At 39.2% G+C, this 72,089-nt stretch overlaps 1 protein-coding gene across 1 annotated transcript; it reads right to left on the bottom strand.

Annotated features, from left to right (window-relative positions):
• Nucleotides 1-11,943: 11,943 nt before the first annotated feature.
• On the bottom strand, nucleotides 11,944-51,035 carry LOC110989132 (uncharacterized). Its single transcript, XM_022253276.2, has 4 exons — nucleotides 50,650-51,035; nucleotides 17,086-17,244; nucleotides 15,490-15,837; nucleotides 11,944-13,853 (listed from the first exon to the last, which is right to left on the bottom strand). Exons 2-4 carry the CDS (start codon nucleotides 17,185-17,187, stop codon nucleotides 13,596-13,598), a joined length of 708 nt encoding a protein of 235 aa, XP_022108968.1. The 5' UTR covers nucleotides 17,188-17,244; nucleotides 50,650-51,035; the 3' UTR covers nucleotides 11,944-13,595.
• Nucleotides 51,036-72,089: the final 21,054 nt, after the last annotated feature.

Raw genomic sequence — 72,089 nt, 5'->3', positions numbered from 1 at the left:
TTAAACCCTATCTGTCTGGGCATACACAAAGAATTTCTCGCAAGAATGACTTTTTAAAACCACAACGTGTTGTTAACAGAGTGCCTAAGGGATCTTGTGATAAACTCTGAAGGATGGCATATGCCATTAATAAGTGCATAGAAGTGTAGTTGAGCGTGTATAAACCTGTGGTTAATAACTGGTGAGCGGCCTGGTTGCTGATAATGGCCCAAGCCGCCTTTGTTCCCATTCGTAAACACAATTTTGATAAATTGGGTAAAAAAATAAACAAACAGACAAACGCCCCAAAAACAAACAAACAAAAACTCAACAAACAAACAACCCAACACCCCAACGTCCCAAACAAACAAAAAACCCAAGACAAAACAGGACAAATATACAAACAATTTCATGAAGCAAACTTCTGTCACATTTATTCTCCTTAATGGAGGCCATTCATTAAAAATTTTGTTTTGTCTGTTGGGCTGTCATACTTCGAGATGTTCGAATGCTTTCATTCTCACGGGTGCAAATCACGCCACTGTTTGTTGTGTTTCCATTTGTGGATTATTCAGGCATACTATGTATTACAGATGTGTGTCAGTGATTGTACTCTCATTCAGGTCCTACACCCATGGAGTGTTGCAACACACTTCGTGTCCGCTATTCTCGTACTTTTTACCATGTCGGACCCTTCAGACTTATCGGCTGATCCGGCTGTGATTTTCGAAAAATTCAAAGAGTAGGCCTATTTCGATAGTAAATTTAATTCATTCTCAAAAGCTTCCGATGAAGTAACGCTAAAAGAGCTGCAGGTTAAAATGGATGCCAAACACCTACCCAAACCTTGGAACTTTGCTCAGTTTGAATTCTGTGGTAAACTCGAATACTCACTGATCAAAATTGACATTGATGCAGGTCTGAGTTTCCTCCGCGAATCCACTTCACTGATTGCTGATAGGAAATTAACAAACCAGAATCACAGACACCAGGAAAGCCGGTTGGGCAACAGTACCTCAGTTACAAAAGAAAGAGGCCAATAATGTTTTTTTTTCAGAATAACAAAGGAAGATTGCAACTGCGTGGGAAAAGGCCATCAAGGAAAACGAAGCCCAGAAGCAAAAGCGTCCACGTGACTCTGAACAAAATGCCACTGCTACTTCCGTTAATTATCCAGATCGTCTCCCTTTGGTACTTATTTCTTTGGTACTCGTTTGCTTAATGCACCACTCCATAATACTTTGTCAATATTCAGATAGCGCTCGTGTTCAGACCTCAAGCCCATGGTTACCAAATAAACATAAATACAGTATTTCCTGTTTCTTTCCTGGTGTTTCTTACCGCTGTCCAATCACGTAAAACTGTTTTTCATTTGGATGAGGGAAGCGAAGTAGCATGAAAATAGCGAAACATCTAGTGTCAGGCTCTTTATAGTCAATTTTTGTTAAGGTTTGTAAAATAAAACCAGACTAACTTGATGTGCTTATTGACTGTTTATGTTTCGTAGGGGAAAACGTTAAATTTTAAAGATGTCGAAAAAGACAAAGTTTGCACGTTTTTTTCAATACAACCAAGCTCCCTTTTACTAGGATGATGGAACTAGGAGTTCAAAGACGATGCCTCTTTGAATCTCAGAATTGAATGATGATGTTTTTTCGGAAACATGGAATGTAATGCGTTTGGGTGCATTCGGACGGGTATATGACGCAAAGCCCTCGTAGGCTAGCTCCTAAAAGGTGTCATTCCAACTCATTAAAACCTAAGCGCGGATGGGGGGGGGGCAAAGGGGCATGCTTCGCCAAAAAATAGGATTTTTAAAATCAGAATTAGATATTAAGTGTCTTAAATGGAGGATAATTGTTTTGCCATTTTGTCATTGATTTCATCATTTGATGTTATCGAGTTACATTGTCGTTGAATTTTATGCTTGATGCTATGTTTTGATCTAATATACGTTATCTTTGAATTCTGCATTCCGGAGATATATTTTCATTCAAATCAGTGCTTCCACATTGTTACTGTTGAATTCTGTGTTTCGGGGATACTATATCATTGAAACCAGTGTTATCCAGAGTATGTTTCTATTTTTTTTTTACGATAAACTAGCTCAGTATAGTAACGCGGTATTATGGATGGGCGTTTAAGTTTCCTTAGTACATTACAGGCGTCTGGAGTAATAATGATTCAATTTCGGTGCACAGTTGGTGTATGTGAGCGAGTACGTATGCGGGCAATCACAGGGCGTGATGAGCCAGGCGGCCGTGCGTGCTCCAATAAGAAAAGGTTCTACATCAGACCCAAATATTATTCAAATTCAATGTTGGAGTTATTTGATGAAGCAGCAAAGCCTGGGGTAATATTGATAATATTCCTCCTGTTAAATGTGCAACCCGAAAATAGGAACTGCGTTGACGTGCCACCTGGAGCTTCGTGTGCCGGTGCGGCGCTGGTGTGAGTTACCGTTGTAGCAGTTGTACAGGAAGCCGAATGAAACGGCTGAGTAGCTCCTGTTGGAGACCACTTGTCAGGACGGCGCCTGATGGCTGGTATGGTGTCAATCACCGGATGAAGGGCATTTGACATGGCTCCGTGTTGCTTTTCAGACGCATCAGAACAGTAGTGTTTGATTGAAGACTCAATGCAATGGCCCGATAACGACATGATGACTCGAGTGTCGCAGCCCGTCTCGTTGAGCATGGTGATCGCTGTTGCCTTGATGCTGTATTTGGTGTATTAACTGACTGAACTCTGCCTTCTTGGAATTATGTTTCGTCAGGTTGCCAATTGTGTTCTTGCCCGTAGGTGTTTTGTGCTACCAGCTACGAGGTTCGTCATCTCGGAACGAGCAGAGTTGTTGCAGAAAAGCATCTTCCTTGACGTCTTGAAGACAAATAAATCTTTTTTTTTTCAGATCTGCGCCTTCTCTTCCCCTTCTGCCTTAAAGAAGGATTTTGACCCACACCATTCTCAGGAGGCTTTGCGGATTAGATGTTAACAGGGTTTCACTTGTGGACATCTTGATGATATCTGCAGATGTGATAGCCGGTTTATGAGTGCTTCTGTCATGGCCCTCCGTTTTGATGCGTTTCGTCAATTCGAGAAGACCCGACAAGAAATCTCGTTCTCTGAGGATGGTGATCCTGTGGCTGAAACCTTTCAATGACTGAAATGGGTACGGTGCTCCAATTTGCTTTCTGACACCTTCAGAGAATCGTCTCAGAAGAGATGCAAGATCTTTGACTGGAGATTGTTCTATGTCGGGGTTTTCACTTGAACTTGTGCACCAATCTGCAGTCAAAAAGATAAGACGTGCGCATGAATAGGATGCTGCCTTTACAAAATTGTCATAAACATAAACCTAGGTTCTGCTTTTCAATTCCCAAATAAAAGAACCATAAATGTAACCCCCAGACCCTGCCCAAAATACTTCTACTGCCGACTTATCCAATGTTTCCTGTGAACAGTTGCTCCCATTTTATACACTAACTCCTTATTTTCATCTTTTCTTGTCCAAAGTCTGATAGTGATTAGGCATTTTTTTTCTCTCAGGAATCTGCTTTCAAATAATAATCTGGACTTCTATCAATGCAAATGGCATATAAACTTACAAATTAATTCATTAGGAATAATTAACGCACCTTTAAAAATCTTGAAATCCCATGTTGTCACGAACGAGGTACTCTTCTCATCCTCTGCCCTTCCAACTCTGTGAGCTCAGCTTCGCTCAGTTTCTCCTTCAAAGTCATTATTTCTTCCTGATTTTGCTGCTGTTGCTGCTGCCTCTCTTGCTCCTGTATTGCTGTAATTCAACCCCACATATTGAACCATCATTTCCGAAAATCTAAAATACATGAAGAACAGTGTAATTTATTGGTTTCATACGAAGATGAACATTTAGAGTTTGGAATTTTATGATGGTCTGTCGGTAAAAGCCAAACTAAAAACAGATCAAAATATTTTACACACTTGCATAATTTATAAGGTAATAAACTTAAGGCAATATTCTACTTTTACAAAAGATTCAAATATTTTATTTAACCTTTGCTCTAACCTTGGCGTAATGTCAACTCAACAAAATCTGAAATCCATCGGCTGAACGTAGGTAAATCCTTGCAACGTTGTACAATCTCATTTTCAGGAAAGCACCGGGAGTGAAAACAAACTTACGTGAACAAGGAGATCTAGGTACAATATCGCCGGACGTGAAAGGTCGTTAAAATAAAATTCGTTTCTCCCCATCTCCAGGCGACTTTTCCTAAATATTACCTGAGGAGGACGAAGGTAAAATTCAGACCTGAGTGTTTCACGGGGTGGTTTTGGTAAGGAATTATTTTGTCCAAAAATCATTGAACGTGATAGGACTGCCCGATATAAAATTCCCATGGGCAGACCATAGGGGGTTCCGGAAGCTCGCTGCGTGTCCTTCGACTTTCAGGCTCTATAAAAAATGACAATAAGCGACCCAATACAGACCTCGGTGGCAGACCACAATTACGAGTAATAGGCGGCTTTGTACATATTACGGAATTATGCAAAACATACTGGCTTCTGCCCCAGAAGTAAGGCTTTTCCTCGTATGCCACAATGTTTTAATTTAGGGATCAAGCTATCATTCACCATATCAAGTGCTTTTGATAAGTCCTGAAACAAGCTAATGGAAAAGTGATTTGTATCTGTATTTTTATACAATTTGTTAAAACTACATAAATTAGTAGAGCGATTACTTTTAAGGCCAAACTTATACACTGGTATAACCTCAGTCTTTTTCAACCCATCAGGAAAACCTTGACATGTCAAAGATTTATTGAAGATCTCAGCCAGCGTTTGGCTAGTGAAGGATCAGCTTGTTTGATAACAAAGGAGCTCAAGGAATTTTGTACACATTATCAATACGAGTGAATTCGATCGTCTATCATCTAAAAATGCATCAAAGGAGTACTACACAGCGGCAGCTCACTGTCACGCTTGTTCCCTTTCAGTGGCGTAGCTAGGATTTTACTAAGGGGTGCACAAGGCGGCACCAGCATGTTACGGTGGGCACCATCTTTCAGTGTTTTTTTTTTGGGGGGGGCAAACTTTTGTTAGCCTTGTTCAATATCCATTCATCCATTCATCTCGTCTTTAGTGGGGGGTGTGTCCTCTCCCAGCCCCCCCCCCCCCCCCCGCGGTGGCTACGCCCCTGCTCCCCATGTCAACAAAATATTTGTTAAAAGGTATGAGTAATTTCTTTGCTATAAGTGAGTTTGTAGTGCCAATACAAAATAAGAATTTGGTTTTCAATACGCTTATTAAGTTATGAGTTTCCAGGTATCCTTAACGTTGTTCCTTATTGTTGATTGGTCTGATTAAATAGTTTTTCTTTATTACTTTACAACAGAGCCGAGTTTATTTTTATACCAAGTATATTTGGATTTGTTTTGTGAGGTATGGTTCTTGAGGAACTTCTTGTACAAGTGGTTGTTCCTCCTAATATAATTGTAGATAACCTCAGACATCCATGGAGATTTGGATTTATGGAAACGATATGTTACTTCAATCATGAGAAAATGTCCACCGTAGAGTTGTTCAACATGACCTAAGAAATTATTATGCATACAATGATATCATTTTGTAACATTTCATTTTGCCAGTCAGTTTCATTTGCATCATGAATAAAGTTTTCAATGTTAAATTGTTAAAAACCCACCTCTGCTATTTAGCAGAGGTTAAGTATTTGCCGGAGCACTTTCTCTTAAGTCACTAAGAATTAAAAATACCAGTAGACAGTCACTAACATCTGTTACCAGAAACCCAATAGAATGGTTTTAATACTCATTTGTCGGTTTGTTTATGGTTGGATAAACTGAGAAGCCAGAATATACATGAAATTTGCACAGTATTATCAGAATCAGAATCCAGTATCTTTATGTTATAATCAACCATAATATAGTATTTTTTGTTCTCAGAATTTACGCGACCAATATCATCAAAATGATCTGGAGACCGTGTACGTGACCGTGACCGTGACCGTGTACCGTGTACGTGCATGGTGTTTGTGCACTATGCTAGCAGGCGAAATCTTTCAGGGTGCGTTCGAGCGAGCTACTCACGTTAACACGAGTACACTCCTGAGTGCTCGAACGGCTTGAGTACGACTCGAGGGTCAGCGAGAGTATACTCTCGCTAGAGGGCGAGTATACTCCTGTGGCCGAATGTAATACGCACGCACCCTACTCGTATTACCGCGCGAACGCACCCTTAGTGTAGATCATTATTGTTTCAATTATCGCGGGCTTTTAAAAATTGATTTTTTTACAAGGAAATTTAAGTCAGGAATACCCTCTCCTTTATAATCAACAGGTAGGTTTCCAAGTTATTGAAATATTATCTTTTGTGCAGAAGAGTTTTAGACATTTTGGTGTTTGATTGTAGAAGCTACAGGCTTGGATTTTTGTTTGAGCCCTCTAAGTGTATCAAAGGATGGCGTTCTTTATATCAACGCTAAGAGCTTCACAGCCTTTTCAACAACCCAAAGGATTCAATGTGGTCAAACTACACGACACATTGCGTTTTTAATGAGTGGATTTCATATATTTTGATAAATTTCCATCAGTTATTATACTTCATGCCTTGTACAAGTTTAATTAACAGGAACAACACACACATTTACCCTTCCCTGATGGAATAGGCAGGACTAACACTGTATGTTAATGTTTAGTTTGTATCATTGTGCTGCTATACTTCGGGGACTTAAGTTCATTTTTGAACGTTTATAACAAAAGAACAACCAAAATAAATGGGGCTAGCACTGCGAAATACTTGTAAATTGACAGAATAAATAAGTACTTTTGCAGTGGCGTCACTGGGGTACATTTTTCAGAGGGGTACTTCAGGGAGGGTTCATTTTCTGGAGGGCACACTCATTTTAGTTAGGTCACCCGTTAAGAACTAACTAAGCAGACTATCACCATTTTTGTTCTCTGATTTTTGTGTAAGGCAGGCCGGGGGGGGGGCTGTTCACGCCACTGATTTACTTGCAATGGTATTTTTTTGTCTCTGCATATAATATGTATGGTACGTAATGGCATTTTGGAATCTCTTTATTTTTTGAATGGCAGTCTGCCTCATGCAAAAGCTAAACGAAATGAGAGTCAATAGATAAATTTCAAAATATAACACAATATTACATTATGTTACAATCTTTAGTAACAGATTGCCCCATGTGCTGAAGGTCTTGAGACCAAACCCCCACCCTACGGAATTTGACATAAGGTGCTCCTTATGGTTTCGTATGCCTTTATTGGTTTGACTGTCATTTATGACAGAACTTTGAATATTGAGACGAACAAGTCCCAAAAGAAAATTTCGTTCACTAGAAAGTGGCTTGTTAGTCTACAACAGAAATGATATGTTCGATTGTTTACTTTCTATTTCAGTACCCATTGGTATTTACTGAAACTGTATTTCCCAGTCGAAGCATACTGCGTATATCGGATGAACCTCATGAAGACTGAAATATTAACAAACAAATGAATACCTCGGTGAAATGGTCAAATTACGGGGGAGGGGGAGCCCACAGCCACATGTGTAATCTGCTGTTTTAAGATCGTAGACATGATGGTAATTACCATCATATTCCCTCACAAAAATGTCCCATGAGGGTATTACCCTCCTGTGACATTTTTGTAAGGGAATATTGTATTGTATTCTGGAAATTCAAGACTTTTATCTCATTTGCCTTCTGATTAACCCAAGCTATTGATAAGGATGCCAAATTGCCATTAAGTGTGCAGTAAGTGTAACAGTGAATAAGCCGTGAGCTGCAGCAGTACTGTGTAAGCTCCCTGCCTTCATTGGTTTCGCTGAATTGAAGTTCTAGAAATAAACACGTTTAATAAATGATGCGAAAATCTGTGCCCGGCAAGATGTATTCCCATCTGTCTACAGAGTTAACTACCAGTGTATGGCCAGCAATGCTTTGTGTTTCAAATGACATCCTGACAGCCATGGCTGAAGGAAAATGCACTGGCACTAGAACCCAGTTGACACTATCGACTACTGCCATCTTACTTACTAGATTGGATTACTCAACCGTAGGCATTTGTCAAACGGCTTCAGAGTGGTTTAAGTCCTACGTTGTAAACCGGACATTTAAAAATGTGATATGTCTTGGGGATTTGCTGTCAGAAACATCAAAGCCTCTCAATTACTCCGTGTATATAGGGTCAATGACAGGGCTGCCACAGGTTCACCATCTACAGTTCGCCCATCCGGCGAATCTTTGTGTGTTATAATATCCAAAATCTATTTATACTGATGATAACAGACCAATTGCCTCCGCTAAGTCAAGTGACCTATAGTGGGTATTGAATATCAACAATCCAGTGTCCACCAAAAGCCAAATTAATTAATAATAATAATTAATTAATTAATTTTAAATCATAATAAAACAGATGGTAGGTACCGTACGCATACTACTGATCTGCTGGATACTATAGAGAGGCTTGGCTGTATTGTAAACAACACTCAAAACGCACGTTGCTATTGGCTTGATACCCACTATAGGCCGCATGATTTACCAATCGGTCTGTTATGCAATGTAATGGGAGGCTGTTAAACCTATGGCAGTACATTGTTGACGACAATGTTGCCCGTCTTGAAGAATGTATAAGCGAGATCTGTCAGTGGATCAAAGTGCATTTTCAAGTTAAATGACAACCAAAGCAAAACTCATGTTTCTTGGGTAACAGCAACTACTGAGTAAAGCCCCGCTTTACCACATTACTATTAGATAATGAGGGAGAGTCCCCTGTCTTCAAGCATCCGTAATCTGGGCATTTTATCAGATTCTGCATTTACCTTTCGAATACATATCTAAAAAATATCATAAACCAGCCCAGAATCCTCAATAAAATTTGCAAACATCTTTCAAAACTTGCAAAAGAACAGCAACACATGCCTTCATTTCTCCTCGTCTGGACAGTTGAAAACTCTTCTCTTTGGCATTTATCAACAACATCTGACCTAACTACAGTGAAAACAATACAGAGCAGCATGACTTATTACACGCACCAAACGCTAACGCTCTTCACGCATAACTGCCATTCTGTAAACATCTTCACTGTCTTCCAAACATAGAATCATGTACAAACTAATGCTCCTCACATACCTTTCAATATACACAACACTTCTAACTCATATCTATTCGCAATTTTGGCTCTGCACGATTCTATTCGTTTGAGTCTTGGCTGTGCTATCTAGCCTCTACTGGCTGTACTGTGGATGTAGGGCATCTATATTGATGCCCCACGTCCTCAGAATGGTCTGCTCTTGAACATCCAGTCCAGCACATGACTGGAGCAATTCCACATGGAACTCAGAACGTACTTAAAAACCTTGCTAACGATACCAAATTTAAGTGTGATAGTGTTTGAATGCATTTTTCTGAACTTACGTTTTTATATTTGTTTGATTTTTAGTATTTTTCCAGCTGCTATTTTGGAAACCAAATTGCAAATTGAACAAACCCGATGCCAACTACCCTTGTCATCTTACCTGCCTGCGATACTAAATGACTAATTCTTTCGGCGGTGTCTTTCAACGTTAATATCTTTCCCCTTGCTATCCACCGACTCTCACCTTACTCCTGGAAAAAAATTAACCCTACCCTGGTAAACCACAGAATAAAAGGCAGCGGTCCTTCTCCTTACCAATAACCTGCCAGAGGTGGTTTAAATATAACGGCTCCCTCAAAGAACAACGCCTCTTCCTCGCCTTTTAATTTCCCGACCCCAAAAGGTATCTTCCTGGTTACTCTTTCATCGCCAAACTGTATGTTAACGGTTTCCGTTGAGCGTTTGTCTTAAACTTGAATAACAACTAGTAAATTGTAAATTGTGATTTATATTATAATGTCAACAAAACCCAGGTAGAGCAGGATGTCCATGCTTTAAGTATCAGCCAGTTGTCAGTATTTCACCTGAAAATAATGATTGGGGCCCCTTTGGTCAGGAATGATTTTTGTCCACAAGTAGTCAAAACTAAAGAAAACAATGCTACCCAGCCTCGACATTATAGAAATAACCCAATGGGATATTTGTTGGGCTCTGACTGCTGTTGACCTCTGGCTGACATGTGACCTTAATTTGCAAACACCATCAGGTGCTATTCATGACAAGGGCTGTAAATGGCTACATGAAGATCAATTCGCTTTAAAAATCCTAGAAAACGAAGCCTCTACCATGATGATGACCACACTGATTACTACTTGACATTTACCCCCAAAGCTGCAAACAGTCCACACGTTTCTTGTAAGAGATAACTAACAAATTGGGCTGAAATCGTTGGGAAAAGTAATGACACAGAAAGATTTTGTTATGTAAATTCCAGTAAAATCTGCTTGGTGGCCTTTTATCCTGGTAAGAGTGCATCACATATCATGCTGGTTCAGTTGTCCATATGGCCAAGTTTGGCTGAAATTGGAGAAAGTGTTTGGCAGTGACAGCGATTTAAAGCTGATGATGAGAAAGAAGACAATGATATACGAAAGGACTAAAATATAATTAGCCCGTGAAAGAAAAATGCTAAATTATGGAACCAAAGTCTTTCCGACAGGTATAAGGTAAAGGCGAAAACACAATTAAACTACTCCTGTGAAGTCACTGTATTCAGTGAAGTGTAGATTTTTTTAAGAATCCACAGGTATTGTGAACATTTCCCGCAAATATATTAATACCGTAGCCTGTAAAGCTGAACAGTTAACGTCCAGTCTTTCACATGTATGTAAAATATTCAAGTTCGTGTTTTTTAAAGGTTGAACATGGATTTTTTTCACATGGCACGTACAACATTTTGTTTACTGTTGACAGGATAAGGAAAAATTTAAACGTGAAAATATGCATTGCATCCACTAAAACTTGAACCATATCTCTTCGCAAAACTGCTTTTCCTAACTAAATCCTTCAGATTTTTCTGCAAAGTAAAGGATTTCTATAGTGGAACATTATTCTCCCTTCTCTCAGCATTTGGAAAGAATTTTTTTTCATACAAACTCTTCTCTAAGCAATCTTCACTTATGCGTCTCTTTTTTGGAAATCTTTATATGTTGATTTTTAAAACCTTTGTTTTATGTTCAGGGGTATATACTCCATTTTGCATTTATTTACATGTAGTATTGATTTTTTTAAATATATTTTAAATATTTCATATTTTGTCTTTGCTTTTTGTAAAAAAATTGCTTCGTACTGATTTTTACCGAACTTAATTTTTTCTTTTTCACTGCTCTGTATATGGATTTTTCAATTAAATCGTCGTGTGTAATCTTAACCGCCATTTATTTTATTTCTTTCATAAATTTCCAGTTTATCGATGACCTACAAGCAAAGGACAATCCATGGGCGATTTTAAGAAACTGATAAATAACTAAATTAATCCAACTGAATGCGAGAGATTTACCGCTCAGTACTTCAGTGATAATCGTTTGAGCGGTCAATGGAATGTTCCAAATCGAGCGTCTGGCCAAGTTTCGTAAGGTAGCTGGCATTACAATTATCAGCTTTATGCAATCCCATCGATTGTATTGAATAATTTGTTTTACCAGTGGTGAATGAATGAGTGACAAAACTGTGTTTGTTGATGACTGAACAAAGGCCGTGCACTCCAGCGAAGGGTTTACAATAAAGCCCCCAAAAGCCTGTTTTGCATAGGTATTTACACTGGGCAATACATTGAATTCATTCTCATAGCTCAAAGTGTAAGTACGAATCTACACTTTTTGTTCCTTGGTTTCAGAACAATATTTATGATAGGAACGTAATTTCAGTCGATAGGCTCGGATGTGTGGATTTGTGCATGTTCGCCTCGCCCACTCTTTACAAGAATCTTGTCCAATCTCTTTGACGGAACACCCGTATGTCAGCCAATGTGTTCTGATGAAAAATCCCAACCAGGGTCACGGCGTGTAGTTAGTGACACCACAATGTGCTGTACATTGGCACAAAGGGAATCAGCGCTCCCATTTTTTTTTATTTTACCCAGCATTGTTCAGAAAAATAAAAGTAGATATCTTAAAATAACTGCATTACTTTCTGCGTCAATTTGGACAATAAAACAATTTTCTTATAGAGTCGTAAGTTTCTAATCAAAGGACACTTAAAGTCTTCTAATAGCATAATAACCCTTAAACAACGCTACAAACATATAATAATGACTTGTAATTTTTTATTCTACGCCATACTTCGTTTCGTCAAGGTACAGATTGTCCTGATTTTAACTATAATGGTTGTAGTCATACCTCTAATCTAAAAACAGTTCTTGGGTCGCAGGAGGGGCATGGGTCAATTGTTTCTCGTCGTCTCTCTTAATTGAACGTTATATTTCTAACGCTTAGCAGAGTAAAACAGGAATATATCTCGATTGGATATATATTTATGGTAAAGAATTATTTAAATAAGATTTTTCATGAAAATAAAATAGATCACAGTAGTTTTTCAGGGCTTCCATCTTTTTTGAGCTGTAACCTTAATTAACAACGTTACGTATAGTTAACCCTGATGTAGTTATCACAGTTGCGTTAGGGAATAGCTGAGTAGTTATATACGGAAAGTGGAAAACAACATGGTTTCAAAAACCTAAAACAATCGAGTAACCACTTTATAAGGAAGTAAAATCAATAAGCCCACGTTTTTGGACCTGTAACTCAATGTAGCTGGTACTGTTTGCCAACAATACAAAAATGTTTTCGAGACGTTCTTTGTAAAATCAAACTGAAATGGTGTTACCAAATTTCTGGGACTGTTTAATACATATATATTTATACTTGTCTATCGTAAAATCCATTAGTTTTGAATGACGCTTTTTTTTTCTAAACATGATAAATTTCCAAAACAAGAACGGAATTACCCGATCCATTACTTGTCCTGTGAGTGTTAATAGGTTTCAACAGGTTAGCTTGGCAATTAAAGGTCACAATTACTTTACAAATAATACTCGCTCATGAGTGTAATGGGGGTGACTAGTAGACTAGAAATTTCGACTGAATGGAATTATTCTTTCCTTAGCAAGAAAAAAAATTTTTGTTCAGTCCAATGCCTCATAAATTTTGTACATCCTCTAGAACGTCGCAAATGTACTGTGACTGTGGAGCAGAATTTCCATCCAGCTTGGAATATAATTGTTTGCAATGTGGCTGTGCTGTACGTGGAATGAATAATTCACTGACACTTGATTGTCAGCGCAACCAAGACAAGGAAGATATATTCGGGCGCCGAATAATGAATATTACCGAAAATTAGGACTCAATCTAAACCACTTAATTGAAATCAGTTACGTTGTTTAAGTTCAGTACTAATTTCGAACTAGTCGTAGTAATCGTCTTTTTAAGGAATGGTAGAACATGTAGATACAATAATTTCGTGTGTCTATTAAACAATTTTTGATACTACGTACTGCATTTATCACTATAAACTTAGCATTTGTCAGATTACTCGTGGAAAATAATAGGTCTGTAATACATTTTGATATTTTTAGATGTCATAAGTTAATTTTCCCGAAAAATTCTTAGTTTACAATTGAAATAAATTCACGTTCTACCCAACTGACCAATTTCAAGTTTCCCTATAACCTTACTCGAACGCTTCTTAATGAAAAGTATTTTTGCTACAGGCCGCGTCGACTTGACAAGCGCCCTCCTGTGGCGAACAACAGACTGAATCGGCAACACACCGTCCGTACCCATCCCTGCCGCAGGGGGCGCCCTTGAGCTCACATTTGGACATTTCAGACGTCACGCAGGGCAGGGCCTCGTCGGTCAGGAAAAAGCAGCCGCCGGCGGAATAGCTGCAGCAGGTGCCGAACATGACGCATTGGCCGCTGTTTTGAGGCCCACACGAGGTGCACTTGTGGAGAGGAGAGAAATATGAAATTGGAATGAAAATGCTAACATCTTATCCTCTTTACCTTTGTCTAAAGAAATTTAAGTATAGCAAAGTTTATGGCAAAGGCCGTATAAAGATTATTTTTTGTTCAGCTGAAAACGTCTTGGACCAAAATGTCTATCTCAACCTAAATCGATGTATTAAAAATTACCAATAAAATTATAAACATTCAGTGATGGGGGAGTGTTTGCCGCAGCTTTTTATTATTTCAATATTCATGCACTGGTTTTATGTTGCCGGGATACAAGTCTTCAATCACAGACGACACGGAACTTAAATTACTATTTAGGACTTCAGCGACCGGTGATTTGTTCCCTCGTAAAGTCTGACTACTTAACTTAGTTAATGACGCTGTGAAAAAAATTCTCTCTTTGCAAACGCCATTGATATTCTCAATCATGCACCCACCAGCTTTTCATAATAAAAACAACAGGTGATAAAAACGCCTTTTCTATAACTCTTCCAGGTGTTTTACTGTGTTCATATTCCATGGTGCATGTTCTTATTTAGGATTGGTGTTATCTACACTTTCATCTAAGTACCCTGTTTCCGCATCATTCTCGGTCCACTGCTGTTAAAATGTGGATATACAAGATAGAGACACTTATATTGCTAGGGAGTCACTGCAAGCAAAAGGGCAACAAACTGGTGGAGCAGTAAAAACAGAACTGTTATTCGTATTCATACACAAAAGAAGTTTGAAAAAAGGAGAAGCTGAACGAACAGGCAATTATTTAGCCTAACATTTCTACTTTCATTTTCGAAAAGCTTTGTTTTGTTCATGAACTAATGAAAAAATACTTGTAGTAATATGTACCTTCGCACATAGATTTGTTCAACAGAGTTTGTGACCGGGGTGAAACCAAATCATTAGTTAGAGTTACACACAACATAAAGGAAGCCTTTTAGTAGCAGAGGAATACCTGTGTCAGCTTCTTCTCTGTAAACTCTCAGAAGTGCAGTAGTGCTGGATATAATTTTTAACACCCGACAGACTATAGCACAGGAGACAAAGACAAGGGTGCTGCGCGTTCCCAAAGGTGTTCATAACACCGGTATTCCAGCGGTATATCACAGCAGCACGTAATTGTGTTGTTAAGCCTGTGTCATGAGTTCTTTGCAATATTTTTCTTATTGAAAGTATTTCCAATTTAATACAAACAACAAGTCTTCAATCAAAAAATACTGTACGACGCATGGCCTTTGTGTATCAGTGTTATTGTGCTTGTTGCATGTGTGGGCCTGTCTCCCTCGAGAGTGATATCTTTGGTCTACCCCCCCCAAATTTTTGGAGGAGAGTCTGCACGTGTCTTCAAGTTCAGCAGACATTATGTTGAGTTACACTTATTCAAAGAAACAAACAGCGCTTCGACAGTTGATTATATCATATGACAGTTCACTGCTCGCATTGGAGCTAAATATTTGTTTTTTATTGTCTGGTCAAGTGATTGTTCTGCACCAATGAAAATACAGTATTCAAGACAGAGGTATAATGAAATCTCCACTTCATAGGGCTTTTGGACCGCATATCAATGTTCATGCGGTTGATTTGTTAGGGACTATATTTTTTTGCGGAGGTATCATGTTTAGAACTTACCTCATTTGAATTATCTAGGTCCAAGACCGATCGCTTGCCATAAAAGAAGCCGTTTCTTTTGCCGTAGAAGAACCCGTTCCGCTTCCTTGTTTCCAGGTTCGACCCCCTTGGCGTTACTTTGGTGTCAACACGGCTCTCGTCCTCGTTTTCAGAGAGTCTCAGGCCCGTTCCAGAGAGGCGATTGCCATACAGACGGTATTTTGGCTTGCCACCTGATGGGGGAGTGGGTCCACCCGTTGAGCCGTGAGGGCCAGTCAGGCTGTTTGCTAGGAGCTGTCTCAATTGCTGGTCGGTCAAGCCGACGTCGTTCAACCAGTACGTCTCTCCCTCTAGACCTTCTCTACGAATCTGTAGGAAAGACACCACTGTGTCAATTCGAACTGCTGTGAATTCTTTGAATTTATTGTAACTCATCCAAGATTTAAAACTATCGAAAGTATCCGTTCCAGCAACAGCATGTTTTGCTGAAATATATTTGGACAATTCATGAGAAGCGTTTTTTAATAATATTCGTGTAGTGGCAGCCGTCATATGGCCAAACTCTATATGAGATTTTCGACGTGTTGGCTTTCTTTACGGTATGTGTGTGGCTCTGAAACTAATGGTAATAATTTTGCGAGAAACTGTGTCCGCCTTAATAATGATCCCATGCTGACAACTGTGACCCAATTGTTGAAGGAAGTTTTGACTTTTCTTATAGATTCACTTTTGTGCATGTTTTAGACTCTTCTTTAATTTATGAACACTCCACTTTTTGGAGTTAAGTGAACCGCAAAGTACATTTTCATGCTCAAATTTTGAACCCAAAGTTTGCACCTTGAAAATATTTTTAAGGAAAGGTTGCTCGCTGGCTTGTTACCATGTACTTTAAGAATGAGTTCCCAAAGGAAATGGGAAATTGTCGATAGAAATGTATAAAACAAAAATTAGCATTTTTTGTGCACAATAAAGCAGCATTGAAGCTCGGTGCCTCAGATTACATACCGTTTTGCACATAAATATGCAAATTCACATAAACATAAAAGCCATAAAGGCCTCAAAATACGGGTAAAAATAGCAAAACGAAAAACAAAAAAGATTAATTCAAAAACAGAAATGCAATGGGAAGAATCTTGGAAATATTTTTATTACACGGTCCCTTTAAAACCATGAAGAATCTTGAATATGATATGAATACGCAGTTATTAGCCGGTCGTTCATTCTACAAAGCGCCCTCAACGCTTTACTGGGTGATGTGCTCGCTGATTCTGTGAATCCTTATGAATAGAGACACATTCAGGCCAAGTATGAAAATAATCAGGATGTTTGGACGACATTAATGCCTTGACTTAACAATTTGACCAATGGATCATAATTTAAGCCTTTGGGCTTACTGGTTATGGTGGCTAAAATCGTATATAGACAAGTCGTTGACAAGTAATGAAACCAATATTAAACAGAATAATGTTCATTCAGTGCAGCAGCTTGCATCAGGCGTATTTGCCTTACCGGCAAATTTGCTTATTGACCGCAAGTTATAAATAGCTACACATTCACTATCAGCATTGATGATGTATATACCTTTAGTTCTAAATTCCTCTTAAAAGTTATTCTCACCTTTTGTGATAGAGACCCGCTGCCTGTTTCTGATCTAGTGCACGGAACAAGTATCGTAACAACCAAGACTATAACTGTGACTGGTATCCACGTGCCTCCCATTGTCACACCCAGCTTGCTTCCGCCGGTAACCACCTTTGCCCCTCCTTCCAGTTCAGCCTGTTAGCAACAAAATTGAAAAAGAAATATGATCGTTTTAAATACATTTTTAAACCTTTCTATTGATTTTTTCCGCTACTCAACCTAACATTATAATTTTTATGAATGAAATTGTGGCCACAGTTCAGTCAGGCAACATTGTGTGGATGGGTCATATCGGTGGAATGAATGGTAAACCGATAACGCAACTCCTAGCAATTTTACGTTTCTATCATATAACTTTCAAATCCCAGTTTTTGGTTCATGTAAAAAAGAGAAGCAATTTCATTAGAAAAGTGATACTATCCCTAATTCCTCCTTGGAATTCGCTGGCACGTATGATGTGATTAACACACGCATAATTGACCCAACTCCAATCGCTGAGCCTCATTCCTCGATGGACAAGATACAAAAATGTTCTTCTCGAATATGCGTTGGTTGGAGAATTGGAAGAAATGTTTTCTAATGTCATCATTTTTTCCCAAGGATTTTTAATATGACTTGCAGGGATTTATTCAAATAAACACAACATGTGATATGTCAAGTTTCTGGTAAAAAAAATGCGAAGGGTATCAAATTTAAACGATAGGGGAAATGTGAAACTGCACAGTCTATGTAGCAGAGCCAACTCAATAGTGACGAACACCCGGAGTTGTAATGACTGAGCTAACTTGACTCAGTCAAAAATTCAGTGACTCGTTACAACACTGCAGACATCTCCAACCATGCAGAAGACGGCAGCGAAGGCAAATTGTAGAAGGGGTAATTTGTAACTCACACAAGCCACGGCGAACTATCGTGAACATTGTGAAACGTTGTATGCTTGCAACATCAACTGCATCTTATCTTATCATAAAGAAATTACTTATGAAAACTGTGCCATTGTGTTCGCTGGAGTTACCACTGGCTCAGAGAGGGCTTCATGTAAGCAGACACAAAGTTAATGCGAATGTCAGTTACCCATACCACAAAGCGATAAGATTAAGACTTTGTATCATTGTTGGAAAAGGCTGTTTAAATCCATAGTAACTATCAAATTGGTTTAGCGAAAGCGATAACCTGGGCATAGGCTATGCGCTGAGCTCGTGATCGGGTATTCAATGTTTAACAATTGTTGACCACTGTGATATGGTATATGACGTTTTGAACACCCGGGGGACACATATACATGCCCAAGAGTGTTCAAAACGTCACATCCCACATCACAGCAGCCAACAATTGTTTTGTCATACCTCAGTTTTAATTATGATGAGGCAGAGGAATATTTCCAAAGAAACGAGCTCTGAATTTTAGAAGTTCAGAAGATTTAGCCCTACTGTTAAACTGTACTAATATAACAGACGTAAACAATATCGTCCCCGAATGCACTGTTCCTTCACTTTCTTTAATTATTGAAAGTAGCCCTTGTCAACATTACTTTGGAGGGCAGGGTCTCCACTCAGGCCATTCGCCCTAAACTATGGAGCAGGAAACCGGTGAGGGCAACTAAATGCAAATAATAGATATTGACAAATACTGCATCTAGCACTCCCGGTTTGCACGTTACTGATCACTATCAAGTCAACATCTTGAAAATTGCAAGGCCTCATCCACTTTGTTTAAATAAAGTTGGAGACACATCAAGTCCATTTTTGAAGTTTTGTCAACGATTGTTTTGTTGACTCAGAATTCACACGGCTGAATAATTCAGGTAGTCTGTGATCAGGCTGCCTGAAGACATAAATGACGTGTTAGTTCAATCTATTCGGCATGAATCAGCATGCTGCATTATCTGATAACTTCTCGGTTTGCTTTAACTGACTAAAAACGCTCGACAGCTGATCTTAGGAAGTACTTCGTATTTGATTTTTTTGAACTGATCAAAAAGCCCCAGCTCTCTGTTTCGCCGTTTCCGTAACTGGCATGTGACTTCGGCATTCGGCATGTGACTTCTAAAATGACTCAGCAACGCCAATATGGGCCGTCCGTGGACGATGGGGAGCGCCCTGGTTCCACTTGATGGAAACTGCTGGTACATAATGACTGACCACGACATGCATATTGAGGAAAAATCCCCTTTTTTGCTTTTAGAGATATGCGTATGAGAATAAAGAGAAAGGAATAGGCTTTCCAGCGATACCACATTTATACATGTACCAAACTCCGCTCCGAAAATACAACGCAAGAAAAACGACAGGAAACATAGCGGTGGTCAAAGCTACCTTTGGGGAAAAACGGCTTTAAATAAGAGCACGCATTACGCTAGCCACGAGCATGTTACGTAAGCTGCATAACCGTTCTAGATATAAATGACCACAGCAACGATATATTTTTGGGCAGCTTATGCCATGAAATATCACGTAAATTGAAAGAATGTCTTCAAACATTGTTTCCTGTACGTTTTATTGTAATATTTTGAAACAGAAGAAATCAAAGGTTGGATGAGTTTTCATCGACATTGGAGGGGCAGATGTTTTCACTACCCTCGGAACATGTCTTTTTGATATTTAAATTTTCAAGTCTTTCCTAAAACATGTCTATAGAAGTTTATTCAGTAAAAAAGACACTTCATAACTCTGTCGTCCGGGCGACGACACCAGATCTTGCCTTCAAACTTTCAAATTTTTCAATATAAGCCTACATGTACTGGTGTCACATAAACTGACAAGCAGTGTCTTGAAGGAAAGACCAGCTTGCAATCCGCTCTGAGTGGAAGTGCATCCTCACACGGACTGTATCACTTAGTTTACAGTTAGATATTCAAAGATAATTCGACAATTGCGTTTTAAAATTAAAGATTTTGCAAATCGTGTATACTGCTTTGAAGATTACAAATTTGCAAGGACGAGGGAATCTTTACTAATCCGAGACAGTACAGAACCAAAAAGGAAAGCGAAAAAATGTTAATGCTGTGACATTGCTAACGATCGGCTCGTTGTGCTCCGCCGGTTGCTTCATTCAAGGCCAGGATCCGTACATCCGCGGATTGTTCGCGACGGTAGTAGGTAAGCAGACAGACTATCTTGGCTGTATAATTCGTTACAGCAAAATTCGAAAGTCATAGTGACGGATATTATAAAAGGGACCTTGTGCCGACAAAACGGAAGCCTACTGATTGCTCATTTTGTCAGTCTAGTTAGATTTAATTGGTTTGAGCAACCAATTGAATGCATGGTATTTGAATTACCAACAGTTGGGTAACAATCGTGGATAATACAGACGAAATAGGCGTAAATATGGCCAGGGTGTAATAAATTCAGTTGTCCATAAGCACTTGCAACGCAAAATGAAACATGACGAAACATAACAGGAAACATATCACACAAGAGAGACTTTTAAATTTGCTTTAATCAGAAGAAAAAATAAACTCTGCCTGGAATTTCTCATTCGGCCGACAAAATGAGCCTTAAACAAAAGGCCAGCATTTATCAATTCACAATGGCCGGAAAGTAAGGAGTGGAAAGTGTAGCATTCACGAGAGATTTGACGGAGAGCGTAATATCAAAGGCAGCGATTCAACCGGTGTGTCACAGTGACTTAACGTCAGCCAGGAAGTGCGACAGTACTGCAAGGGGAACGAACCTTCCTCACCCGAGCACCTGGTATTTCTCTTATCCGATTATTGTTAAATGCACTCTGCCGTTCAAATGGTAGAAACACCACCTCGCGGCTCTTGTTTCGCGTTCTCGTCAAATAATCCCGTTAGGTCACATTTCACGCAAGTGGGCGTTCCTGGTAGCCAATTTCTGGACGTCTTGGCAAACATGCTATTTAATGTTAGCAAACAGACTGCGAATAATTGGGTCTTAATTGGATACACGAAATGGATGCCGCGTTTATTGCTTGGGGACATTGAGGAGACTGTCCAGCAGAGCGGTTGCTGTCGTAAATGCCAACTATATCTCCATAATTTGTCGAATTCAATTTTTTGAAACGGATGTCTGTGCAAGTCAGCCTAATTTCAAAAGCAAGCATATTTGGTACAATGTTTTCTATTGAATTAATTCCATATCGAGCGACCCATTGGAGAACAAACTTAATTCATAGAGTTACTATCGAGGACGATGTACTAATCATGACTGACCAACTAAAATTAATGTATAACGTGATGTGCATATTTGTGAATCTATGAATATAATTGGTATGGAACGGTTATTAATAACACTTTTTCTAATTAGGCTTTCAAGATACACGTGTGTAAGTCAAAGTGCCTCGTGAGTTAAAGCTTCATGCAGCTCTTTTTATTGCAAAAGAAGAGAGCCTGCTTATACAAGGAAAATCAATTGCCCATTAGGCTCTCGTGCGTCCCAGATTGGAGAACTGTAGCACAATCTGGGATCCTTATCATAGAACTCACATTGGTAGAATTGAACAAATTCAAAGGACAGCAGACGCTTTAACTCCAATGACTACAGCCGTGAGACTTGCGCGTCCTTATTTGGGTCCCAAATCAGGAATGGGGTACCAAAGACGCACCAAAGCCAGACTCATCATAATTTATAACGAATAACATGGGCCGATACCAAGCAACATTGACTGGTTTAGGCACAACAGTTCGCACCAATCCCGTAGGCTGTATGGCCACCAACATCTATGCAACCTCCTTTCAGCAAATATTGTTTCACGTACCCAAGAACAATTTCAGAATAAAAGATCTTGCCAGAATACAACAGGACAGCTTCAAGCATTTCCAGGTTTAAGTCAGCCTGGGATGTTATGGATGTTAAAAATCTAGTTCAACGGGCCCATTTAAAAATTTAATGTTGCTGCTTCCACTGTAACCCGTTAACTCTACCATGATAGCCCAGTAGGGTGATCTGTATATGGCACTGAATCAGAAGCAGAAGCGGGATGAACGTTCGTTACACATGGGCAGAAAAAGAGCCTTAAAAACACCACAGGTGAACGAATCAAAGACTAATTTAGCTTTGGACAAGGTAGTAGGTGAAAAACAGTGGATGCCGTTTTGAGATGAAGAAAATTAATAGTCTAATAGTCATCTTCTTTGCGGACGGTTAGTCACCACTTCTCTTAACTGAACAATGTGGTTATATGATAGTGATATGATAGTGATGACTCCGGGTAAAGGTCTATCTTGGACAACTGAAAAAGTGGCGTGAGACAAGTCTGTTAAATTCAAGCTTGTGTACTTACAATTCCAGATTATGTACACTATTTACAATGACGTCGAAGTCAAAAGAATAATTGGTACGATTCGCCCTTATATTTGGAGTGATAGATTACATAATTTTTTTTTACTTTACTCCTCTACCAGATTTGTGATAGGACAACTTTGGATTTTGATTCATCATCTAAATCAAACTCAATGAGTCCATGTTAAACGTGGTTCCTTCCTCGGCAAGTACCTAATTATACAAGTTTCAAGTTGGTGCGTTCAATCCGGGTTAGTTTCTTTCGTAATTTTCAGTTTATTTCAAACTGAGCAGGGCTTTACCAAGTAATTGAATTATTCAAGCTCATTGTCCTGTTACGCTATCACGAAAAAAACTCACTCCTTAGTATCAAAGACAACCCCTCCAAAAACTCATCGATGAGTACCAACAACATAGAAAACAAAAGCAAATCAAGACAGACCAATCAATCAACAGAAGCTTATGTCAAACATCTCAAAATCGCTCTTTGATATAACGGAAGATAATTAAAGTGACTGAAAAAAACCTCGCGAAGTGCAGTCGGAGGTTGCATTCAGAACCCTGTCCCCATCCGTCACGACAAGCCGTGACTGTAGAAGAGGATTTGATGGTGACCTATCATCATCATCCCTTGTCTAGGTAAAATCATATCAATTCGTTATGTCTCGCCGCAATTGTGCAACACGCACACATCAATTTCAGCCTACGGCGCTTGGATCGTCTGACTGTGCATCAGGCTGAGCGAGAGGAGAACATGCGGAAAGAGTTGTATTGGGGTAGCTTAAATACCGCTTCTGTTACAATGGCGCAGGCAATTTTCCATCAGAACAACTGTACAAATCAATCTTGAATACTTGAAATTGGGATGTGAATCAAGTATAAATCTTTCTGTTGTCTTAGGACATAAATCGAAATATAATAACACAGTAAGAACAAATTTCAAAACGTCAGCCTTTATTTAAGTAATCTCTACTTCATTCAAATGCTAAGGGGATATTCCACATACACCGGTAAGGTCATAATGGTTTTGATATTAAATTTAATTCCTTCCATCAAGGGTGGATTCAGGAATATTTTGGGGGGTCAGTCTTGTCAGACTGTATTTTTTTACTACTGAATTTTGGGGACAGGCACACACACAGGTGTGGCAATAAATTGTTACTACTCTACAAGCAATGACCCAACGGGATGTCATTTTCTTATTGTTACTCTAATAGAGCCTGAAAGTTGACATCTGATGAGGCACTTCCGGAACCACTGGATAGGAAAAATAACGTGCAAAGATTTTTGAATTTTTAATATTTTTTTTGCTCAGTTACTCCACTCGTAAAAAGGCCTTTTAAATATTTAAATATATATATATATATATTTATATATTTAAATATTTTCCTAGCCTATCAATTTATGAAAAATGAGAAATTACCTGACCTAAAAGAGAAATATCCTGCCCAAAATCGACCTAACACTTCCAAAAATCTAATATAAATGAAGAGCAGTGCAATTCGGTGGTCTCGTACGCAGATGAACAGTAATACGCAATTACACTTTATGGTAATCTTTCGGTAAAAGCCAAAATACTGATCAAAATATGGGAAGGATTTCGTAATTTATAAAGCAATAAACCTAGTGCAATAATCTGCTTTTAAGAAAGATTCTAATCTAACCTTTGTTGACAAGAACTGCGTCAGGTCAACTCGACTAAATCTAGAACCCATCGACTACAGGTAGGTAAATATTTGCAACGTTGTACAATCTCGTTTCCACGCAAGCACGGGGAATGAAAACAAACGTGCATGAACTGCATGAAGGTCTCACTTGACCTAAGAACGATATTACCGGAAGTGAAAAGTCGTAAATGAATTTGTTTTTTACTCATCTCCAGGCGACTTTTCCTAAACATTACTTGAGGAGGACAAAGGGAAAATCCCGACATGGGTGTTGCTTTTGGTGGTTTCAGTTAGAAATCCTTCTCCCCAAAATTATCGAACGTGATAGGGTGGCCCACGTAAAATCCCCAGCAGTGGACGGGGCCAGGGTTCCGGAAACTTGCTTCGTGGCCTTTTACTTTCAGGTTCTATTGTTCTTTCCGTTCTTATTTTATTTATTTAGTAAATTTTTGGTATCAGAACCGGGGCGGGGTAGCAAGCCGAACACAGTTGTATTTTTACAATAGGACAGTGAACTCCCAGTACATGTAGGACAGTGAGCCATTCTTTAATTTCGGTAGAAATTTAACTACGTTAAGGTCAAAAAGGCAGGTCGGATCTTGTCGAAAATGTTTCAACGAGACATTGGGAAGAAAGCGCCCATATTACCGATCACATCTCATCCAGACTGAAAATGATATGCGTCCAGTCTAATAAATCTTGTCCCGTGTTGAATATGGGTCGTCCTTGCAGGCTCTTATCCAATTCTGGATGATAATTGCATTAGAAATACAGAAAGTCTCCAAATCGCATTATGCTTTTGAACCTTGCGTTCAGTGACCACAACTGAACTCCAAAAGGACGTGGAACTTTGGGGTCTCTGCTGTGTTACAACGAACTGGACATTGTGCTCTAATCCTTCGGACAATGCTTATTCACCCAGCCTCGAATATTCCACGAATCTGCTGGCAGTCTGATAGAACAATAATAAACACGGGGAATTCAACTTATAATCAAATCTGTTCTGTGTTGTTTTTTTTCCCCTTTTGGTGGGAACCATTCATCAATAAAGGCTGGACGATGGTATAGACGGCCTGGCCAAAGTGGTAAGAATAGCGAGGATGGGAAGCAGAAGCTTGTCACATCGAGTTAAGAAGGTGCTCCACGAAAGCCCGACTGAGAGCTGGAAACACATCAGGGGGGACGGGGCTGTCCTCCAAAGAATGACTTGTAGCTGGCTGTTTACTTTTAGTGAAACTTATCAGTGCTGGAATGTTTATGTGAAGTGGATTAACTTAATGTTTGAATGGGATATAATGTAATAATGATATTTACAGAAAAATAAGCCTATTGTCCGAGGGCTTGTATTGCTTCATATTTTAAAAATGAAAAGTGGCAATGCTTGAGTAATCCACTTCAATCAATGAAAGAGCAGTAATTGAGCTCCTGAAATGATACAACACCTGGGTAAGAAAACGCGAAACTTTAAAAAAATCCTCAAACTGAAACCTAACGTTGGCAGTGCTTGATAAAAAAGGAGAGTAGCAGTGGTATCACCGCCACAGACACAACCCGTTGTCTGCAGTATGTATTATGCAGCTTTTAAGCTCTCGAGGGACGTTTCCTGTTTCTCTTCATCAATCAAGCCAGACAGGTAACCCACAATGTGCTTGTTAGTATAGAGGTCAATATTTGAATTCCATGAAGTGGCTATACAAATTGGAGGCAATTCAATATCAGATCAGAGACATACGAAAAGATGTTTCAGCTCACAGCATTTTGCCCTTCACACTTTCTTTTTTGTAATGCTTGCCTTAATTTAAACAGATCACACAACATTTCGCAATCAAACATGCATACATCTTTCGGAATTACCGGGGTAAAGGGTCCGGTGTAAAGCTTGTTTTGAGGACGAATACATTGTTAATGTAATGAGTGAACCTTGTGGTTTTTTTTTAATTTTCATCAACCAAAATATTAAAACCTAGAGCTCCAAGACTGTATGGGATAATCTTACACAGATAATCATTAAAATGCATATGAACTGTACATTTTATTGGAATCCCCTTTATCAACTCCTTTGCAGTTTTTTTGCCATTTTAAAGATATTTCTGCTTTTCATATCCAAGAGTATAACTATCTTTCTGGGTATAGAGTACCAACAATTGTGCGCCTTTTGGTTTCGCAAGTTTTTAATCGATGATTCATTATTAAGCATGGGCGTAAATCCGAGGGGGGGTGAGCGTTTATACCCCCACGCACTTTTTGAGGTGGGGGTTGGGCTTTTGAATCATCCCCCCCACCACCACCACTTTGTTGTGGTGAGCAAAAATTAAAGTAGGTTGTGAAGCCTTTTCTTCAGAATTGTAACTACTGAAATGCATTTAATGTCACTCCAAAAAAGGAAAACAAGTTTAAACAGTCATAAATATGCACCCGATCCACTACCCATTGCTACTTAAGCGTGATGCCTGTGCTGCAAAATAACCTTCAAGAACTGTGATGCTAGTATATTTTCGTATAACGCAATACAGTAAGCAAACTTGTAAGCTTATAAAATTTGCAAACAGAAGGCTCGAAAAAGCCTCACTCATAAGTCTGCCTACTGTATTGCATCACACGATTATATCAGAGCATCACGGTTAGAGCAAAGCTATTTCGCCGCACAGGCCTGACTTATAAGTAGCAGCGGGTAGTCGGATCGGGTGCAATATGCCAGTTTGAAATACATTTTACTGTTCATTAATGTCATGAATATCGACCTTTATTTGAAGTCATATTGTGCCACCCCCTTCAAATCTTCATGTATTCATCCCCCACCTTTCATCTTCCCCCCTAATTTCTGGTACAAATTTACACCACTGTTGTTAAGTAAGAGCAAGGTATAGTGGCCGGGGTTAATTGGTAACCCTCCCTCTATATTTTCGACGAACAACGTTCGGGATCGAATTCACAAAGAAAATCCTTAAAAACAAAAACAGCCTTCGCAGAATGGTACGGTTAACTATACAAGGATTTATTTGTGTAAATATAGGTTTTCTTTGCAAGTGTATTTTCACCAATTGGTTCATAACAAATCGCTTATTTTATACGAATATGGATACACATTTAGATCAGCATTCAATTGACTTATTTATGGGTCAACTCAAATACAAAACGGCTGATTGAAAAATTTGGTCATGCGTTTCATATTGGTCATGTCATACGCATTAAGATATTCTAATTCCTTAGTTTTCAGCTGCGTACGCTTGATCAGTTGAATTAGCCAATAAACATACATCTGCAGCACAAGCAAAGAAACTCAGTTTAAATTTTTTGCAGGAATGAATCCAGCCTCTTTGATTTCCATTCGAAGGTAAATGTATATCAATGCCTTATCCAACCTCGACTCCATGGGCACGATCTTGCCGCTCCAATGTTGATTCCCACCACGCCTTGTGCAATCCAACCCTTTGTATTGTATAATTTAAATATACTACTGTGTGGGTTATTTAAAGAGGACTTTAGTAAGTGGGTTTACGAGCGACGCAGGTTTACGGGTGTGTGGTGTGCAAGAGAATACGTGGGCTCAAGCATGCAGTTTGAAATGCGCACGCGACTGACTTGACGTTTATGTATCCGGTTCGTAAGTGACTTCGTCACAAAGGCGGACGATGCATTATTATCTGGCTCCCATTGGACAATCGCTGAAGTTGCGCATTAATTAACGTCTGGTATCTTAGTTCCACGTAAACGGCGATCAATGCATGTAACACGCCAGAACAAGAGCTTAAACATGAGCGATTAATGAGAACAGCCCAAGCACCTTGGGCCCAAGCCCAAGACCTTTACAGAAATTTTAAAAAGTGTGAAGAATTTGCACGTTTTCTTTCAAAGTCCATTTAAAATGTGTTATCAAAATCTATTGAAATGAAATGAATAATACTAGAGACCGTAATAAAACGAGAAATGAATCGTACATCTTGCCTTAACTTCCATTTACTTAACTATATGTCCTAAATCCAGCGTGCAAACAACTAAAATTCAAAACAATATGCAAACGAATAGATTTTCACCACCACAAATGCTAAACTGAACAACCACTTAAAACTAAAGGCATGGGTTCAAGGCAAAATAATCCCATCTTGAAACAAATCTCAATGCCCGATACAAAGTGCATCAGGGAAGCAAACGCGCTTCAGTTCGACCGTAACATGAGTTTGATTTTTTTTTCACGAATTCTACGTGGGATAGGCCTACCTTTAACTGTTGGGGGCCTATATTTGCAATGTTCGTATTCTGTTTCGTCAATGAACTTTTCCCTATGAAGGTTATTTAATTATGCTGGGACCTAATGAAACCAGTTTTAAACTCTAAAGGCACAGCCTGCAAAAAGTTTAAATTAACAAACAAAATACGCAGATATACTAACTCGTTGAGAAAAGGGCGCCCTCTTACAGCATGAGGGAACTTGAGCAGCGCCGTATTCAACAGAGCACTTGTTACTAGCACGGTAAAACTTTGCTGGATAAATACTAATTCAAGTGAGAATTTCTGGCCAGCTCATTAGCATTAAAAGTTACCCCACAGTATCTTTTGAAAAAAGAGATTGTTTGGCCCCCAAAAAGATGAGATTGTGGGATCAACTCCCTGGGTCTTTGAGCTTTCATATGAGAGCAGAAGGGCTAAAAACTACGGTTGAAAAATGGTCCTAAGTGCCTGAGAAAGTTGAGGGTTGCCACTTGAAAAATGGCTGCAATCAGACTTCGAAAAAATCACTTTTTGGGGGTGATTTTGTTTTGTGGGAATAATTAAAAATGTAATTGGTTAACCCACAAACAATTGAAAAGAAATTGAAAGATAAGTGACCAGACAAGAATTTAATTTGTGTTTCAGAAATCTCAGGGATGTCGGCGTGCATGCCATTGGGCCCTGAACAGTGCTGATTTTACACTGTTTTCAATGGGGCTTGAATTAGTAGACTGGACCCTGGAGGTAACTTAGGGACACAAAGCATTCTAGGACGGTGCAGTAGCGTTTAACTGCATTTTGAGCCTCTTTATGGGCCATGTGATGTATCAGGGTACTACTCTGTTATTAAACCGGCTACAGAGGGTGGGGCTTAGCCCTACTGTAGGGAAAAGGACAGCATGGGGACAACTCCTGTCGTTTCCCATTTCAAGCGCAGCTACAACGATTTCGATTTGATAACAAGCATCAGCCAGTCGAATTAGAAAATCACATCCCTAGTCCCGACCCACCCTTGCCCTATTCATGGCTTCGCTTTTGATCCAGAGATCGCCGGAGCTGACCCGTCTATTTACTCGGCCTTCCGGCGACCGACTTGAAGCCACCGTGGCCCGGCAGCGTTCACTGTGTGCATTATAAGCTAACTGAGCAATCAAACTGACACAAAGGAGACTGTTGAATATGCTCCACTGTGAAGCTACAGTCTGATGGATGGTCTTCACGAACAAATTAATTAATCTTGTGAAAAGTCCTCCTTTGCGCCCTTAGGCTTGTTATTTTAAAGCATGTGGAATTCCAGGTAAAATAAATCATTTCAATTTGTTAAACAAAAGGGCTAAACAAAACGTTATTTTGATTAAAATAACATCAACGACCAGCAACTAAAATGTGCGAATAAGATTACCAGTTATTATTATAAATTCAGAAACGAGGGCTTTGAAGTACCCTTTTTTATTCATTTATCTAAAAGGCATCTCTAAATGCAACAGAGATGCACATGTTTTCCTTCCATTTTGCTGCAATCCAGTTGATCAGTGAGATGTCTCTCCTGTAATAGAAATTCTGATTTGGCCGGGAACTTGAACTGACAGACTGACTTGGTCTATGATGAAGCCAAATTGTTGATGATAAAATCGAGGTAATTGATTAATTGGGAAGAAAACCAAATCGTCCTCATGTGCATGGCTAGCGGTGTGGAGAACGCCTAGTCAAGGGAAACGTTGGCGGTATGGCCCGCTTTAATTAAACAGTTCTCCGTGAAGATTTGTCATTAGAAATGTCAATATTAATAAAAGCAGAATCCCGTGCTTGCTTCCAATGGAGGAACTTTCTGTCGTGCAAAGCTACGGGCTTATCAAATTTGCACAAATTGGTGGATGACCGATGCCAACATGCACTTTCATTCATTCGCGAAACCCGCAAGGTTATTTCATTAAGCAAATTTTTCAAATCAGTTATTTCATGGATTGTGAAGATCTCCCGGTACCGCTGAAATACATTCGCATGCGAGCGGCTCATTTCTGATCTGAACGGCAAAGTATTGCCCCATGATTGAATTACCGTGCATTGAGAGTTTTTCCTGTCGTGTTTCGTTGAGCAATTGCTGTTCACCCAATGCAAATAAAAAACAAACAATAACTAAGAATGCGGCAACTGTATACACGTCATTGCAAAAACCGCATAAAACACAGCACAGCTCAAAATCGTCTTATTAACTACTTTGTAAATGGTAGAAAATCAACGGTCATTAACACAAAAACAAACAAGATATCGAAACAAACTTGCCTTTGACATTAGCAAAGTTGTTATTATGCTTCGGGTTATAAAAGCACAAGACTGTATTACTTACAGAACATCATAGAATGCCGTTTAAAATAATGAAAGCAATTCTGTCAAGATTGTTGGGAGTTAGCCAAGACGCAGGAATTACATTATTAAAGCTTGAACCTGCACTCAATAATGCCTGTGCACGATTATGTGTCCTAAGCCAATTCTTTTTCAAACCATGTAAAACTACACCGAAACAAAGTGATTAATATTCAAATTTTCTAATTTCACACATTCTTGATAATGGCCTTAATGAAGATCTGAGAGATTTGAAATCATTTTATTCCAATGAATATTGTCATCAAAACAACTTAATGACATTAAATTTCAATATGAATACAGTCCGAAGGTTTAAAAGCTCTAAATATGGGCAAACATTCATCACGTGGTTACCTTACGTAGTTATAATTTGTAAAATCGAGAAACTGAATCTCTACACCTATCAGGATAAAAACAGACTGTTGGTAAAAAATGGGTTTTTTGCTGTGGGCTTTGTATTGGATTGGGCCCAGCCGCACCTTTACAAACTCTCTCAGAAACGTAGGCGAGGGCAATGTCTAGCCCGGGGAAGACTTGCAGGTACAAACGCGCCGACGACGGTACAAGCGCGAGCGATTTAATAATTCTAACTGTATAAAAAGGCGCTGTGAGCGTGGTGTTCACCGGCCGGAATCTCGGTAGCGGCTCGAGTTATCACCATGTTTCGATGTGTCAGAGTTTAATATTGACTGTGCGTATCTGGAAGGCATCTCTTCGCATCGATGAAAACTCACAATGAGAGGATAGCGTGAAGGGGGCAGGAGGAGGGAGGAGGCTGGTTTGCCTCGCCAAACAGACCAATATCGCCACGAAATCCCCCTTTCCATTATATTGCCCGTAGAGTAAACAGAGTGGAAGAGTGGCATCTGGAGTTTGAAACTGAAAATATGAAATGTTGTCTAAAAATCGTACATTGTGATAAGAGCAGCGAATAGTAGAGATCTTTCAAAAGATATGGTTTTGGGACGTTGTTTTCACTGTGCGATAAATTCATTTCTAGCAGTAAAAGCGAAATCTTGCATAAAATTACGATGCCCACCCAAGTTCGTTAACAAACGAAATACTTTTAATGGTATTTTCATGAATTAAAATTGTTAATCAATTTGTCCAGATAATTTCAGAATTCAAAATGTAACATAATATTTAACCACTTTATGCAATATATAATTACGTGTTTTGTTTGAACTATTCGTACATAACTATTATTGTATACTCCATCGCAGTATGAAACATCACTTTATTTCAATTAATCGCTCGGTAAACAAAATGGATGTATGAAATATTGCTTTTCTACAAAATAAAGCACTAAACCCAGGAACAGACAAGAGTTTGAATGTATAGTTTTATACATCTACTCAGGTAGGACCACAAACGTCCCCAGATCAGGACCAACTTGGATGATCAGGGGTTTCGAAATTCAGTATAGTTTTTATGCTCAGTCGGTTTGCAGCATTTCATGAACTGAGGTTCCTCACAACCTCTTCTGATGTCCAACCCCCTGGTTATCACCTAATATCTCGTAGCCACTGACAAGCTTTTTGGTTCACATGCCTAAATGGTTCATTCTTACAGATGGATGAGTGTAATGGATGCATGACCGCTCCGACTGAGCGGCACGCTGTGAAATTATTCAGTTATCCAAACAGGCAAAGAGCGTAAGAAATCGTTGGAACTTGTGGATCAATGCGTGTTTTCACGCAGTGATCGATGTGGGAGCAATCTGCGCAAAGTGTGCTAGGTGTAAAAGGGTTGTATATGATAAAGTGTTAGGAATCTATATAAGTCATAACACTGCTAGCAATTTCGAGGTAAAATTATACATGCAGGCTCAGAGAACTCCTAAATTGATCTCTGCAGGCAGAAGAACCAAGGCCATAATTATTTGTGGATGGCTGTGTGGTGAAATGTTAAAGCACTCAAGAACCTTCTAAACCTTGAACTTTAATTTAAAAATGTTGTTACTAAAATTAATAAAATATGAGTAAAATTGATTTAGTTAGCTACGAATTTGAATATCAAATCAGTCAACATTCGTAGCTATATTAACACAGTAATAATTCTCTGTTTTAAAAATGAGGGACACGGTTTTGGAGACCGAAACACAATGTGGAGTGAACACACACACAAATACACATGTGTATTTGCCTGCAACTGGGGACCCCCTATTGTTCCTCTCTTGTTTGTACTTTGTGTTTGTATTTTTTTTTTTTAGAAGACCACCCATATGTTTTGTACACAGTTGTCAATCGGGGACCTTATTGTCCTCTATTGTTTAGGGTCCCCAATGGAATGCAGAAACAAACTCAGCCCCACACACACACAATACAATGACAATAAGGCGCCAAGTCAAAATAGAAACGGTTGACCAAACGGGAAATGGTTGCCCTTAATCCCCTTTCAAACCGTTGCCCGATTCAACTGCAAGCGGGCAATGGTTGCAAGACACCGTTTCCCGAAAGAGAATTGGCTATGCGGCAACCCCTTTGATGCATACTACCATCTCCCCCACCTTGGTACAAAAGCCCTGACTCCCAGCTTACCAGGAATGGTTATTGTGCATCGGCTTTGTTGTGTAAATTGGGCCAGTTCATCCACAGGCTTAGCACAGCTTATTGAGAAGGGGAAGCAATTAATCTCTTAACAAAAGACTAACTCCTTCAGAGTCAGCAGACCTATGTGCATCACTAAGTCTCGTGTCACTGAATTAAGATCTGTAGTTTTCTTTCCCAAAATCTAGCACTGTCAGGCAGTGATTTCCACATCACAGATTTGTCAATAATTGGATTAGACAATAGAGTAAATGGAGAAGATTATAGATGCAACAATCACAGGACTTCAAAATCAATCTAAAAAGTGATATAAGAAAAGTCCACTAATGTTGGCAAGGGTAGCGTGGCAAACTGAAGGAAAAAAATCCTTATCCATGTAAACGGTAGTATAAACCCATCCCCAACCCCCCCCCTAATTGTTGACATATCAATGGGCTGGGGTCCCAGCTGTTGATAAACAGCTCTAATGACTCAACCACCAGCCACAATGGAGAGTATTCCTTAAAGCTCTCTATTGTTAGAAAACATCACCCAGGAGTGGTGTTCATCGAACCACAAGCATTCAGGTAGTGATATCGTTGCCCGCTTTACTCTGAAGCGGGTAAGGAGCTTATCGTTTATGTATCGTTTCCCACTTCATGAACCGTTTCTATTTTGACTTGGTGCCTAAAGCAATTGTCTAAAAAGACACATACAAGTACATAAAGATCATTGATAATTTATCAAATATTGGCAGCTTTTCACATGCTTTGATACACGGATTCTCACCCCTAATTAATGTTAATCACTGCATTACTTCTGTGAACTCTTTTTAGTCGGTAAAAGATCTATAAGATCGAAAACACAGGACTTTGTAAAGCATCATTTATAAAAGAAATCTGGTTGTTGATTTGATTTTAATCTAGTTTACCGAATTATCATTACGATGTTCTGAGAAAAATCGGTAAATTTCGATTTATTTTTAATGGCCGAGGTAGAACAAGAGATTACAAAAATGTTCCGTTTTTGACTTGGTCATACTCGACTAAGGGACAGGAGTAAACACCCTGTCCATTTAAGTATGCCAGCAACGCCTATTTCCGTGATGTTTGGATGGTTGCCTAGCAAAACAGATTCCCTGCCGGACAGACCACGTAGAATTGAAAACGGTCGCTTAACACCAAACACGCGTGCAAGATGGATGAACACATGTATTTCGTGGGACAAAAATGCGCTGTTTGGCTGGATAACCATTAACGCGTTTTCCCCCAGAGATATCGGGGAAGACTAGGGTGACGCTAGCCTTATGGTTATGAGACAGCTAACAGTAAACAAAAAGAAACAGTTTTTAGATATTAACCAGGATTAAAATTTTTGCTCAATATTAGGTGAAATTAACGTTTCTGTATTGATTTAAAGTTAACAAAACATTAAAAATGACGTCATAAACGGAGTAATTAGATGCAGTCAGACAAGTGATTGTGGTGTAATAGACAAGTTTTAAAAACAATTTATATTAATTTAAAACACTGCTTTGAAATTTGATTTGATAAACAAAGTGCAATAATGTAATGTAAACTAAAATATAATATAATAACTTAAACTTTCGTGTACTCCTTCTGATTTCCCCACGCCAAGGTTTACTGCACATCTATGAAATCTGGGGCATGCGGCTCCAGAAAGTCCTTTTAATGCCTGGTATTAACGCAAACAACGGTTAATTAAGACTGAACCAGCAACAGAAAGTGACCCCATAAAATCAAAGTTGGCTGCATAGAAACATTGCAATAAAGCGCTCGCGATAAATTTTAACACCCACTTCTAGCCCACTAGACTCGCAGAAGGAAAAAAAAACAGGCGCACCGTAACTCACCTCTCAGCCGTATTAAACCAGAAAAGAAATGCACGACCAGGCTATATGACAGTAAAGTTAGTTCGATAATGGACATTCTCATTGGTTTGCAAAGCGAACGTGTGGTGTTTTTCGACACAGTGGACATTCCCACAGGATTGTACAGGGAACGTCCAATGTAGAGAAACTTATTAGACATTCCCTGTACAAACCAATGGGAATGTCCAATGTCTAACATCAAACTAACTTTACTGTCATCCAGGCTATCAGCATCTCTAGACAGCCTTCTTCTAACCCAATAGAACGTCTACCCGCAACCCAGAGGGCTCGTCCCTGGCTTTGACAATACGACATATGTCAAAATTTTTAGATTAACCATTGCTAACGAGGCAATAAATTTGTCAGCCAGATGGAATATAACTTCAGTGAGAGAGAGAGGGCGAGAGCCCTCAAACTCCGGAAAAGATGAATCTGGGGCTGGCGGTTGGCGGTATGTCTGTTGGGGCTGGTCGATAAGCCTAGACAGACACGCTATACGAATAACAAAACACAGGTGGAGGAAGAATCCGTTATTGTGATTCATCATATACGGAAAAGAGAAGTAACAACTACTGCTGCTACTGCGATATTTGGGTGTTTGAAAGATTGCATCTACCATGGCCACGTCAAATGTCTACCCGATGCTTTAAACCAAATTAATCGAATGAATTTAAAGCGCCTTTTTCCAGTGTGGCTTTTCACCAACGAACAAAATGGTTTCGGTTGTAATGCTATGGTGTAGCACCTCCGAATCACGGAGGCCAGTTTCTCTTGTCCCTTCATTATTAGGACAAAATGAAGGCGTTGCTATTATTGCCGCTTTGTTAAATACCTTATTACTTTGCATGCTCATTATGGGGTAAGTTTGAGCAACGACTACAGAAAACTATAGTTCGGCTAACACCGCCCAAACGATGGACGATTTGGACTATGTAGTCGACCATTTGGGACCAGGCTCAGGGGTATGGTCGTACCGCTGGTTATCAATAGCCGATTTCATTTATCATTACAGAGGGAACAATTCATATAAAAATATCTGTACGAGATTTCAATGACCACGTACGCTGTGAGAAACATAGCCAACGGTGAATCGTAACGATGAGATTAAAAATAAATCGACTAGGGTCGTTCAAGTGTGTAACTCAATTGTGCAAACGCATTGTTAAAAAGCAATTGACTACTGGTCAAACTATAGTTCGAGTCCAAACTTACCCCTCTTTGCGGATTATCAAATGATTTGCCTAACACTTTTGGCAGATTTTTTTTGTACAGTGGCATCAAGTAAGAACCCCGGTATTTCACAGGTTATCTCTAGACAGAACTCTTGTCCAAACGCCACGTTTTATTTGGACTTGTGACCACATACAGCAGAGGTAACCTAGGCGCTTTGCTCATGAAGATTATCTTCTCGTCATGATTCGATACAAACACGTTTTTGGTACAGTGCTTTTGACGTCGTCCGACTAAACATCAAACCTTAGGTGAAAGTAATTAAGAAGTGTGCACAAATGTATGGAGCAATGTTCGAATTAGTGATGCAAATCAGGAATTTCGGATTATAACACATAGATATTGACTAAAGAAAACTATAAAGCATTTAGTATACTTTGAAAATTGTGATTTGTATGTTTAATTAAAGGTTGTTCTTTCGATATATTAAAGCTTTGTACATATCTATTGTCGTCCACCTTCCAAAATTCCTCCATAAATATTCAAGACTCGTGATTTCATATTGTATTTAATTTGAAACGTTTTAGAAATAGTTAGCAGTGCTCTTAAACCCAAGAAATTGTAGCAAAATTTATTTATAACTTTAAAAATGATCATTGCAAATTTAGCGCTCTCCATTCTCTAAAAAAATATTGGTCAAATTTTGAACGTTTAAAATAGTGCACTTAATTGTTCACTTCATCCCAATAAAGATTTCAAACGGTTTTCGTACCTAGTTTCACAATGCACAAAAAGTGATTCCTCAGAAAAATAAATTGTACTGCTGATCCATTTTAAGCATGCACATTGGATTACGGCATATACAATAAGAAAATTGAGCAGACAAATGCTCTACAACGAAGAGGAGTGTGTCATAATTGACATAATTAACAACACCCATCTTATCCGTTAAATCTGTTAAATTTATCTTCGTTCGTCGTTATATTACGTTACCAGAGGTAATAACAACCAAACACGCTCTTTCTTTCGAGCTGAATTATTACTTCAATTGTGAAAAACACTGAAACCCCGTGATATTGGCCAGAAAAGTCAAACTCCACATTTCAATCACTGGCATGAAGCAGCTCCGAGACTGGCCAATTACTGTTTCCGTCCTGACAGGACCTCACAAAGCAATCGCAGAATCGCAGAAGATTTCCAATAAGCTGGCCGTCCGTAAATCGCAACATTCACCGCCTGGCTAGGCCGCCCCGTTGCCGCGGCTTATACGGCGTGATGACAGTGGTTAAAATCGATGGCATTCAAAGGTAATTAGTGTGAACACACCACACTATATTATCTGGGCCCAACAACCCGGCAAGTACCCAGGATGTGCCTGGAATATCGATTCCTATGGAAGAGAAGGCAGTAATTTTCCTCCTACGTGGCAGGCCCTTAGGGTGCGTGAATTTTTGGTCTTGCAAATTTTTTTATTCACTGTATCAGACAGATTCTCAAAACTTTTCCCTATTTAAATATAAACAATGTTTTCCCTAATCTTAACAGGGTCTTTTGCTTACTTGTTAAAATCGGAAACTGATAAAGAGCGGGCCAGAGGTTACAGCGATATATATAAAGCTCCGATCCCTTGAACTAAGGACAGGATGACAAGCTGTCATGATTAAACTTTTTGAAAGAGTTCATCTAGAATAATAGGAAAGAATATATATCTCAGTGTTAGACGACTAATAACAGGGTATAATCACCATCAATAACCACATGGTTCAACAGGGTCTTCCAATTATACAGGTATGCTCTTGTGGCTCTTAAAGTAATGCGAATCTTGACAAAAATACTGCTACTTGCAGTCACTGTCCAAAAACTTTTTTATGAAATTGAATCAATTTATATGTGGGAATTTCTGTCATATTTCTTCTACAAACATGCACTGAACCAAATCATTGCCAAAAATTGTTGGGACTCACATGTAACGTACAGGCTTCCTGCCCCAATGTTCAAACAGGCAATGTTCCAAAAAACAGTATCAGGTTTCCTTTATCTAGATAATTTGCTCGACAAAACCCACATCAACAACTTGATTGAATTAAACTGATGGTGAAATACAACGGTGGGTAGCACTATAAACACTCCTTCACATTACATACGGAAGATGAAGTTGATCAAGTTTGATGACGAAGGGCACTGGAGTAATGCAGCGCGAGCTACGAGTGCGATTCCTGAGGCAAATACACAATGATGCGGATTATTTCGTTTTCCGCACACGGGAATAATTAAATATTGTCCGAGTCAAAGTGCACACTTGAGATGTTGATGATACAATACTGTAACGCATTAATAACCCAACCAAGACAGTAAATTGACACACTGGGCGGGGGGCAGACATTTACCAAGCCTCATCATGATTTTATACAGTGTACCTTGTGATCATGGCAGATATGAAGTATAGGCCTAATGCGACGGAATCTAGCTCTGAAAATGATGAATGGAAAATTACTTGACATTTGGCTGACCAGCCCTGCTATGATTGAGCATGGAGTGGTTTGTCAAATAACCTTTTTGGATCATCTAGAATGATTTTGATTTATTTTCATCTGTCAAGTCTATGACATATACCGTCGCCTGGGCCGCCTCACACAGGTCCTTATCCACACTGCATAATATTCTTGGTGAAAATAATATAGGGCGAGATATGTACAAGTTGTTGAGGTGGTTGGTTGCACAAACGGTTTTCATTTGCATTCTACTGACAGAAAGATCCTCATCATGTGCGACATTATTGAATAATTTAATACTTAATTTTCATTGTTTCTGATATATCGGATATCACAAAAATTATCTATGTTGATTCGCCGCTAGCAAATAGAAAGGAAAAAAAAAGTTGACGCATTAATTTTTGTTCACATGGCACCAACGTTCCATGTACAAATGAAAACCAAACTTTGATTAAAATGCACATAATATTATTGATTAATATTAAAAATTATCAGCCTTGTCATTAGTGTCAGGCAGACGAGTTGGATGCAGCTATTTTGCATAACTGTGTCTGCACGCACACCGCTAGGCAAAATGTCTTGAAGTGGCGGAAATCTGTGCTAAAGAGTCCACTGCTGACAGCAGCACACGAGGAATTCAGTGTTTCTTCGAATGGAAGCATGCTCTGCGCACAGTTTTATACTGTCCAAAAGTGGCGCAGATTTGTTGTTCTCCCTTCGACTTTTATCACGTAGACAAAACAATTCTAAACCAAAACTGAGTACTACAACTGTTTCCAAAATTTGCTCGAAATAAAATGAGTATATGTTACCCATAAGGGCAGATCGTGGTTGGGATAGGGCAACGGGGCTCTCAGAGGCAATATTCTTGCTCTTTCATACTTACCGGAAATATAATAAAGAACAGGTATGTAGCTAAAAAATTCCGTATTCTGTAGACCCCCCAAATAAATTCCCCCGCTTTGGTTCTGTATTCACCCTCACATCCAATAACCGTTGCACTGCTGCGTTTCAAGAATTATACCCTCTGAAAATGGGCAATTGTAACTCTTGGCCAACGTTAATCGACTGACTATACTTTTGGTGAAGGCTGTACATATACTACACTCGAATGTGAATGCCATTTACAGCAAAATTTTGCTCGAGTTGAAATGTGCCCAGCTTTTGCGAATGCGCAGCGCGAATATTTGATCTTACGTCATAAATTCACGTTTATATTCGCACAGCTGTTCTTTAACGAACCCTTTTCAGAGAGTAACACCAAAATGGATGAATAAATCATCAATGTGAATAACTGCATTTACAATGTAAAATTTCAAATAGAAATTCGCGAAAGGAGTGAATGCAAAACAGATTTAAAACTTGTAACTGTTCCGTGGAAAACGTATGTTTACAGATGTAGTTCACAGAAATGCTACATAATTCAGACGTGCAAAAACATCAGACGTGTAAACACTTAGCACTATGGCGTATCAATGGCACTCAAGAAAAAGTATGCGGTAATTTACAGCTAACAAAATATGCTACACAGGTTTGATAGACATATGGTATACAAACAAGCAGTCATTAATAACACTTTAGCAATTCGTATGTGAAATACTGCGTCGTAAATTATTGGGAAGCGGGGTTGAGGTGGAGTATTTGTTCTAAACATTAAAAGCGTGTGATTCACGACTTGATAAAACGCAGTATGCAGAACCAGCGAAATTTGGCAAAATTTCCCAAAGTGGTCGTGATGAAATTGGACAATTTGAGAATTAGATCTACTCTTTGTATTGATACCACCGCTATAACAAAAAAGAGTGCTTTTCGGGGGAAAGTTGATCCAATGAAAACAAATTTAAGGACAGGGTTTAGGAGAAAAAATGTCCTAATGGCTTTGGAAATTGTGCCCTCGCTTTGGCTAAAAGGACGTGTTTCTCAAAAGTGGGAAACAGCCATTAGGCACCATATTGAACTTAGTCTACCGTCACCCATTTTCTGGTTAGTGACTCACAGAATAGACCTAATTCACGTCTCGATTTGTCAAAAAAGTAGAATCGATCGCCTACAAGGGAACAGTTGAAGAGCAGAAAGAAATGCCGTCATATGGTCTTTAACAGCGTTCTTTTACGCCATCGTGGTGCTGAATATTATGCTTTGTCCTGTTATGTGAGGCTGGTTTCGATCGGGACGGTTGGTTGTAATTACCCGGTATCCCGTACCGGATTCGTACAGGCGATTATTGATTACCCGATGTTAAGCATCTCATGACTGACTGATCAAAGCAAACCACAAGCAGTTTATTGCGTTTAGACCTTGTAATAGCTCCTGCAATGGGCGATGACGACAACGGCAACAGAAGGAAACTTTGTAAAATGGTTGGCGACGAAATACGTACCGCTTGCACTAAGATTATGCCAGTAAAATAAGTATTGCGCACCATTTCTGCTGTGTAAGCTACATTAAGGGACAACATGAACACTAGGAAAATTGCAAGCAAAGAGTGCTTTACACTTAACTGTAATCGACGCATTTTAGTGTCTGGCCTACAAAATATTCACATGTGACCCATGAGCAGGTCATACATTCCTTTTGTGAAAACAATGAAAGGATTACTTATTATGGCTTAAGAGTAGCTTAAAGGTCAATTGTTGACGTCATTGGCTAATGTGTTAATGTGTCAGGTACAAGAAATAAGAACAAAATCAAACTAACAAAAGAAAACATAACAAAATAAATCGAAATAAAACAAACACCTGGGTAAAAAGAAAGAAAAAAATACAATAAAACATTCATTGACACATTAATTATTTTTTTTTACGGATGCAGGAGATAAAGTGAAAGCAGACTGTAAAATAGAATGTCAGTTTTCTGCAACGCGGTTTTTGCAACCTTTCAGTGGAAAAACATATTATCGATTTATATATATAAATTGTTTAATGTACAAACCTGATTGGCACTATAAACAGTACCGTTTGCGCCTTTCAGAATTTGACATTAAAAACCCATATCGTATAAGCTTGGACACTACTTCATATACTATGCAAATATACACAGAATGTTTGCTGTCAACCCACGCCGATAGATCGATAGCTGTTTATTTACATCACACCGTAACATAAAATTTCAAATACCTAGATCGTCTTTTTGGCAACGTGTACAATGCTCCCACAATTGGGTTTTACAATCATATAGTACCTAAAATAAATGAGATAAAGTGGTCGGCAATGGACAGCGCATTCCACAATGCATTTGTGCAAGGAATGAAAAGGGCAAATGATTCCTTTTTAATCTACGTAAGACTTTTTTGACCTATCATGACAAAGGAGGTCAGCTGTTAGCAGCACCACACCCTTCAGAATTTCAACGCCAGTTCCATGCCGTCAAATTTACGTCTTCGATTTAGCTGTCACTTTTTTTCCCAGTTTCGCCATCTCTGAGTTACGCTCCTGACGAAGATAAAACCCCAAACAAATGCGAAAGGGACAGAGAGACCGGTACTATTAATTCCAGAGTCTTTCGAAGACAGCTGTTTGTCAAGAAAGCGCACACCTTGCCATATATACTAGAACAAGGTGACAGGCAAATCGAAGGTGGGCACAAGAATCTCTGCCCAAGTTAAATCTTAGGCCTACGCTGGAGAGTGACGCGGATATTGGACACCTGTTATAGATGGGCCGTAAGGCGGCTCAGGTAATAGCTAGCTATGTTGTGCATTTACAGTTCACGGGACTGCAATTGATTTCGGAAAGCTTTGAGCGAAAAATGTCGCAGTTGCATACTAGCTCAGCTGTAAAGTTAAATACACTTTTCTGATGATTACAAGAGTAAATTTAACAAGACAAACCAAGAGTCCTGTCTACCCTATTTTTATTGTAGTGGACTGTTAGCTTAGTGGCGTAGCTAGGATTTTACTAATGGGGGCAGGGGGCACAAGGTGGCATCAGCATCTTATGGGTGCACCAGCTTTCAGTGGTGTGTTTTTCTTAGGGCAAGCCTTTGTTAGCCTTTTCAGTATCCATGCATCCAATTTTTCTAGGGGGAACCGAGCAGAACATAATTCTGCATTCAGAAGTAACAAGGTAAATAGGGTGTGAATTTCAAGAAAAGGCATTCAATAAGTATAACTGAAAGTTTATCACTACTCCTAAAAGAAGCAAAGCAGCACCCCAATTTAGAGGATGATGTATTTGAGAATTGAGATTCAAGGCACAATGTCTGCTGTTGAAAATCACACCCCTCGCCGACAACGTGGGCCAATCTGAACATAAAACAAATTTTAACTTGGCAAGACCAAAAAGCAGGTCATTAATAATAAGAAGGAAGACACCTTTTAAGGTATGGGAATAATACACTTACTAATGACAGCACTTTTCCAGAGGGGGTCATAAACGTCTATTCACAGCGATATTTTACAACTTTATAAACACCATTTGCTCCAAACACAATTGGCAGTGGTAACAAAGCAGGCTGAAGCAAAAGAGAACTATATTGGTAAAGTCACGTGCCATCGTTAAGCCCAACGTACCTACATCGAGACGTATATTGTCAGACAAAAACATATTCTACATTAAACATGAAACGGCGTAATGCACAGATCAACAATCTCGATATACTTTCAGCAAGGAATACGGAAAGTAACAAATCAGAATTCCATGGTATGTTTTTGATTAATTAGTCGTGAATCTGATAATAATTTGATTGACCCGAAGCTGTCATATTTAGATATTTTGAACAGTTGATAAGGATTAGTCTCGAAGTCACTAAGATTTATGACAAGATAGGTCACACATTTTCGTCAGAAAATCCTCTATCAAGATGCATTTTTGCGTAGGACATTGTTGAGTCTCGCGTTGGCAATGAAATAATGACGACAACATGAGGATTCAATAGAATATTAATTTGTCTGGAGTTATAAAACTGTTACAGTTTTTCAAACATTACACTGACATAATAAAGTGGTAATGAAATATTAGTCACAGAAATGTTTCAAAAATGTTTCAAACTGTCGTTATTTGGGGAATGCTATATGTTGATAACAATTTTGGAGAAAAGGCATTCATAACCGATTCATTCAGAGTTGGAATTTTTCTTTATTATTATGAAATCATTAAATATGATGACCATGCAACATTATAGTTTGATACCGACATTCTGAAACCAGCATTTACCGATGACCAGATGAGCTCAAAACTATCCTAACACTCATTAATCCCAAAACAATAAATAATTTATGCTTTGTCATTTAATTCACAAACTCACCTAAGTGGCTCATCGCTCTCAACATACCATTTTAATCTTTTTCTACCCAGCCGTCGGAAATGTCAATATTCATTCCCGTGGTTTCAGTTTTCCCATGTAATGAAAACAAGCAGTCTCTGAGTATCGATATTAAAAGGAAAACGATGCATGGGAGGTCAGCCTCAACGAAACATTACAACATAATCTAATAATTATCCCCAGGGAGAAAGTGTGTTTCTGTTACTGTAATAGAAAAGGCTAATGGCGTAGACGGTGGCAGAGACTGGGATTATACGGTGATACACATTCATTAAATACATCTCAGGCGCGAAGGCTAGCCAGCACTTCTAGAGTGTTTGTTGACACCAGGATGGTTGGTTGCGTCGACGGGTCGATTAAGTAACCAAAGATTCTACGCTAATCATTTTGGCCATTAAATGAGTTCCTTCGAAATAATGCATGGGGTGGATGAAGAGTTGTGTATATAGACTGTACATTTCGCAAAGCGTCTTTTTTGTTGTCAGTCTAGCTTTGGAAAAGGGCCCTCAAGATACCAGCTTAATTGTAAAATTTATCAACTGTTTTGATTGTCCATGATGTGGATTTTACTTTCTATTTCTCTTACATGAAGAATACTTAATGTCTCTTGTCGGTTACTCTCATTGAAAAGTACATGTTAAAATGATTTCGTCTTTCCACGCATTCCCCCCAAGAAAAAGGGTGCTGTTCTAAAACTATTTGAAAAAAATATTTGTGAAACTAATCTGTTCACCGACTCGTCGTCATGAATAGGAACAACAAACTACCACAAGAAACAAAATTTATGACAGAAAAACATGCAAATTTATGAAAATTGTATGTAAGATAACAGCTGTAACAATGACGTTTCTAAGTTGAACGGCACTGCACTTTTGCAATAGCGTAAAAATGGAAAGGCACAAAAATGCCACCAAATGGCATAATTATAATTCAAAAGCAGGACACAAAAGAGAATTTACAAGAACTTTACTACAGGTAACATTGCATGGGTCCTTCAAGGAGAAAGCGGCACACATATCTAGTTGCGAACTTTACTTCAGTTGTGCTGGTAAAAGTACATCATTTAATTTGACTGAAGTCACCTTTTGCTGCTTCTGTTTCCTTTACAAAATATCAAAGGCTGTAACGAGTAAAATAAGTTCGTATCTCTACCAAATAATCCTAGCGTATGACATGAACTGGGTGTATGACAGAAGTGACAGAAACAAGTAAAGCAACAAAATGTGTGAAAATGCACACTTCACTTTATTAGTAATCTCTTTAGTACACTTGGATGTCAAACAAAGGAGTCGCACTGACACAATCTTTTGAGAAATTCCCTTGCTGAGTTTTTTTCGTGGTTAATTAATGGAAATATCATGATCTATGGCAAACAAACAACTTATCAACGTCCAATTATTCACCATTACATATTGACCTTATCCCACATGCACTTTACGGGTGAATATTATTTTATGAATGTATAATATCTTTTAACGTGGGCTTCACACCTTTCCTGTTACAGCAGCGGCCATCAATAATGAATGATGGGACTTTAAGGTTTCGTGTTTTGCTCTTAAAAATCTTTCACGTCCACATTCGGCGCATGAGTTATGGAAACTACCATAAATTAATCATGCATTCATTACTTTTTGCTCGTGTTCTTTGAGAGTGGAAAATAACAATGAACAACTGAACCAACTGCGAAAATAGGAAATGTGTCCCAAATAAATCCTTTAAGGACGAAAGACAGTCCTTATTTAGCTTTACTTGTCGTGTTCGGGAGAAATCAAATTGGAAAAATTAACCATTCAATGTTCTTATTCAGTAAGTTTTCATTCAGTTTATAAAGGCCATGTCTTTATCGATATTCATACCTATATCTGCAACCACTGTGATCATCGATACTTTGATATCAAATATTAATGTCATGACCATGATCATTGTATGTGACATGATGTCATATCTAAAATGAAGTCATATCTATAACTGACTTATGTGTTTGGAGTGAATAACCCAAGGGCGGCTCCAGATCCATTTTTTGGGAAGGGGGGCAAATGTTGTTGAGGGCAAACTATGGGAAATTTCATTTTGTCATAACCTATCTGTGGTGTAAATTTATTATGGGCTTTTCATATTCTTTGGGAAGTAAAGGAAATCAAGTAATCACCTAATCGCCTTTCTCGCATTATTTTACAAATCATGTAAAGGAAAAAAAGTCAAGCTGAGCTTTGCAGCTTTTCATCATGAAGATTGCAAATTAAGGAATAGGTTTGCGGTAGCGCCATACAAAAATATCTCTTTGTATGTGTGGTCCTGAAAAGAACCGTACGGTACTCAAAGTTTCGGACAGTACACTCTGGCCGTCGTCAGCAACAGAAAAAACTCACTTGGGGGAGGGGCGTGGCGCCCTCTGGCCCCACTAGATACGGCAGTGAGTTTAACCTGAAACCAATACCCGAAGAACACATCTTAACGGTATAATGTGATCCGTCACAAACGTCGTCTTTATAAATAGGCCTAACGCATTTCAACTAGCATATGAATAATAAAGTCGTCGAAACTGCATGCAGGTCGGACGCTTTCATACAAGACACCTCCCCGTCGGGCACAACTTATCTAGTTGCCGCTCTATTTCAGAGGAAGAAAAGGATGAACTGGGTCCATTTTTGTGTGAATACATCTCAAAAACCAAACCAACTACATCCGCTCTGCTCTTCCAGTTCCACCTGCATAGCTATACATGCCGAATTCGCAATACAATCGGATATTACTCCAGTGTGTGTGTGGAAAGCGAGATGAGGCTCATTTGATATTGCATGATAGAGCACGAGACCCGCGTATAGGTGTCTCACATTTCATCTGTCGCAGCGGAAGAAACTGTATCTTGTTCACCGGGTGGATCTGTTTTCAAAAGATGACGGCGATCGGACAGAACCCTGATTCGTGACGGGGCCTCAGGGTGCAGTCCTACGGCAGCTGTCGGCTCCGTCAAGCTATTCCGCGTAATAAAAGAAAACAGAGCGGATGAAAAAAGTATGAAAAGCCACTTAAACATTATTTTTTGCTCTTGACTTCCTTCCACTCTCTTGTTCTTTCCATGGTCGTTTCGGATACGGTTTGATTGATGGAAAAATCGATGATAATGGAGTGGGGAGGTATAATGACCGTGAAAAACGACCACTGGTGCAGCAGGTGCGGCAGTTGTCCACGTGTGTACGGAAAATAGATAACTCCGGCTGCACGTGTAGATTATTAAATTAAAGGAAAACAAAGAAAAAAGCGAAGAATGTATGATTATAAGTTGCTTAATATTTAACTCATGGAAAACATAAATTACCTTATGAAATTTTACTGTCTGAATTGCAGGTATGATAACACCTTATAAGCCGAATTTGATTCCTGGTCGAATGGCAGGGCCGAATCAATCTGAAGGTTAATTCAGAATAGTGCAGATCGCCAAAGCCGGTACGAAGACGTGTGCCCGTGTTAACACACGTCAATGCAGCTACTTTCGTCTTTTTTTTATCTCCTAGCAAGCAACATCAGGCACCGACCTTGAATTTATTGATATACAAGTCTTTTGGCTCCAATCACGCACCATGCATAATAATCCCAGAGCAGGGGATTACTTTATTATGCCACATCGCACACTCACGCGTGGGAAGTTTTTTCTTCAGCGCTGAAACAATTTTAATGAAAGCCGTACTCTTTGTCCATTCGGCTAAAGGCAGTGATGATACAGGCAGACTTCTGTGCAGAATTCCTATTTGCAAGTATGACGTGCACTTCGAGAACATGCAGTAATTTCTTTATTAAATGTTAGAGACCGGGGAGATAACAAAAAGCGTGTACGGGTTAGCACTGTGGGTTAATTGTGTGGATATCTCAGAATTCCTCGAGAGCTCTTTACGCCATCCGATATCCTTCATCATATTGTTCCGACGCACTTTGCATCACAAACATCAAACATCACACGGCATCCTTTTATGCTTCCCGTGAGCATAAATTTTGTCAGGATGCGTACAGGGGAACCTTACGGCGGACGCAAGGCGAGATTTTTAATATGCGATCTGATACTGAAAGGAGAGCAAAAACCAAACATTGAATGATACTGAAAACGTTTTAATAGCCCGTCATCAACACTCAACGATAAAGTCATCAACGGGCCTACAAAGTTCTTACCTTACCCATCCCAGAGCGGTTTAGCTAGTGTTTCTTGTCCATCGGGTTTTGTTTGTCACTCAAGTGAACTAACTATGGTTCAGATTAATACGTTCAAAACCATAGCGGTCAGCTAGGTTTGCGTTATTTTTAACCACTAGCCATACCATTCACCACAGTATGCAAACTACAAAAAGTCCTCACACACAATGAAGAATGGGACGAGACTCATTATGCACTGCAGTTTTGACAGATTCCCTTCGTCGACCAAATTGCATATATCCTAATTGGCACATCAATTATACGTACATTACGTATGTGTACAAAATGTATCCTGTGGATTGTGGAACGAGTGAAATGTACCAATTCCTTTTGAGTGAAACAAGAACGAACAATTAGGCTTGTACCCCGGTTGTGTAACGCTGAGACATTTCGGGTTATCTGTTTATAACGCCTGGAGAAGGAACTACTGAGAGACAAATCCCAACATTTCACGAATCACTGAAGTTAAAAGGCAAATCCCACCAACCAGAATATGCATACGTAATGAATACTGGTAGTTATAAATCAGTGTGATTTAAGTTGAATAATGCACTACATTCTAAATTGGGATAATGATTACTATTTACAAAAAAAAACTACTGCTGAACAGTGTGCACTATTTGGTTCTTCGATTTCTATTTCAGGCAGCGACGATAATTTTTTTCACTATCTAACAAGACTACCTAGATTAAATCACAGTGCCTATTTTTTATATCAGTTCTGCAGTAACTGAAAAATAAAGGGTTTAATAAATGCCTATCCATCGCTGTGAGATGTGAAATTGTGGAGTTTCACAATAGCTCTACGAGACGAATTTCACCATGCAATATGCCGCATAGATGGAACATGAGCACAATCACTGCCACTACAGTGTTTAAACAACAAGACACAGACACACGAGCCACTGTTTGCTCAGAGAAAACAAAAGAGAAGACAAAACTGGTGTATGCACACACTATCACCCCCTACCGACTTCCAGTGAAACCGTGAAGCGTATCTTATCAATCTGATACCTTTACCAGCCCTTGCTTGAGACACAAGATAGCTTCTACTCCCAATTTAGTTTACTTTATTTATATCACTGGGGCACCAAAGACGATCGTCGGTGTCTAATTGGTGTCTCGCTAGAATAGGACGGTATTTGCCGTGGAAACTAAGATACATGCATAAAGGTATCTAAAGGGAGGTAGACCCCACAATATTGATAAGTATACAGGGACAGAGTACCAATATAAATCTCAGTCTGTTTTCCTGACAAGATGTTGAAAATCATTTAAAAGCAAATCTGTGTGTTAGGTTTGCTAATTTCCATGGAGGTATTGCACCTAGCACTGGAAGCTGTGGACTGATGATAGGGCAAAGACTGCAACAGTCACCTCATACCATTATTTTCTTATATACAGTCCAAACACGAACTGAAATGAATTTTTCTCTAAATTGTGCATGTTCTTGCATCAGAGAGTATACTTCCAATTTTCTTGTCGCATAAAATGGCAGGGCGAAAGTTTGCATCATTAAAAAGATTTCAGTGTGTCACACATTCCCAATATAAATCAATACCAAGCAGTAAATTCTTTATGGTAATACATCGGGCTAAAAGTACGAAGTATTGAGGGAAGTAGAAATAGAAAAAAAGATGAAAAAGAACAAAAAAGAATGCTGCACTTTTCGTGGAAATAATGAATGAAATACTGTTATAATATGTGAAATAATATGTTAAATGAAATAAATTTGAAAACGAAACAGTGAAAGTAGACCAAAGAGCACGCTCACCAATTATAAAATCTTTAACAGTGGCAAGAATTCAATTTGTTTGAATGTAGAATTCGGTAACATTTACAATCTATCAGGGTCATTTTTATTCCCGACATGCCTCTATTCATTCCTCTTTGAAATTTATTGAATCACAGTTACCTAAACCAAGTTCGCTTACGTTGCTTTCAAAATTTATAATGTCGACAAATGTATCGGAAAATGTAAATAAATTTGTCCAGAATTGCTAGCCAAGTTTCCTGTTTGAAGAAAGTACTCACTACGTTTACTTTTGCGTGGAATTACAATGGTAGCAACCTTGGGTTATCTCGTTTCTGACTGAACTTTAATACGCCAGAAAAATGTGGCAAACGCTGGTCTGATTAGGAAGTATATATAAACTGAATGCTCCATTTGAGCAGCCACTCGAGGAGTCCTACTGTTTTATCCTTACGAGCCTCCTTACTGCAAAATTAAGCACTAGCATGTTATCATGTCGCGTTGAGGTGTATAAATACAATGACTTGGTCAGTGTTAAGGGGAAAACGCCTTGGTAAAACGTATTAGATTACATCAATTTGCTAATGCCAGACCACATGCACTTTGCATTTTCTCTTCTTAAACGCATTCTAACCGTAATGTTGAGAAAACTGGAACTAAATAATTTCAATTTTTCAATTTTCACAAACATGAGTTTCAACAAAAAAGAAGAAGAAAGAAAAAACCAGCAAAGGTGGTGTTGTCACAAACAAAAGAATCATATGTCACAATTACCTTGTTGATCAGGAGTGTCTGGTATTCCACCCGCAAAAATTGTAATCACTGGTTTTTGACAGTTTCGTTGCCGCGTTATCACTCGATTCCCCTGCAGACCGCTAGTTAAAGTAACTCGATCTCTCCTTGCTGGTTCTGAGAAGCTTTGAACTCTTGTCGGCCTGTTGGATGCTGCCAGTCCAGAAGTAATGTCAGAAAGCTGCGACAGTTTGAAACAATAATATAGCCAACGTCCAAACCAGCCACAGCTAAATGGCAAAGTTACGCCTTCAGTCGATCCTTCCCGCCACAGCGCATGAGCGAGCAAATCACTGCGCCAAACATCGCGTGTTGGCGTTGTGTGGGCCTTCAGGTGGGGAGAATTAAAAAGGACTGTGCAACAAATTTCTTTTACGCTCTTTTGGAATCACACTCTAGCAAGTGGGATTTTTATTTATTGCAGAACATCGGGGTGCTGTCAAACCTGAGTTTACGTTGCTATTTAGTTTCCGGTTGAATGACTGGATGCTGTGGGCGTACATGTAATTGGAATCTGGAGAGAATAAATGAGCGATGACGCAGTGGGGACTGGGGAAACTTCCTTTTGGAAGTACATGTACAATAGAATGGCAAAGCCTCCGCTTTCCATGTCCCCAAAGACATCACGGAAACGATTAAAGCTGAAGGAGAAGCAGTAAGCCGGAAGGTATAACGTTAGTGCTGCCTCAGTAGGGCCACACCTGCCAGACCCCTTTAATGAAAAAGAAAAATCTGCATGACAGGAAGCAACTTTTCAACATGGACACCTTGATTTGCCTCAAATTCTAGTCACCAGATTGCAAATAGCAGGGGAAGACTAGTGATAAGAATTCGTTTTTGAAAATTTAGCTGAATAGCTTGTCATTTAGACTGGATAGTTTGATGACAGGAGAACAATGCTGTGTCCAGCTCTCCATTAAGAACACTATGCAATGGTCACTCGTGAATCCGAAAGACTTCGCCATATCTACACCGAGCACTGCCGGTTGAGGGCGTAGAGTACAATTCACCAGCGAATTTCACGTAGAGTTGTGTACTCCCAATATGAGCCATGATAAATGGCTGAATTTGGAATTCTTATGACCCAAAAATTACAAGTTCTTCGTTTTTGAAAAATAAAATGAGTAAAACTGGAGAGATTATGTCAGTCTTCAAATAAGTGACACCAGAATTTTAGGAATTTTCCTTAAAGCGCATCAAAATCCCAGCCCTAAACGCAGCCCGTCCATGATTACCCGCTACAGAAAAAAAAGATGGGGAATCCTGTAAAAACTCATCCTGATAGGGCTTAAAACACAGGCAATCCTTTATACTGACAGACCTGCAATCAATCTCGTTCCAATATTATAAATCATACTACATGTATAGCACTTAAAAATTGCCAATTTACGAATAAGCTCCGGACCATCCAGCAATCACACCTCACTGGAATTAGCAAACTGTAAGTAAGAAAGTAATTTGGCTTGAGAATTTGCTTCGTATAATACAACTGTCTTAATTAATCAAAATAATTCCCTCGAATTATCATGTTGTTATTTGTGTAAGCGTGTCTGAAATTGAGTATGAACCTGAACTCAGGTTTCTTTCTTCACGTTAACAGTTCTTCTCACAATTCAAAACGAAATGTTAGCGAAAGTTGAAAGAAACAAATGTAGGATTTTTGTTTGACACAAAAATATTTCGTCTTCGATACACTTGCTCTGTTAACTTGTCTGTTTTTCCTTCCTTGAAAATCCACTTTTATACGCAAATACAAACCAGAAGGCGCATGCCACATTGACAAAAAACAAAAAAACAAACAAAACGCTATATTGTTTGGCAGATGATTCTCGACCAGTCTCTGTCTACGTTTTCCAAAGAATTTGATTAAACGAGCCAACTATTTGAATTTATTTATATAACGAAAGACTGCTTTAATAAAAGAAACTTAGCGACAAGTTTCGATGTTTGTCTGCTTAGGGGAGGAACTTAAACGAGCCTCGTATTAAATTGAACAATGTTTGGGCGAAATTACCTGGAAATACCTCTCACAAAACACTTTATTCAAATCTGTAATTAACCCGTAACTCAATTTTGGGGGTCTGATAAGAAATACATGTCGTATGTGTGAATTTATTTATAATGAAGAGCATACCAAATACTGGCGTAAACTTGGGGGATGAGGGATTGCCTAGACAATACAGAGACATACAGAGATACTGACGGCAGGTTACTCTCGTTTTCAAGGGGAGGTAGGTTTATCTCGAAAAGCTATATGCTCGTTTATCCATACAATCGGGTCGTTGCCAAATCGAACTCGACACATATGATTTGAAGATGTCGGCAAATAGCCTTTTGTCTTTAATCGAAAATGAAGGAGTAATGTACGAAGTGGCTCCCCCAGTGGGCTTTGTATCACAAAATCCCCTCATGGTAGTTCAGTCTTGTAGAATCATTTCATACAGGTTGGATAGCATTAATCATCGACAGCTTCGATTTAGGTTGGATTGTTTCTTAGATAGCAATCTCATTCAATTTGTCATTTCAAGCAAAATGTTTTCCCTTATAAGGGCGACGACCCTGAAGGGACAGCAACAGGGAAACCTGTGCTGCTGAACTGCGATTAAAAAAAATAACAGCAGGACATATCAGTTGAGGAATTAAGTTCAGACAAATACAATTGGACAAAACTGAACGTTTCTTCCTTTTAAGCACTATACAAACCATTGCCGTGTTTCATTTCACTTACCGTTCAAATTAAGATTCAGTCAGGTGCAATAAGATATTGCATGGTTAACATCTTGGTGAGATCAACTAAAATTTTGGAGTATGTCTTCAAAGTTCGGAACTAGGAGCCGTCACATCTATATTTTTTGAAAATTTTAATGCTCCTTCGAGGACCATTCACGTTTGTTGCACACTCAGTGCCTGAACAGCATATTCTGCCCACTTCTCAAGTTACTTATTTCGTTGTTTAAAAGTTCTGCTTAGGTGTGAACATGGTGATATGTTTGACAAGCGAAAAACCAACATGAAGAGCACTTGGCAGGAGATAAATAACATCCTGGGTGAATGTAAAAGGGCCAACATTCCTGATGGATGTCATGACGACGACTAGGTTAACTCACAATTCCAATACATCGTGTTTATTTCTTGCACCAACTTAAGTATTTGAAATAATTGATATTGCCAATAAGCTTGGCAAAAACACCAGTTGCAGCTTTGATGATGTCAGCTCCTTTATCGTGAAGTCATTTCGTTTATTGCACACCCCCTTGCACACATATTTAATCTTTCTTTTCTTACGGGTCTGGCCCTTCAAATCTTAAAGATTGCAACGATTACTCCTGTTGATCAAAATGGAAATAATAAGGACATTCATAACTTCTGACCTATTTCTGTTCGCCTTTAGTTCTCAAAACTTCTTGAGCAGCCTGGTTACAACCGGTTGTCAAAATTCCTTTCTCAATTCAAGTTTGGCTTTCGTAGCAATCACTCTACTGACATGACTCTCATTCTCTTTACTGACCTTATCTCTAGTTCTTTGTGTGTTAAGTTTTATGCCGTCGCGGAGTTCATCGATCTAAGACTTTCGATACCATTGATCGCTCTATCCTCCTATCCAAACTGAATTTCGATGGCGTTAGGGGGTGTGCGCTCAGTGGTTTGAGGATTATCTTGATAATCGCTACCAGTGCACTATACAATGGAGGGCTGCAACTCATCTCTGAGCCGTGTAATGTATGGTGTTCCCCAGGGTCCTGTACTTGGGCCACTCCTTTTTTTTTATTTATGTCAATGATCTGTACTATTCAAGGAACAACAAACTTCATTCAAAACTACTATTCAAAAACCGGCCATTATAGTATGCACCCTTTCACGCCCTTGGGATCAAACAGCACTGTTCTTTGCTTAATTCTCTTCATTCATTAACTTTATCTGATATAAACAAACTTCACACAGGGATTTTCATGTATAAGCATAAAACCCACTTTATTTTTTTCTTCTTACTTTACCGCAATTCATTCTGTTCACAGCCGCAACACTAGAGCTCTTCTCAATCTGTTTTTGCCTTTGGAACGCACATCCTTTTCCCTGAATACACTGAGATTCTCTGGACCCCATCTGTGGAATAGTATTGATGGTAATATTAAGTCACCGTCATCTGCAGGATGCTTTAAGAAAACCACAAACAAAAATTAATAAATAAAAAATAAAAAAATATAAAAATTGGTCTCTGATCATCTGAGGTAGCTCCTTCTCTTTTATAATTCTAATCTTCCTTTTGTTCTTCTAACGTTTCTAGTGTTTGGTAATTCCAGTTTTTGTTACATCTCATTCTGTTGGTTCGTCTTTGTTTTTGTCTTTGTCTTGTTTTGTACTTCAAATGTCTTTCTTTCATGTATAATCTGTTGTCAGTCTTCCTTGTCTGTTTTTTTCTAGTCTAAATAAGGCATTGCTGTATAAGACTTTGTCTTCTGAATATGACTCCGTATTTGTCCCCTTTTATTTCAATATCTTATGGTCTTATTAAATTTTCACTCTCGAAAATCTTTCATCGTGTATAATTTGATATATACATTGCAAGTGCTAAGTCAAAAAAAAAAAAAACCATCTCAATCATATGTCAGCGGAGGGGCCTGCAGCAACGAGTCAGTTTTCTGAATCATATATCAATTTACTAGAATAATTAAAGGCCACGGAGGAGAATGTGTGAAAAGAATTCTCCTTGATTCTTCTTTCCTTACGTTTATTAATTTGAAATTTAATTTTAGATAGCAGGAAGAACATTGTGCAATCGCTCAATAAAGCAAAAGATAAAGTCAGTGTCTGTTGAAAATTCAAACTCTCAAAACAGTTTATCTTCGATATATGACTTAAGCAATACTAATTCCTGCTTCGCAGGTTCACCACAGTGTTGGGGCTGAACATATAGGTACACACATGGGCGAAAAGATATCCATTCCTCAGTCGTGCATTCTCGTTCATTGGAGCGTCAGAGAAATACTGGGAGCATATTCCATCACAGGGATCTGACAACGGCCAAGAGAATCAGTGATGTCCTTACGCATACATTAAATTTTGACCCAATAATTTGACCTTTGACATTCTTTTTCAACACAAGCCCCTGCTACGAGTGCCCTGGGGGTCAGCTGACATTCAGGAACACATCAGGCCATACATATGCTCCAGCTTTGTGATGTATTATTTTATCGTAACTAGAATCACGCAACAAATCCACACAAAGGGTTGGTATATCTATGGTTAAGCGTTCCAGGAAGACTTGATAAGTCCCGGGAAAGGGCATTTAGGAAGGGTAAATGTTTATCTGCTTGGGTTTTTTTTTCATTGGCCTCAGACGGAAAAAAATAAATCATTGGTACAACTTCGCCATATTCAAAAACAAAACAAACAAAAGAGAAAAAAAAAACCTTTTACAAGTTTGGCAATTCAATGCCTTGAACTACCATCTCTGTACCCACTCTATCAGTCGTCTGCTATTTTTCTATGCGAAGCGCCGAGTTCTTATTTCAGCAGGGAAATTAAGACCGGTGCGTGTGCTGATCAGCTCCGACATTGGACCTAAACAATGCCATCGTCCCATCGTTGAGAACTGCATAAGAATGATAGAAGAGGGAATGGGCCTACCTGATTAGTTGCTAACCCACAAAATGACATTTCGCCATTGATCAAAAACGTGCGGGGACTTTAATAAAAGTACGGAACGGGCCTGCCGGTCGCTGTTGCGGAAGACGCAAATTATTACCCCCATTTGTCGAAGGAGGGCAATCAATGATTCCAGCCGCTAACGGATGGCAACGGTGCTCGCCCTACCGTGGCAGCCAGTTTATGTTTTAATGAAATAATCCTTGCAACCGCCTTCACATATGACTTCAATTACGTTCCAAGCTCATAATCACCAGCTAATGTATGTGGCACGGGGCGTGGTTTAGAATTGAAAGGAGGGAAAAAAGCATATCAGTGAAAAGAAAACCCGTAAAGTGAGACTGTTTCCAAAAATGGTTCCTAAGATATTTTCTGAAAGAGGCTAGCCAGAAAACTCCTGAAGCACCAAAACTTCACCAAACACTGCAAGATCAAGATTACAAAAAAAAATGACAAAAGTGACCACAAAACCTATTTTGTTCCTTAAATTAAAAAAATCATTGTGACCTTCCACCAAATGGATATTTTAACATGACTATTGTCTTTCTTGGTTTCATCCCTGTGACTAATTTGTGGGTATTGAAGCATTTTCTTCAGCAAGTCAACTATACCATAATATCACTTGCCTATGCACCGCAGGGGAAAAAAGGGCTACTCTATTCGATAGTAGGCCTAATAAGCATTGGACAAAATAGAGCGAGAAACAAAAATTGTTCAAACTAAAGAATGGCTCGAGAGTCAGATATTGCTTGGGGGCAGTTCAATTTTTTTTTCTTTTGGGATGGGGCAAAAAATTGGAACTTTTCCTTCAACCATTTATGACCTTTTTGAGGAGTGAGGCTACCGTTTTGAGATTTTGCACGTTTTTGGAAGGAAGAGAAATGAAATAGACCAAACATCGCCTTTCTGTTGTCACTAGAAAATATCCCCGGGGGTTAGGCGCTGTCCTGTCTCCCTGAATCCGCCTTTGTACAAAATTTCTGTCCTTTCAAAACCAAATTAAAAGGAAACTCGGCGTACAAGTAAAATGCGCCCCCAAACAAATGTAATTTGTCGTGTCTAATCTGCCACATGGACAACCCCTTTCAAACAGGTTGATTGAATCGCTAACAGAAATTTTGTCGAAAAAGGAAACCCCTGTTGATGGGCTTGCTTGATAATCAGATTAGTACTGTGAGGTCATTCAACCACACCTGGTGAGCCTTTCATTATGGTCTGTTGTTATAATCAGCTTACAGCAATTGGAAACAAAGCGATGGGAAATGAAACCGTTCCAGAGAAAGGAAATTGTCTTATTGACATCATTTTCACGAAATAATTTCTCTGAAATGTCTTACTTGCGCTTATGTAATTCGAAACGAACTAAGAACTATGAACTATGAACTTCTGGCCATCTTAATTATGGCTGGTGATAAATGGAAGAGCTCATAAACGAACTGATGATACACAGTCATATGGATTATTTATAAAATAAACCCGTTATACGGTGGAAATGAAAATAGGGTTGACAGTTACAAGCAAATTGAATACGCCAACTCCCATGGTAAGTAAAGACTCTGTCGAGTGCTCCAAAACTATCGTACAAACTTGGAGAACGGGTCGAGTTCAAAGCGTCTTGGTAGTTGTGATCTTCGTAACACTTGTAGCCTAATCTCGGGTTCACTGCAATTGCAATACAATACACTCGAAATTCTCTGGAACGATTTTTAGAGGTTGGTCTTTACCGGACGAAAAATATTACGATGATCTTATCTGCTAGCCAACCTTTCGATACATATTAGTCTTTTCCAAATGCACCATAATTGAGCATAATCATTTGAAACTGTTAACAGATCTTACCCGTTTACACATGGAACCAGTAGCTGAAGCTCAGGTTACCAGTGTATGTCGGATTATCAGACTGTAAATGCAAATTGTAAAGAGTATTCTCTTCAAGGTGTGTCCAAGCATTTGAAGAGCTTACCTACAGGTAAATAAGTGGCAGTCCACTGGCGAGAATTATCAAACATTCGTTAAGTATAGTCCAGGCATTTTACAGGAGTAATAATTTTCTCTTAGAGGAATTCTTAATAATTACATAAACGTAATAGGGCCTGAGGGTAAAAGGTTCCTCAGTGAGCTTCAAGAATCCTCGCGCAGTCTGCCTATGAGGATTTCACAAGGGGCCGTCCTCTCGTGTTCGATAGTTTTTGGGTAGAATAATTCCTAACTGTAACCACCCAAGAAACACTAATGTCGGAATTTTCCGACATTAGTGTTTTGTCCTTGCCGAGTGATATTAAGGAAAATTTACCTGGAGATTGGTAAAAAACGAATTTCATAAATGACCTTTAATTTCCGGTAGTATTGTTCTCAGGTCTCCTTGTTCACGCGCGTTTGTTTTCAGTGCTTGTGCCTACGTGGAAACGAGATCGTACAAACGCTGCAAAGATTTACCTACCTGCAGTCGATGGACTCTAAATTCAATCGAGTTGACCTGACCCAGTCAGTAAAGGTTAGATTATACATTACAACCTTCCGTTAAAGTTGATTTCCTTATAAATTAAGATTAAAATGTTTGGGGGGTTTTCCAAAGACTACCATGGTATATAATTCCGTAACTCTTCATCTGCGTACGAGACCACCGAATTCCAGTGTTCTTCATGTATTTTGAATTTTTGAAGTGATAGGTCAATTTTTGCCACAATAAAGCTCTTTTGGGTCAGGTAATTTAACAGTTTTCGTTAACTGATATGCTAGCAGATATTTTATTAAAGGCCTTTTTAGAGTTTTGAAAAGTAACTGAACGAACAAATATTACAAATTCTAACATTTTTGCCCGAGTTCCGAAAGCGCGCCATCAGGAGTCAACTTGCATGCTCTTTTATGCTTGTGGTTTAGTCAGGTTAGTTTATTAATTCACGTTGATATAATCATCATTTATAGGGTACCCGTGTGTTAGCATCCCGCTGTTGAAACGGTCACCATGATCAGGATGATTAGGGTAATGCCAATCATGTTACTCCTCATTTTAAAGCAATGCTTATAATATGTCAGAGGAAATTAATAACTGCCACTCCACTTGCAAGATCTGATTACCACATGAGGTCGTCCAGGCAGGTGACATGAGTAATCGTTTTCTCTTAATGGAATTACGATTGAGTATACGGTAGGGACGCTTTTGGTTATTCTTTGGTCAGAAAAGTCGGTAATACTCCGTACTATCATCAAACAGTGACAGGTACACGCACGTTTGCAACGCTTTGCTGCAACTGAGTATGCCCGGTTTAATGCATAATCAGAACCCGAAAGTCATATCGCTGAGCAACGATGCTCAGGAGATTTCAATTTTGATAACCGGTTTTACCCTTACACCGACGCATATATAAGACACTGTATACTCAGTGTTTGTCCAAGAGGTTAAAAAAATCGCAACTTTACCAGGATGGGACTCAAACCCACGACCTCCTCATTAGTGTTTTATATAGACGTCGGTGTAAGGGCAAAACCTGTTATTAAAGTTTCGATTTCAATTTATTCCCCACGAATGTTGGTTACAAAATTTAACAAGGGAAAACCTGCTCTCGAAAGAGTATACAAGCAGACTCGAATCTAGGCTGGGTAGGGCTGTACCCCCCTATTCTGAAAAACGTGCGTCGCCCGTCGTGCGTCGCCTGTCGTTTTTTTTGTCACAATTGCGCAGTGGTATTTTTAACTTTGACCCTTGATCGTGTCACATGTACATGTCCTTGTTCGATCGATCCACCATGCCAGACTCTCATTTTAGTAATAGAACTAGAAGATGTACATGTATTCGTTTTTGCAGTTGCGCCAAACTCCAATTGAAAGAAGAAATAATATCCTGACATCGGCTAAGTAACGTTTATATGAAATAGTACCATTTTGGTTACATAAATAAATTAACAAAATAGACTTTTGTTAGGGTAGATTGTTTATCTCGATAACTTAGTTACTCTAGAAGTAACTTTACTCGTTAACAGCCTGACTTTAGGTCTATAGCCTATGTAATATTTCTGTCTGTCCCTGCACGATATCCCACATAACTGAATGTAAATAATAGACTATTTACAATGTTTGATTCCTTAATAGTTTCCATAAGAGACGAACTGATTCAACATTATTTTGAGGGCGGGTATACCTAGCAGGAGAAAATGACCATCTTTACCGGATTAGATTTTTCATAACTTCGCTGGTTGTAACATTTACTGAGCAGTGTATTTTTAAACCAGTTAATGGTCTATTACCAGTACACTGAGCATACGGGTTTTAAATCCTATAAGAGCTGAGGGGAAGGGTCCGCCCTACTTCCTTTGTTTTTCTTTGTTGGTGACACACCTCTCTTGCCAAGCTTTGAAGGATTTTCTAGCTAATGTCTGTGCGGATTTCATAAAATTTGAATTTGATGCTAAAACGGTTAATGTGTCTATCACTTGTTATGGAGTTCCATATCTGCCGTCGTGCGTCATGCGTCGCCCGTCGTGCGTCGCCCGTCGTGCGTTTTTTTTTTCGTCTCGATTGCGCAGTGGTATTTTTAACTTTGACCCTTGATCATTTCACATGTCCATGTATTTGTTCGGTCGATCTATCGTGCCTGATTCTTATTTTAGCGGTAGAACTAGAAGATGTATTCGTTTTTGCAATTGCACCAAACTCCACTTAAAAGAAAAAATAATTTCCTTTCATTTTTAAAGACTGACATCGCTAAGTGACGTTTCATTTGTTGAACCCCGGCTTTTTGCAGGTCCTATGCAACCCATTTGATGGGCGACGCACGACGCACGACAGGCGACGCACGGCGGGCGACGCACGACAGACGACACACGACGAGCGACGCATGACGGGCGACGCACGACGGGCGACGCACGACGGGCGACGCACGACGGGCGACGCACGACGGACGACGCACGACGGACGACGCACGGAAAATGGCATGTTTGGAACTGGTAAATGGCAGAATTGGGACACAACAAAAAACAAAATGCGACAGACGACGGCAGATATGGAAGTCCATAGATATGTCTTAAAACTGTAAAACTCTCATGTTTTCAGAATGACAATAAATAATTGAATGAGAGCATGTATTATTGTAAAAGGTCCAACAAGAAAGACTCCAAAGAATGGATTTACAGGTGGGGAAAGATTTATACAGTAGATATTCCTACAAGAATTACTTTCTATATAATTTTTTCCTTGAAAAACCTGGCACGTGTCATCAATGTAGACGTAGTCTGTAAAACCAATCCGTAATAATTTGAATTCTTTTCAGGAAAATGAGCCAAAAATTGCTGAAAAAGAAACAAAAATGTATAAACACTCACACTGCCTTCTTGTTTATTTTAAAATTGTCTGTGTATAATTTTGACCAATTTGAAGAGATCATGATTCAATCCCAGTGAGCCCAGTCTAGAAGTCTAAGAAGCGAATTTGGTTTTTCCAACAGACGCAGTATTAGTTGTTCCCGCCGATGGTCTTGGTTTGATTCAATAGACTGCCATTCCTCGATGCTACTTATTCCAAGCGTCGGAGAATTTTCCTTGACTGATTAGGCATACCTTGAGAATCACTGAGTCATATCTCCCTATAGATGCTTCATTTACTTGTTCACACAACATTGCGACGTAGACGACATGATTGCCAGCGGTCTTGCAGTCTAAAACAAACGTATGGGAAAAGTGTACTCGAACACATTGGCACAAAAGTTACAGTGTGCTCTAACCTTCAATTTGTAATTGATATTATGAACTATCCTCCATAATTGGCTCATTATTAACTGGACAGAAGCGTCCGAAGAATGGACCATTGAATGCTGAAATAGAGAGCCTGCAGGATGCGTCCTCACGTGGAGTAGTTTTGATATCGAAATTCAGTGGCAATCAAGGCACAAAGGATCAGGTTCGGCAAGCTTTCAGTTTCCACAAATTCATACGGGTAAACATTTTCCAAAAGCCTTTTTACGGCGGTAATTTTTGAAGAATTTGATAAACGAATGAATAAATTTTCGCTCATTATCTTTCCTATGCATATATATATATATATATGCGTAGGCGATTGGGATGAGTCGTACCAGTTACACCATTCGTCTTTGCAGTTTGACGGTCCAGGTCTGAGTTCTCATATAAGGACAGCTGCCCTCATGTACTTCACAAGCATTCTTTCCTTTGGTCTTTCGTACTTTTTCATAAGTATGTTCGTCTATTATTTTTCGAAGGCTCCAAGATGTCTCTCCAATACATCCCTTCTTTCGTTTGCATTCTCTGTTTACAACCTTCCTCAATTTGCACGCACCTGGTCTGTTCTGCTTTTATATTATGCACCCGCATTCACATTGCTGTAGCAACTTGAAGGGGTCTGTTTTTACAAGAAGTTCTTTCATAGTGGCACCACGTTTCCCGACTACTTTCACTTTGAGGCCAGTCTCCCCGAACACGCGAGTGATATTCTTTGCCAATTCTCCGTCAGGAGTGAGTCAACAAACACCGGTGTCTCGCTACCGTAGCTTTTAAACCATGTGTACTGTCTGTGTGTCACCGTGTGTTTCTTCTCTCCCATTTCTGCGGCCTATGCAATGGTGTTGCTTCGTCCTTGTGCTCATTTAGCATCCTTTGGAAACCCCTTTCTGGCCTTTCTGTAGGATATTATTTTGTCTGTTCTGATGTACCCACATTCTTCCATTCTCTCAATGTCTTGAATACGTTTCTTGCGTTCGTTGTCATTGTTGGGTTCAACCTATACATTCCTCACGATTCTTGTGAGATTTGCTACCTTAAGCCTGGTTTCAAAATCGACTATAAAGAAACCCAGAGAGCAACGCCATCAAGACAAGAACTGCAACGCGGACAAATGGAAATATGCGAAACGGAGGTGTCGCCGGTAACGCAGACAAACGCAAATAAGCCTGCAAACAATCAGCAAAGTTAAACCAGGTTCAACTCTACCGACACCCTTGCCAGCATGATGACTGATATGCAACGATGTCCCTCTCGCTCAGCTCCACAACTTTTGCCCATTTTTCTCCTTAATGCTTAAATATTACACCATTATGATCGACGAAATGCATGAAACTGGAGTACTGGTTTAGCATCATTAAGCAGTATCAATCTACATTGGTATTTACCGCAAATCACGGAGTTTCGGACACTATTTTGTTTCAATTTTTGGTTGGAATGATGTCATTTATCCTCTCCTCTGTTCGTGTCTGCGTCTTCTTGCGGACTGCCTGTGTTACGAACGGCCATATGGAAACAAGGCTTTAGAATGCAGCCGCAGATATATAATAGCCGTACAAAAGCCGTACAAAATATCGAGGTTTCTATAGGTTTGTGCACAAACATGGACACGCCCGGCAGGCATCACTTTGTACATGAGTCAGCGCTCTAGTTTTTATGTATAGCTCTATGTACTCTATACGTTAGCTGGTTACATTAATTTCCAGTAATGTAGGCATGGACAGGAATGGGAGCCGTTTGACATAAGTGGATCCGTTGAACGCTCGTCTAATTTTAAAAGGTCCTTCAAGTTTAAAACATTTTCCAAATTTAGCAATAAATAATTCTAATTCTTTGAAAACAAATTGAAACGGACTTTCCGCTTGCCTCGGATATGTTTGTAGCAATCTGCCTAACCAAAAACAATTGTTCAGTGATAGGCTAGTGACAGCTTGACACAGATTAAGTCCATTCAAAAAGATGACTTTCTATGCCTGACTTTCAATTATAAATGGTTACAACACATCTGTGCGACATTTGCCAAATTTTGAAAACAGGTGACATTAATGGTATTAGGGAAAACTTTTTGATTGAAGAAATCAACAGATTGGATATGCCATAAGAGAGGTTTATTTGGCATTTTAAGCCAAATCACACCTGTTCCTGTTCAGTTCCAATGGACTCTCCGTATTGAACTCTGAAATATCAAAACTCTATCACAGTGACTCTTAAAAGTTGTAATAAATTATCCCAGTAAAGCACAATCTTTGGATTTTTGGTCCTAATAATTTCACACTATGTTACTTTTCAATTCTCATTGTGAATGAATAAGTTATTCTTTTAACCCGAATCCATTAAAAAATTCGCAGAGTCTAGATTTTCTGACTTCTTTGTTGACATAAACATACTTAGAACATAGGGTTCAGACAACAAAAACATGGAAGTATTATCACACAAGTAAGGTCTAATACTCATCGAATTGTTTCCTTGCTAAATTCACTTTTAAGCAACAGCGTAGAAACTCTTCTATTGAAATTAACCTCGACGCTTTATAACTCTGAATTTGTAGATTTTCCTGATAAATTAAAACGCAAATATTTTTTTCCTCACAAAAGTCGTGGCGGGCTATGTTTCCCGTTCCTCACAGCCTTAATATCCGTCAGAATGGTCTGCCTGACTTCGATGTGTCAGAGAGATCATCAATAATAGCTGCCCATCATGATTCTCACACCTCGATCTTTCCTCCTTCTCCCAACGACGATCAGTCAGGTCATTTATTCCTCACTCAGAGAGGACTACTCCTCGAGACAACGAGCAAACTCCCTCCCGCACGGCAAGACACCCATCCATCATCCTTTTCAGCCCTCACTACGCGGGACATTTTCTTTCATTAATTTCTGAGCTTTTTAATTGCTGCGAGATCGCACAAGTTGGCTTTTGATGCTAGTGAACAATTGGCGTCGATAGCTGAAGTCGCTATGCTTTGGCGTCGACATGACGAAGCACGCGTCAAGCACACAGTGTTCAAGCAGCATGCTTCTCAACAATTTTGTCAACTTAATCAGTTGATGTATCTTCAAAACGTTGGTCTCACGGGTGCTGACGGAATCGCATTTGGATAGAGTGAAATCTTTTATAGGATGTTGGGAGTACGAAGTCCAATTTTCGAATACGCTGAAGACATTTTACTGTACAAACAGCAACAATTTGCATCTATAATCTCTCTTGCAACCGTAGGCAAGACAGACAAACAAGGCATTTCAAAAGTTTCATTTTTCCAACACTCGCCAAAAGTTGTAGAAAAACATTGTAGAAAAAAAAGAAAAGAAAAAAGCCTTCGCCTACCTACTTGAAAGTGAATGTACTTCCAAATTATCGCCTTAAATGTCTTGCCTTTTTCTTTGATGAGTGAAGGATCTGCGGGGGAATGCGATTTTTAGATGGATTGTTTCAATTATCCCCAGACAAATGGGTCTGTTGACAAACAAATATTGGTCTGTGGTCAACAACAGAACATGCCAGGGGCTATTTACCCTGCAGAGTGGCGATTACACTTTTCTGTTTGCTGAGAATTTAATGAGCCCACCCAAAGCTATCCCTTTTCATCGGGAGCGAATCGCACGCAATTTCCGACCATCAATGACGTCTTTACAGAAGCCACCAGTTCGTGACAAACCGCGATTTGACGATGAGGTGTGAGATATGAAGAGAAGGAAATTATCTCTCGTTAATTCCATTGTAGCGTTATACTAGAAATTTCAAGAAGGTATTTGGAGTACGTGTAAATCACAATGAGGACTTCCAGCTATAGTGTTTGGTGTTAATTTGCCAGCAATATACAATAATGTCAGTCCATTTATTTTTGCACTGCAAAAAAGGTGACTTGAAAACTGTCAAGAAATCACTGTGTGTTACTTGCCGTATGCGTCTTCGGGCCAGAGGTATCAGATGACAGTCCCTCTCTTCATTTGAGCTTGTAATGTTATTAAGAACTGGAAGGTGAATGACCAATAGTAATGATCAAAGGAAATAATGACGTAACCTTTGATAACATTATTTGACGTACAAGGTTTACATTATTCAGTTATTATTTACTTAAATGAAATAAACGGAAGACCTAATCCAAACCTTTTACCACGCTAATTATTTTCTATCCTGTTTAGCCTATTGCTCTCAATCCAGAGATTGGAATGTACACGTATCTGAATGTATGATCGTAGATATGTCCACTACTGGCCACTACTGGCCGGACTATGAAATTAGCGCTGGTGTCGACGGCTTAGTAGGGTATACGAAAACAGGTACCTTGGGCATGCAGACAATCTGATCTAGCCCTTTACCCACCGACTAGACCTAATCATGAACTATTTTCGTAACAGTTTCCAATGCAGTTTATAACCTGAAGTAGGCCTATGTTTGTACTCTGCCAGGCTGGCTGCTCTCACCCAAAAGTTTTACTTTTTACAAATGCTCAGACGTGCACATTGATCAAATCTGCTACAGCGTAACTAAGACGAAATTTCCGAGTGGGTACATTTCAAGACAGCACTGAAAAGGGATTGTCCAAAATGTCCCAGTATTCACATGGGTGCGTGGGTGGGAGCACTCGGGAGGAACAGACATTCGAGGGAGGCGCTGCTCTTTTTTCGTTACTGCTCATTCATACATTTCCACTGGATATTTTTTTTTCAAATCGGAGATCATTGACTATGACCCAGTGAATATTAAACTTAAATCGTGGTCTTAGTCTTAGAGATCATGGCCACAGCGATCATAGAGATTTATCACTTCTAACGAATCACCAGACGCAGTCGATGAGTTCACGAAAGAATTTTGCCTTTTATGTTGTTCATCTGGAACGAATCAGATGACGTTACGGAAGCCAAGAGTTGTCTCCATATGGCCAGGAGCGAACAAATTAAGACGGATGATGAAACTGAAAAGTAACGATCGACCACGGGGAAATGGCAGCATTCGTCTCGTTTAGCTTCGACTTTTTCCAACAGTCATTTTTTTGACAGCCACTGTGCCCTCAGTATCGATTGCAAATCAGGTGATGAAAATTGACTCCGATAAGAAGACAAAAAATGTAGCAAGCTCACAGGGGCTGTCCAACCGGATGTGTGCTTGCTTCAGTGGCAAATGTCATTTCTCCGTCCTTTAAAAGGAAAAAAACGAAAGAATACAGTGATTCTGCATTTCGTGGGGGGTGAAGTTATAGATAGGTCAAACGCTTGTTCAACACAAGCTATAGAAGGCGAATTCGCTTTTACAACCCTCGATGACAACTGTTCGACGCTCACGACTAAACCCTCTTGAAACTAACAGACTTGGTGGTATTAACTCTTGCATAAAATGAATTCAAAATAGTTAAACAGCCTGAAAGCTAATAACTGAGGAATGCACTAAAAAACTTTTGCTGGTGCAAATTACAACAATTTGCTAGTTTTTGATTAAAACGAGAAGAAGGAAGTTTCCACTCTCAGAACATCAGGAAGGTAATTTGAGGAAACTCCCATTCCTGCGAAAAAAAAATATATTCCTGACTTGTTGCCATTCCTAGACATCAATATGATATGTCACTTTAAATATCATCGTTTTGTTTCTGAATCTATCACCTAATAAAATTCAAGTAAAATGTTTGATATTTATTTTCGGCTTTAAGCAACGTAACTCATATCGTTGAAGTTTTAAATTTGAGACAAAAATTGTACACTTTTTTTCTCTTGACGATGGTCAGAACAGAACCAGCCGAAGCAATCGATAAAATGCTTTTGACACAAGCTCCTTCCACTGTAACGCAGCGTGAAGGGCAGTTACTGTGTTATAGAGCTGTTTAATAATGATTCTAATGATTACATTTATTTAGCATCACTTTAAACTTAATTGTCATTGGCGCTTTACAACGTTAAAACATGCCTGAAGAAAATACAAGATTAAAAGTGAGGGACAAAAACACTTTAAAACTCTGCCCCTAGTAAATCATCAAAACAAGGTTGATGAAAAATTTGCTGAAGTCAATTACACAAGAAGCATTCACAATATTAAAACATACACAAATAATGCACAATTACAGACAATAAGTTACACAAATACACCTTGCAACTCTAGCAGAACATAGCGAAGGCTTCTTTAAAAAGATGGGTTTTGAGATTTGTCTTAAAATTGGTAAACGTGTTAATTAACTTGTATTACCGGCAATGTGTTCCAAACCTGAGGGGCACAGACACTAAAAGCTCTGTTGCCAGCTGTGACCTTTCTTGATTTGGTTTGCATTTCAGAGTTGGAGCTGAACTGGCTCTTGCTTGTCATTGAAATTGTTTGAGTGGAAAGTTGAGATCAAGAGGACAGTGCTCCAAACAGCCTCGAAGGCAAATATTAAAAGTATATTATATTTAATCCGCTGGTGAACCGGGGACCAATGTATACGGCATAGAATTTGGGAAGTGTTATTCCTTTAAGTACCTGGTAATAACCTTACTGCCTCATTTTGAAGTTTTTTAAGGCGACTTAACTCATATCAAGGAAGCCCAAAATACAAGGAATTACAAAAGTCTAACCGCGATTTCCCAAAGGCATGGACAATGCTACCTAACAGGTAGGCAAATATTTCTTAACAGTAGCAATCTTTTGCAAGTGGAAAAAAACTGTAGATATAACCTGCTAAATTTGTCTATGAAATGTTAAATTGCAGTCAAATACTACACCAAGGTTGCGGGCAAAATCACTTGGATGATTTCAGCATTGCAAACCGTAACGTAGACATCGTTCAAAGAAATTGTCACTCTGATCGGGAGATCGCAAAAACAAGAAATTCAGTTTTCAAATCACTGTGTTTCAGCTTATTTTCCATTATTATGTGACGAATATCCTGATGCACTGTTCAAGTTAAGTAATAACACCGGATAATGAAAAGGCATCAGAAAAATAAAAATCGTGCGAACATCGCGTATCTTTAGCAAAAAGCGCCCAGAAATTCCATGATCTTTGGTAATTTTAGCCAGTGGAAAAATATAACATGAAAAAGTGGAACTCTGTACTTTAAATTATGAAAGCTTGATATCCTTAATTAAACCAACCTTAACTCTGAATGTACGACCATTCAACTATTCATTTACAGAGAGAGTTGCGACATGAATGTCTCAATTTCAGCACACAATAGCTGCGTGCTGCACACATAATGAATGGTAATTTTGGTTCCAAAGTCTGTCGTTGGGGCTACTCCCTCTCTGTGCTCACATACATATAAACGCATTGACTGCCAGATCGCATTAAAAACTGCGTGAACATTTTGTGATCTTCGGAGCACCCGACTAAAATTTAAATTTTGGACATTCACCCCATCGTATAAGTCACCCACAGTTGAAGAATTCCAGCCATACGATGACGGAGGCCATTATTTGATTCTGACAAAAATCCCTTTTTAAAATCTGGGCCATGTATATTCAAAACAATGCGGTTGCAAAATTTGTAAAGAAGAGTAAGCGGTACCCAAGAGCAAATGTGCACGTATTTCGAGACCACAATGTAAACAAATACAGGTATTGTAAGTCCGTTTTACCGCGCAGTGCGCTATGAACGCGCCACCATCCGCAGTTTCGCCTTCTGCTTGCCCATATTTTTTTAATCACAGATATACCTGCGACACTGGTGGTCTATGCGTTTATGTGTCTGTGATGCAGTTGTGCTGTGTTTCTGTGAAGAGCGCCACCTATTGTTAAAACCGTCTGTATAACAACGCCGCCACCGAATTTTGGTGCCTATTCCCCTCCCGTTTCCAATCTAGAGATTTGGGATGACAGTAAAAGAATTAACTTTGTCTACTTTTTGGTACGGATGCTCAGTGCCCTGGCCACAACTACCCATCGTTCAACTGTCCTTGTTACGCGAAGTGTAGTCTGGGCTTAAGACTGGTTTAACTGTTTTTGCAGGTGCACCGTGCAGACGACATGCGCTCTCCAGCAAAGCCTAATAGCAGTAAAAGTTTACAAGAGACTACCTGCCAGAAAAACAGTCTTATGAAATCTGGCAGTCTGCATGACGCGCGGTTTTGGGCAGTGCGCATGCGCAATCATTCATGGTAACATGAGTGGGGTAAACTCGGATTTTTTTCTGGTTTTCTGGCAGTTTGTGTCGCGTGAATATAGCGCCCTCTATCGGTGCTGCTATTCAGCTGTGCTCGCTAGGCAAAGTCCACGGTGCACCGGCCGAAACATGTAGTAAAACAAGGCAACACAACGCCAAGTGCTGTGAATTGATCAAGAACAAGCCAGTAACGAATTGTCCACATTCCTCTAACACTTCTGGTAACTGTTCCCTCCGTAATTTGTCAAAATTGCTCATTATTTTCCCCAGTTTGATTTGAGGTCTCTCTCTGACACACCAAATAACATCTGAATAACTGCCGAGCACATGCGGCACATGGTTGAAATGTTTCTGACCAAAAGTCAAGAGCGCCCCCACATTTGGTGCTTTCTTATTATTGTGGAACTCGCGCGTTAGTTTGCTTGGAGAGTCATTCATGAGCCATACTGATCACCAATGGACAGACTTAAGGGGGTTGGACATTTGCCCTGTACACTGTAAGAAGGAAAGTATACCTACCTCTTAATGTTTGTAAAAAAAAAAAAAAGAAACAGGCTACAGGTCTAGCTGGTTGTATTTCTTCAAGCTCCATTGCTAGCTTGTGAATCTTTGCTCTTCACCACACAAGGAATGGCGTATTTAGAAGACACTGAATTTCTAGCCGTTGTCGGCAAATTTAACTAAACGGTATTTAGCGAGCCATAAGTAGACAGCGCCCTCTTTGATGTGTATAGGACATAGGTAAGCCTATTAACGTTACAGAAACGGTGAAAATGTAGGTATGTTCGTCCCAAGTCTATAAATGTTTTTTCCCTGAATTCTAGCCGTTTTGAATAGCATCTGTGAACCAGCAATTACTTCTCTTCAGTCTGGATTTCACAGACAAGCTAGCGGGTATGTGCGCAAATGAATGAGCCCTGAAATGTACGTGATTTTCTTGATGTGACGATTCCCAAGCTGATCTTCAATTTGCCTTATGGCAAGTCGTTCCACAGTCAAGATTGTCTGTCGGCTTGACCGAAATTTGAAGTCCACAAATTTGAAGTACTGCGTTGTGGAAAACATAATCATTGGTTTGGTTTCAACACGTTTAACTCGTACTCCACGTTCACTACATATATAATTTGTTTCCATGGAGTCACAGGTAACCCCGTAGTAACATCTCGTTCATGTTTTCAAAAAAAGTGACAAACCCCGGAAAATGGATAATTTTTCGATCTGGAGTTTTTCCTATCATCTTATTTCCTTTAATCCAAATAACAAATTAACCCAGAGTTTCAAAAATGTGAAGATTGGATATTATTAGATTTAGGCCTACTATGTGACAAAACATATGTATGTTGCAATATGAAAAAAAAGACATCTGGGTTTTTCTATTTTCACAAAGTGAATGAATACTATCATAAGTTTTAATTAATGAATCATCCTTTTAATTAATAAACAATACATCTGTAACTTAGTATAGATTAGCAGTTCCCAAGTCTTAAATTTCATGACTTTTAAAAAAATCCTGAATCTGTTTCATGAAATTGATCGAAAAAGTGTATCGAAACGGCAGATATTTTGATACTTGTTTATCTCCGAGTGTCCGTTTGGTAAGATTTGGAGGTTCTGTCACTTCGTGAAAACATTGACAATCTTTTACCTCCATGAGGAATTCCTTTTGAAGAACTCAAGCGTACCTACGTGGCAATGGGTAATTACCAAGACACTTATCATACTAGGTAAATTATACTGCAAGGGTAAAATAGAATTAGATATAAAACATCCAATACATTTTCGTATATATTTTCCTTTCTCGTAATATAACAAAAACGTGAAGCCTCCAGCCTTCTCTCGTCTCCACTTCCTTTCCAATGATCCCGGCTAAATCTTTCGCGTGCACATGACAGATGTCACTGAAATCCTGTTTGTTTCACACGGACTACAGAGGATCACGGTTAGTGGTCCCAACACTTGTTCGCTCCGTCCATCAGGTAGGTTGAG

This window comes from Acanthaster planci, linkage group LG13 (genome assembly GCF_054643075.1).
Source record: "Acanthaster planci isolate LZ-2023a linkage group LG13, COTS_SCS, whole genome shotgun sequence".
Taxonomy (NCBI): domain Eukaryota; kingdom Metazoa; phylum Echinodermata; class Asteroidea; order Valvatida; family Acanthasteridae; genus Acanthaster; species Acanthaster planci.
This window is presented reverse-complemented; position numbering and strand designations above follow the sequence as displayed.

What these genes read in the sequence shown, in the direction of transcription:
- LOC110989132 (XM_022253276.2), bottom strand. Translation starts at nt 17,187, where the DNA reads ATGGGAGGCACGTGGATACCAGTCACAGTTATAGTCTTGGTTGTTACG. An exon ending in GCGGGTCTCTATCACAAAAG is followed by an intron (nt 15,838 to 17,085) that starts GTGAGAATAACT and finishes TCTTTCCTACAG; the next exon opens with ATTCGTAGAGAAGGTCTAGA. An exon ending in ACCTAGATAATTCAAATGAG is followed by an intron (nt 13,854 to 15,489) that starts GTAAGTTCTAAA and finishes CCTCTCCACAAG; the next exon opens with TGCACCTCGTGTGGGCCTCA.